Source organism: Apium graveolens, chromosome 8 (genome assembly GCF_009905375.1).
Source record: "Apium graveolens cultivar Ventura chromosome 8, ASM990537v1, whole genome shotgun sequence".
Classification (NCBI taxonomy): domain Eukaryota; kingdom Viridiplantae; phylum Streptophyta; class Magnoliopsida; order Apiales; family Apiaceae; genus Apium; species Apium graveolens.
In genome coordinates, this window is record NC_133654.1 from 7,036,677 (window position 1) to 7,108,765 (window position 72,089).

Below are 72,089 nucleotides of genomic sequence, written 5' to 3' on the forward strand. Positions count from 1 at the left end.
AGTTGGATTCAGTCATAACTTATGATACTATGCAAGATTTGTTGGGGAGACTGAGGAAAGAATCTGATGCTGACAAGAGACTGGCCAGATTGGAAAACAGGGTGCAAATCATTGAAGACTCTATGGTCACCATTCTTCAGAATCAACAAACTCAAACAAATCTACTCATGCAGCTGGCAAAAGCACAAGGCTTGACCCCTACCCTTGATGATAACAAAAAGGGGGAGAATAAAGGGAAAGGGGAAGGAGAGCCATCAACAACAGTTCAAATATCTCAAGTGCTAGTTCCTGCCATCATCACTTCTCCAATTATTCAAATCAAAGGAAAGCTTGATGGAATTGATCTAATCCAGATAGCAGCAGCTGAATTGCAAGTCAAAGAGCAAAGGAAGAAGATTGATGAAAAGATGCAACAAATTTTTGGTTCTACAACTTCTCAATCACAATCTGTGAAGCATAGCACAAAAGTGGAATCAATTATTATGGAGCTCATGCCAGTAGGGAGGAATAAGGTTGGAGAGACTTCTTCCAAGGATCTGAAACCAATGGTTCTCAAGCCCAACAACAGATCCATTAAGGACTCTACAAAGAATCCTCTGAAAGAAGTGGATTTTCCTCTTCCAAAGGCTGATGAGGATAAGCTTTTGGGAAGAAGTATCACAAAGCTCAAAGAGACCATGGATGAGACTGTAAGGAGGAACATGGCTATTATCATCAGAGAGTGAAAGAGCATATGTGTGATGCAAGGACATCCCAAATTCTCAATAGCCAAGAGGGAAGAAACCAGAAGGTTGAAGGAAGAAGTCAAACAGCTAAAGGCTGACAAAAGGGCACAAGCAAAGCTTGAAAAACAGCTAAAGTCAAGTCAGGCTGAAGAACAGAAAGAAATTGAAGACAAAAAGAAAGATGAAGCTATGGGGAACAAGGTTGATATTGATTTGGAGGAAAGAAGTAAGGAAAGAGAAGAATGGCAGAAAGGGAACAGAAAGAAGGTCAATGCAAAGAGAAAGATGGTAGATGAGACTGAAGAAACCCAATCAATATCCAAACCACTACCCTCTATTCCTGAAACCATTGTGCCTGACCCCTTTATGAACATTCATTGTGAAACAATCATTCCCAAGGAGGAACCAATTGATTGGGACACCATCAAATTGCCCACCATCCTAACCTCTTCTCCACCATCAAAGAAGCAGAAAAGAAGAATCAAATCAACACCCTCTAAAGCCTCAATCAAATTCACACAGAAGCCTAAGCCTAAGCCTCAAGCCTCTAAGGATGATTATGTTCACATATGTGACATAAAAGAATTTTCAGACATTGAACTCTATCTGGATGAGCTGGAGGAAGTAAGGGGAACAGCTGCCTACAGACAACTACCAGAAAGACTAGTATTCAAATATAAAGGGAGTGGGGAAAGAACTTGGCCTCTTTACAGAATTCTGAATGAAGGCTACTCTACCTTGATTAGAGTCTACTCAGCCATACAAAGGGATTCTGGCTTTACCAGGACTGCCAAGACTGAGATTCTCAACAAGATTGCCAACATAAGGAAAACTTGGAGGGAGCCCAATGCTTTGCCTAGAACATTACTCATTCAAGAAAGAGGAATTACAATTCACAAATCACCTCATTGGTTGATGGAGTTCAGAGACAACAAAGGAGTCAGAAGATTTTTCAGAATTGAAGATCAGCTCAAGATTGCCAGTAATGAAACTCTCAAGGATATGCAATCTAGGTTGGACATCAATGAAGAAGATGAAGCTGAATTATACAGACAACTTCAACTTCAAATAGAGGAGAATGACAGGAGGCTAGGAAAGAAAATAAGGGATCAAAGGAAAAGGAAGTAATCTGCTCAGGCTAAAGGAGCACCCTTGGAAACAATGTAATTCTTCAATTCCATCTCAGCATACACATTTTTGTAGCACTTTTGAATTTCTGCTTTATTACAGTTTATATATTTGTCAAGTGTTTTGTTATCATCAAGCTAAACCCAAATTTATGCCTACAGTTCTAGTAGACATAAATAGGGGGAGATTGTTAGGAATATGTGTATTAGTTTGATGATAAGTTAAACAAAACACTTAAGTAGAAATCTAGTGTTTGTAGCCTCAACGGATAAGACCATCTTGGCTATCCGTTGAAGGAGTAGCTTTACTTAGCAATAAGTTTAGTATTGTAGCTCATTTCATTCTCTGTATTCAAGCTGCAATTCTTAGATGTTGTAGGAAATTTTCAGTCATGTTGACTACTAATGATATGCAAATAGGAGGGTCAATTATAAATATTTCATGCCTTGTAATTTTGTATAAGTGAAGAAGTATCAACGGATATTGAAGACCTTCAACGGATAAGAAACAAAGCTTCAACGGATGTCTCTAATGCTTCAACGAATAATATCCATCAACGGATAAGTGCTTCAACGGATAAAAGACTTCAACTGATAATGCATCAACGGATAAAAGCTTCAACGGATAAAGCCTCAATGGATAAGGCATCAACGGATGAAAGCTTCAACGGATGCTTAGTTCATTAGCAGTTGATAGTAACAATTCACAAGCTGACAGAGGCACATGGGTTGACAGAGACAAACTGGAATGTGGAAGCCTCTAGGAGGAATCAAGAAAATGCAGCATTTCCATTCTGATGCAAACAAGGAAGTATTCAAAGATCTACAGCCAAGCCTAAATTGCATTTGATAGAGAAATGAGGAAGAAACATGTGAAGAATCTTTTTAATTGTATTTTACAGTTTTATCTTCACTTGTAAACTTGGTGATATATAAACCAAGTAGCAGCTAGTAATTAGATATAGATTTTCAAGAGCTGTTTAGAAATATCCAGAGAGAAAATCATCTAGTTTGTACTAGGAAGCAACTGTGATTTAATTCTTTGAATCACAGATTTTCTGAAATAACACATCTCTGGTGGAACAACAAATCCACCAGAAAAGTTTTTAAGTTCTTTGTGTTCTTTACATTTGTGTTTGAATATATATCTGTCTGTATCAGCTTCAAGCAATTCACACACATTTGTTCACTTAAACACTTAGCCTTAGAAACTGCACAAAACTTGAAAAAGTTTTGAGATTTACATTCAACCCCCCTTCTGTAAATCTCATTGTTAGTCCACTGGGAATAACAAAGCATAAGTGAGAAAAAGGTGGTTGGGTACAAGAGCTGCAATGCTCATTTCATGCTTCATTATTTATTACAATTTGCCGTGAGAAGAACATTAAAGCCGGAGGTTGCATTACCGTTGATCAAACTGGGCAGATTTCTCAGAGGTCTATGGAGCAAAGTGATCGATTTAAATTATCTCAAGAAGCTGCAAAAAGATATTGTCAACATACTTTGTCGATTTGAGATGATTTTTATACAATCATTATTTGATATAATGGTCCACCTTCTTGTTCACTTGTGCCGGGAAGTCGAATATGGAGGACCGGTGCAACTTAGGTCGTGTTTCCAATTGAGCGGTTCCTTGGAAAGTTAAATCTTATGTTCGGAATAGAGTAAACCGGAAGGTTCAATTGCAGAAGGTTATTTGGCAGAAGAATGTGTCACATTCTGTTCAAGATTTTTGACTGGTGAAGGAGAAATAGAAGATATCATGTCTCATTCTACAAGAAATGCAAGTTTGGAGTATCATATTGGAACAAAAAAGAATCAAGATGGAAGAAGTCTTTAAATTGAAACATGCAGATTGGAAGGCTTCTCATCAATATGTTATATTCAACTCCGGCAATAATGAAATAGAGAGTTTGATTAGGTAAGCTTTCAAGTCCTTTTCTCATTTAATTCAGTTTTATGTCATCACTGTTTACCTTTCTTAGACTGTGTAAACTTCATTTTTCTTGGGAGCATCGAGTTTCATTGGATGGTGAGGCAACTTCGAAAAGATTCAAAAGGGAATGAACGCACACTTCAGATTTTTGGATATGGTTAAAAGAACAGGTTCTGAGTATGGACCCGATTTCTAGAGATTTAGAGGTTCTCGCATTGGGTCCTAATAGAGCAACGAGACTGTATACCGGCTACGTAGTAAACGGATATAGATTCCATACCAAGTCCAGAGATTCACGGTGTATCACACAAAATAGTGGTGTTTTTGTAACTGCAAAGAATCCTTTTCTTATTCTGTGCTTATGGAATTGGTCAAAGGTAACCTCCATATTACTGAAATTGGAGGAATCTACGCAAACAGAGGAATAAAAGGTGGTTGGCAGTTGTTGTCAAATGATAAGCAAGTCATGGCTCTTGTGGAAGATTGTGCTCCTGGTTATTTAGTGAACTTCTACATCGACAACATTGTTGACAAACAAATTGAGCCGGCTCCTCAAATGCAACCTCATGTGATTACTCGGCCTAGGGAAAACTTCATCCAAGGTATTTATATATGTAATATTTAAATCACATCTAATGGTATGTACACTGAATTCTAAAGTACGTTATTGATAATTGTTACAGTTTCCCCTGAGAAACCGCTGAAGCGTAAGTTTGTTACCACACATCAACTCCAGCAGCAAAAAAAGAAAATGGATAAAAAGTTGCCCCAGGTGGGTGGTTGGCAGGATATTTTAACAAAACAAAGTGGACAAGATTTACCTGTCAGTGACAATGAGAAAGTAACTGAGAGAAGGAAGTTAGCCTTAGAACCATGTGCAGGGGATATTGAAGATACTGGAAATAAGGATGTTGTTGAAAAGGTATTTAAATGATTACTTTTGAAAAAAAAACAATTTAAATGTATATATATGCTTTCCTGATTTATTTTGTACACTTGTAGTTACCACTACCACCGACGCTCTCCGAGTATTTAAAATTCAAAAAAGCTGGTTGCAGAGAGGATAGTGAAGATACTCGTATTGATGTTGCTGACAAGGTATTATTTACACCTCTTTTTTTGTATTAACTGTTAAATACTAATTTTAGCCATTTTTTCACCTAAACACAGCTTTTGTAATGTGCATACAATTTGTATATATTGAGAGAAAGAAGTTAATCATGCATTTTCTAATTTAAATATATATTGTTTCTAATTAGGTCCAAACGACCTCATCTGTTAATCATGCATTTTCTAATTTAAATGTATATTATTTCTGATTAAGTCCAAAAAACCTCATTTGTTAATCATGCATGTTCTAATTTAAATGTATATTGTTTCTGATTAAGTCCAAATGAAATTTAAATATTAATTCGGCTAGATGCTCAATCAATCATTTTTTCAGATGATCGCGAACGATGCGTTTTATTTTTAAATATTCAGTAACTTTCACTAATAATCATATACTATCTAATTTCTCATTGTTACATGGAATCATGAAAAAGGTGAAAAAGGCTCGATGTAGAGGGGATGATGATAAAATGGTATGTTATTACCATTACTTTTGATCGATTAGTCACCTTTTCTGATTTTCACCTATTTAAATTTATAATCTATTTAATTGTATACTGATGTCTTGTAGTTTCCACCACCTCCACCACTATGCGAGTATGAAAAGTTGAAACTGGATAAAATGAGGGCAAATAATGAAGTTTATAAATCACTCGGGTTGCCTCGGATAGTTTCTACTTTTAAAGATGCAGTGGAGTCGAGTAGTAAATCAAAAGGTAAAAAGGGGAAAGACACAGCTATTGAGGAAGACGACTCACAATATGTTCTGGAAAATGAAGGGGACGTTGAAAGCGATGATTCGTCTGAGGTATACGTTATTTGATTAATTTTTTTTGGTTATTGTTGGATTAATTCACTTTAATACCAAGTATGGTTAATTAATTCTAAACACAAATGACAGGACATTGAATTTGTTAAGAAAAAGAAAATTGATGTTGGGCCAAGGACTCGTTCACGAGCCAATGTAGCCCCTGGAAAATCTGGCACTGCAACTGAGAGGGTAGCTACAAGGGCTTATTGTCCATAACCTATTAAACCAACATCCACCAAGATTTTTAGACAGTCAAGCAATGATGGACCAGCTCCTGGTACGGTTGCTGCTTACTTCGCATTACGAGCCGTCAAATGGATAATGATGAAGCTTCGATGAATGAGAATGTTGTTGAATTCGAAATGGAAAAGAATGTAGATGAGGAAGTCCAAGAAGGTAACATGTATTCATCTTTTTGGTTAATTGTCATTTTATGTTTAGTAATACAGTTTCACTGACCGTACCTTTTTTTTGTACCTGGTATATTAAGTACGTGCTCCTAGAAAACGTAGAGGACCGACAAAAATGACTAGGGTTCATGGAAGGAACCCTAATGAGAAAGTGGTCATCTCTTTGAATGCAAAGGGTCAAGCAATTTCGGATATAGAAGGAGATGTAGCAGAGCTAAGTAATTTCTTGGGGACATTGGCAAAGGATAATGTGTCGCTGACTTATGTCAATTGGCACGTTGTTCCCGATCAATTGAAACAGAAATTGTGGGAGTATACTCTTGTGATTTCTATGCTCTATAACATAGATTAAATCACTTTCAAAATTTCTACATTATATTAATAAATTGTAGTCATTCTTTTTATGCTTAATATATTACAGGGCAAGTATGTTATTCCCGATGAAGGAAGGAAATGGGTTTATACTACCCTTAGTAATGCTTGGAAACTACACAAGGCTCGTGTAAAAAAAGTACATTACACTAAATACAACACCGATGAGGACAGACTGGATAATAGACCAAACCGGGTCCCATTGGAGGATTTTAAAATGCTGTTAAAGTATTGGGGGGATGAGGCGGTTCAGGTAGTAAATAGAAAAACCTTAATTACCTAAATGGTTGCTTAACAGAAACTGACATGATCTGTGTACTTGTTTTTATTTTATGAAAACTTGTCTGATCTGCGTATTTTGTTGAAATTTTACAGAAACTGGCTAGGGAAAATGCTGAGCATCGTAAGTCATTGGTTGAGACGCACACGTTGGGTCGTAAACCTGTTGCCCTAGTTGTTGAAAAATTGGTAATTGTTTTTCATTTTGCAAGTTTATTTTTAACACAATGATTTATATTATGGTTGTTTGTTATCATAAATAGGTAATATATTTTATCGTGTCCTTTTAGGTATGCTTGTGTTATGTAAGAATTTTTATATATTATTTATAACATGATGGGTGTTTTATATAAGTGTGATGGTTTTATTCAAGTGTGGTTGTTGAATAGATTTTTGTTTGTATAGGGAAACAAAGATTAGCCTAAAGTTAAGTTTTTTTATCTACATGACAGTAGGAGTACTAAATAGTTAATACAAACATATTTCCAACTTAAATTTCTTCTGCATCCACACTTAAAAATCTTGTTTCCTTTCTATTTTTACTGATATTAGGTTTTCTGCATGCTATCCTCTGAAAGATATTTACTCATGCATGCATCTCTTTTAACTGTTGTGAATAAGTTGTGTACTTGATGATCACTTAAACAAAATGTCTAAGTAGATTTTACTTAGTGAAATTATGTAGCTCTCGATGGATAAGAATTATAGTCCCGACGGATAACTCATTTTAGTCCCGACGGATGATTAACTTATTATCCATCGAGTGAGTAGCTTATGTAATAATAAGTTTGTAGCACAGTGATGTATGCACCTTTGTATAGAATCTGTAGTAGCATATAAGTCATGTTGACTTTAACTAGATATGCAGAATAGGTTGATTAATTGTACATAAGCAATGTCTTGTAATTCTGTATAAGTGAAATGAAGTCAAATGCCAAAATAGCTATCGACGGATGATTAACAAAGCCTTCGACGGATGATCAAATGACTATCAACGGATGTTTAACATAGTAGTCGACGGATGATCAATCATGACATCGACGGATGATCTAAAAGTCGACGGATGATCATATCAAGAATTCAAACATCAGTTGAACAGTGAAAGCTGACACACAGTCGTCGAGTTGGATACAAACACACTGTGGAAGCCCATTAACTGGGTAATAGAGGACTAAAAGCAGCAAAGATCAAGACTGTTTAGATTTTATATTTGTTCAGTCTTTTTGACTTTGTAATCTTGGTAATATATAAACGAAGAGAGTAGCAAATAGAAAATAACTGAGATAGCTGAGAAACACAAAAACAGAGAAATCTTTGTAAGCATAATCTTTAGCATTTCCTGTATTCTCAGTAGTTCTATTTTGTAAGCAGCTGTGAGCATTTCTGCACACAGAGTCCTCTCGATATATTATATATATCTCTGGTGGAATTGTTTAAATCCACCAAAAAGTTTTTAAAGACTCTTGTTTTTAATTACTTATGTTTTGATTCATTCAAGTTTACATTCCGCATTGTGCTAATCAAAACAAATATATCTATAATCGAGTTGAACATTTTTATTTCAAGAAAAAGGTTCAAGAATTCCATTCAACCCCCCTTCTGTAATTCTTGCTATTTTGGTAAGGGACTAACAATTGGTATCAGAGCGAGCTCTTAATCTACAAAGAGTTTAAAGATCAAAACAATTCAGCAAGATGAACAAGAAAGATGTTGGAGTCAAAATTCCTTTTCTTGATAAAGATAATTACCATCATTGGAAGGTAAAGATGCATCTTCATATGCTTTCTCAAGATGAGGCCTATGTGGACTGCATAGAAAGAGGCCCTCATGTTCCAATGAGAGCTGCAACAGGAAATGAACCATCTGTTCCAAAGCCAAGGCATGAATGGTCTGATCCTGACATTGAACAAGTCAGGAAAGATAAAAAGGCCATGAACATTCTGTTCAACGGTGTTGATGCAGACATGTTTGATAACATCATCAGCTGCAAGACTGCCAAGGAAGTTTGGGACACTATACAAATAATCTGTGATGGTACTGAGCAAGTAAGAGAAAATAAAATGCAGCTCCTGATTCAGCAATATGAGCATTTTCACAATGAAGAAAGTGAGTCACTCACTGACATTTTTAGTAGATTCCAAAAGCTACTAAATGCTCTTAAATTGCATGGAAGAGTCTATCACACTAAAGACTCCAATGTGAAATTTCTCAGATCTCTTCCAAAGGAATGGAAACCAATGACAGTCTCATTGAGAAACTCACAGGATTATAAAGAGTTTATTTTAGAGAGACTGTATGGCATTCTGAAAACTTATGAGCTTGAAATAGAGCAGGATGAAAGAATGGAGAGAGGAAAGAAGAAAGGAGGATCCATTGCACTAGTTGCTGATCTGGAAAAGGAGAAGGAAGTGAAGATGGAAGTTGTGGAATCAACTTCAAAGGTCTGTGAAAGCAAGGGCAAGGGGCTAGCTGCAGAAAATGAAGATTCATTGAGCCAAGATGACATGGAGGACATTGATGAGCACCTAGCATTCCTTTCAAGAAGATTTGCCAAGCTCAAGTTCAAAAAGAACTTTGGAGCAGCCAAGCAAAATAGAAACATGGTGGATAAGTCAAAATTCAAATGTTTCAAATGTGGCTTGGCAGGGCATTTTGCAAATGAGTGTAGAAAGTCAGATTCCAGTAAGAAAAAATTTGAGTCTGTAGATTACAAGCAAAAATACTTTGATCTACTCAAACAAAAGGAAAGGGCTTTTATTACACAAGAGAATGACTGGGCAGCTGATGGTTTGGATGTAGATGAGGATGTCAGCTATGTCAATCTAGCCCTCATGGCCAAGTCTGATGAAACAGAGACAAGTTCCTCAAGCAATCAGGTAATCACTACAAACCTTGCACTTTTATCTAAAGCTGAGTGTAATGATGCAATAAATGACATGTCTACAGAATTGTATCATCTGCGTGTTACACTTAAGTCTCTCACTAAAGAAAAGGCTAAAATCAAAGAAAACAACTTGTTTTTAAGTGAAAGGAATAATGTGTTTGAGTCTCAGTTTGTTGAGTTTGAGAAACTAAAAATTGAGTGTAGGATTGCCAAGGAGGAATTAACTGAGTCCTTGAAAAAGGAAGAAATTTTAAAGAAACAGCTCGATCATGAACAAGAGGTGATTAAAGCATGGAAAACATCCAGAGATGTTCATGCTCAAAGCACCAAGGTTCAAGGAATTGAGTCTTTCTGTGATGAAGCTTGGAAAAAGAATAAGGAGAAACTATAACCTATTTTGGTAGATGGGTTGCTGACAGATGTAGACTCGACGGATGATGAGGACTATCCGTCGGATAACAAAAAGTGTTATCCGTCGAATGATAAAAATTCTCATCCGTCGGCTATAAGCAAACCCATTAGCAAAGCCAAATTAACCAAGCTAAATGATAAGTATGGGTCTGTTTCCAAGAACTTTGTTTCGGGAGAGTCAAATCAAGCTAAGAAAGGGAAAAAGGCTAATGTTGGTCACATGACTGTCAAACAGTTAAGTGACAGACTTGAGAAGATAGAGGTAAAAACAGAGACTAAAAGGAAAAATAATAGGAATGGTAAAGTAGGGATTAACAAACACAATAACTACACACCTGATAAATATGCTCCTAGAAAAATTTGTGTCAAGTGTGGTAGTGTAAATCATTTATCTGTTAATTGCAAATCTGCCATGCCTACTCCCATGTCTGTTCAGCCTCAATTCTCTAACATGAATGCCATGCCTCCCATGCCTGTTAATGATATGCCTACACAGAACATGAATGCACAGTTTGCTATTATGCCATTTGTACCTAATACATATTATACTGCATACAGTATGCCTCAAATGCCATTTAGCATGCCCTACTGAAATAACATGTTTGCACCAAGCATGCCATTTCCTGTTAGCCATAACATGCATGATAATTCTGTTGTATCTAGTGGTTTCAAAGGCCCAACCCAAATGACTAAGGAAGAATCTGAAATTCCTAAGTCAAATGAGTTAAGACCTAAGAAACAGAAGAAGAAAGCTAACAAGGCAGGACCCAATGAAACTTGGGTACCAAAATCAAATTGATTCAATTTTGATGTGTGCAGGGAAACAGAAGGAATCTTTGGTACTTGGATAGTGGTTGTTCAAGACACATGACTGGTGATTCTACCCTGCTCACAGAGTTTAAGGAGAGAGCTGGCCCAAGTATCACTTTTGGAGATGACAGCAAAGGTTATACTGTGGGATATGGCTTGATTTCAAAGGACAATGTCATCATTGAAGAGGTTGCCTTAGTGGATGGTCTCAAGCACAATCTGTTGAGTATCAGCAGCTTTGTGACAAAGGCAACTCAGTAATCTTCAACAAAGAAGCATGTGTTGTGACTGACAATCAAAACAACAAAGTGGTTCTCATTGGTGTGAGAAGAGGAAATGTGTATCTAGCTGACTTTAAGTCAACTAAAGTAAAATTTGTAACTTGTCTTCTTAGCAAAGCAAGTCAAGATGAAAGTTGGCTATGGCACAAGAAGCTATCCCATTTAAACTTCAAAACTATGAATGAGCTGGTAATGAAAGAGCTAGTTAGAGGCATTCCTCTAGTGGAGTTTACAAAGGATGGACTGTGTGATGCCTACCAAAAAGGGAAGCAGATTAAAGCATCATTCAGGATGAAACTTGATTCAGCAATTGAAGAGCCTCTGCAACTGCTTCACATGGATTTGTTTGGACCAGTCAATGTATTGTCAATTTCTAAGAAAAGATTTTGCCTAGTAATTGTAGATGATTTCTCAAAGTTCTCTTGGACACATTTCCTAAAGTCTAAAGATGAAGCTAGTGAAATTATCATCAATCACATAAGGCAAGTTAACAATCATCCTGATTTTAAAGTTAGAAGAATCAGGAGTGAGAATGGAACTGAGTTCAAGAACTATGTCATGAGAGCATTTTGTGAGGAAAATGGGATCTTGCATGAGTTTTCAGCAGCTAGGACTCCACAACAGAACGGAGTAGTGGAAAGAAAGAACAGATCTCTTATTGAAGCTGCAAGGACAATGCTTGAAGAATTAAAACTACCAACATATTTCTGGGCTGAAGCTATAAACACTGCATGCTACACTCAGAACATCTCTCTGATTAATCAAGCAAGATGCATGACACCTTATCAATTGTTCAAGAACAAGAAGCCAACTCTAAACTTTCTTAATGTCTTTGGCTGTAAATGCTATATTATGAGAAATCAAACTGATCAAAATGGGAAGTTTGATGCTAAAGCAGATGAAGGAATTTTTGTTGGATATGCTGATGGTAAAGCATATAGAGTCTATAATCTAAGGACCAACATTGTTGTTGAATCTATACATGTTGTGTTTGATGATAAAAAGATTGAAGGACTAAAAGATGGAGATTACCATGAGAGCCTCAAATTCGACAATGTTGAGATGGTCAGTGATGAAAGTGATGATGAGAGTGATCAAGAAACAGTGTCTAAGGATAATGCAGACAAATCTACCACAAATGAAGCATAAAACTCAACATCCGTCGAGTTACATAATGCTTCATCCGTCAGAAGGCAATCTGTATTATCCGTCGGAAGACAACATGCCTCATCCATCGGTACTCAAAAGTCACCATCCGTCGGGTTATCAAAAGGAGCAGGAAGTCAAGGCAGATCACCCATAGAAAGTACCCATATCTCAAATCAAAGATCCACAAACTCAGGGGGAGTTTCTAGCAATCAAAACTCAATCACACATCAAGACAACATTGAGGTCTCTTCATCTAGGGCTAATCTACCTCAACCAAGGAAATGGACAAAAGATCACCCCTTTGAACTGATTATTGGTGATGTTTCTTCCAGAGTTCAAACCAGGAGAGCAACTCAAGAAGAATGTCTATACAGCAGCTTCCTATCTAAGGAAGAACCAAAGAAGGTAGAAGAAGCCTTGTTAGATCCTGATTGGTTTTTAGCTATGCAGGAGGAGCTAAGCCAATTTGAAAGGAATAAAGTATGGAAGCTGGTACCCAAGCCTAAAGGAAAGAATCCAATAGACACCAAATGGGTATTCAGAAACAAGATGGATGAAAATGGTATAGTAATAAGGAACAAAGCAAGATTGGTTGCTAAAGGCTATTGTCAGCAAGAAGGGATAGATTTTGATGAAACATTTGCTCCTGTTACAAGACTTGAAGCCATCAGAATCTTCTTAGCCTATGCAGCCCATACCAATTTCAAGGTCTATCAAATGGATGTCAAAAGTGCCTTTCTGAATGGAGATTTGGAAGAAGAAGTGTATGTAAGTCAACCTCCTGGCTTTGAAGATCCAAATTTCCCATAGTATGTCTATTATCTACTGAAACCACTTTATGGACTGAAGCAAGCACCTAGAGCCTGGTATGACACTTTATCAAAGTTCCTTTTAGAAAATCACTTCACAAGAGGTACTGTAGATAAAACCTTATTTTTCAGAAATGTTAATGGCTCTAGCATACTTGTTCAAATTTATGTAGATGATATTATTTTTGGCTCTACAGATGAGAAACTTTGTAAAAAGTTTGCCAAACTGATGCAAAGTAAGTATGAAATGAGTATGATGGGAGAACTAACTTACTTTCTTGGTTTACAAGTTAAACAAGTTAGTGATGGAATATTCATTAGTCAAACTAAATACATTTTTGATCTTTTAAAGAAGTTTGATCTAATGGATTGCACATCTGCAAAAACTCCCATGGCCACTGCAACTAAGCTTGAACTAAACACTACTGAAAAGTCTGTGGATATTTCAAGTTATAGAGGCATGGTTGGCTCACTTCTGTACTTAACAGCTAGTAGGCCAGATATAATGTTTGCTATATGTTTATGTGCTAGATTTCAGGCTGATCCTAGAGAGTCTCACTTAATAGCTATTAAGAGAATTTTCAGATATCTCAAGGGAACACCAAAACTTGGCATTTGGTATCCTAGAGATTCTGGTTTTGATCTAACTGGTTATTCAGATGCAGACTATGCAGGTTGCAGAATTGACAGAAAAAGCACAACAGGAACCTGTCAATTTTTAGGAGACAAGCTTGTGTCCTGGTTCAGTAAAAAGCAAAATTTAGTTTCTACTTCTACAGCTGAAGCTGAATATATTGTTGCTGGCAGTTGTTGTGCATAGATTTTATGGATGAAAAATCAATTGCTAGACTATGGTTTGCAAGTTGAAAGGATTCCTATTTTTTGTTACAACACAAGTGCAATTGCCATCACTGAGAATCCAGTGCAACATTCAAGGACAAAGCACATAGACATCAAGTATCATTTCTTAAGGGAACATGTAATGAATGGTACTGTAGAGTTACATTTTGTTCCAAGTGAGAAGCAACTTGCAGATATTTTTACCAAGCCACTGGATGAATCCGCCTTTTCTAGGTTGGTAAGTGAGTTAGGTATGCTTAATTACTCTTGAATATATCTGAATTATTTTGCAAGTTGAAAAGTAGCCAGAAGTCTAGCTGATTTTTAGTCTTGGATGAAATTTTGGCTAAGTCAATATTTGCATCTCGACGGATGACCATTATCCATCGGGTTGAGTCATCCGTCGATATACAAATTATAAATAAAAATCAATTATTTTTCTGGAATCTTTTCAAACTCGACGGATAACAGTTTATCCTCATCCGTCGAAGTGTCTAAATCTTAACCGTTAATTCCCTGAACATTATCCATGGAGTATACTTACAGTTTGTAAGCATTACACGACGGATAATGAGTGGAATTTTTACAGTTTATTTTTTAAAATGGCTATTTTAGGCAATTTCTATTGGGTAATTTACTTCTCTTTATTATTTTTATCCGTTGATTTTGAGTAAAGTATAAAAGCTTATTTCATTCTAATCATTTTCTTTTATCATTCTCAAATTCAACTGTGTTATTTCATTCTCTCTCAAGCAAAAATCCTCTTTCTCTTCAAGCTTTTCTTCTCTAACAATGGCACCCGTAGTAAAGATCATGTCACAGACTGGGTTCATATATGAGAAGAACAACTTCACTGCTTTGGTCAATAAGGGTATTCAGCAATCAGAAGATTATCATAAGATGATGGACTTCGTGAAGAACTGCAAGTTAAGTTTTGTCATGCTGGAATTACCCACAATTTATTGTGAAGTTGTTGAAGAGATGTGGACAACAGCAATCTACAACTCTACTGACAAAACCATCACTCTGACCATCAAAGGTAATGAATTCTGTATCAATAGTGATGTAATAAAAGCATGTTTCAAGATTCCTGATGATAATGTAACTGCACCACACACTGACACTGATATTGTCAATATGCTCAATTTCATTCATTATGCACTTCCTACTACAAAACTAAGTGACATTAGAAGACTAGGTCTTAGGAAGGAATGGAGTTACATGTGTGATGTTGTAACTAAAGTCTTTTCTGGAAAAATCAGTAATTTTGATTCTGTGAACATTTCCATGCTTAACATGCTATACATGCTAGTTACAGACAAATTTTACAATTTCAGTGACCTTATTGTGTATGAGTTAGGTTTTAAATTAGGTGACTTAGCCAAAAGAGGAAAGAATGTTTACTATGCTAGATTTTTTATGCTTTTAGCTAACCATCTTTGTCAAGAAATTGTGCTTGAGAACCCAAACAACAAATTAGCTTGTTGGGTTCAAGAGAGAAGAATCATTGCAGACTTGAACAGAGCCAACCATCACAGGGATGTGCCAATATTCTATTTCCCTGCAATGCTGACACCTCAGGTAAGTGAGGTAAGTTCATCCATATCCTCAACTATTCCAGTCTCCTCTATTTCTTTGACTTCAGGCATAGCTATGGCAACTGTGTCAATGATCAAACAGTTGCCTACCAAAGCTGCCAAATCAACTGTAATTTCCAAATCCAAAATCAAAGAAAACCCCTTCTGGTATCTCTCAAAAGGTACCAGTTGAAAAATCTACCAAAACCAAAGAGGGGAGTGTGAAGGAGGGAAAGATAGGTGAGGGAAGGGGTGAACATCAAAGAAACCCCAAGGATAAGGTTGGAGAGTTGAGTGAATCCCAGCCTAGCCACACTGCAATTTCCCAACAAGCTGCAGTGCTTAAAAAGAACAAAAGCTCACTTCTAGCTGCATCCTCCCAAAAGGATGTGGCTATTGAACAAAGCTCTCATCCAAGAGCACAGGCCAAAAGGGTTAGGGACACAAGCTCACCCCAAACTTACACCAGAAAGAAGAAATCCAAAACAACTGGGGATGCACAGGGCACACACTTAGTGAAAACTGGTGCTAAAGACACAGTCCCTGCACCTTCTCAAATTCAGATTGATGTGGCTCCAATAAATGTGGAGTCACAGCCAAAATCTCTCATTATAGAAGCCACTGAAACACTATACTCACCAACTAACTCACTGGAAGTGGACATGATAAACACTTCAATTCCTGATTCCCCTTCTTTAACTCTGTTGGGGTAGCCAAAATCTAGTGCAAGTGAGCATCATCATTTAGATGATTTGTTGGCTCACTTGCCAATTCTTTCAGATTCTATTGTGACATCTGTGCCTCAAATAACTTCAATCAACACAGAGTCTACAATAGTTTCTCTTCTACTCTCTCGATGGATATTTCTCATCCGTCGAGTAGTGATTGTATCCCGACGGATAAGCTTAACAACAGTTATCCATCGGATAGCTTTACCACTCACCCGACTGATATCACTTATCCGTCGAGTGTCTCTGCACAACTTCAAACTTCAATAATCTCAAGTGCAGAAGACTTAGTGGTAATACAATCACTCTTAGGACTGAGAGAGGAGAGTGCATTGAGTGAGAGGCTGGGTTGCTCCCAGGCAAAAGGAGAGGAAAAGAGTGAATCTCAGCAATCCATTCATTCAGGATTGGCAAAAGTGAGTGAGAGGAGTCCCGCCTTAGTAGGTGAAGGTGAGGGTGTGAGGATGGGGAGCCAGGGTGAGACCCTGATGCAACAAAAGAGAGAATATAAGAGAAAGGCAGGTACAGGAGAAATAAGGATGGAACCAGCCATTGCTAGTGAATCAATGATTGTGGATGATGCTGAAAAGGGAAGACAATTTCAGCAACATTACAAAGCTGTAATTGATAACATTTCCTTGGATGCTGATACTTTTACTCACCCTGTTTCAGCCTATCAATTGTTGGATGCTCAGGGCAATGTGGAGGCAGAGCAGACTTTGAATTTAGTGCACACAACAAAATCTCTTCAAAGAGATAAAGCTGCTGTTAACAGGATGCCTTCTCAAGCTGGAGAGCCATCTGAAGAATTTGGAGTAAATTCTGATGATGATGACTCTGGTTCTTTGGATGGAAGCATGAACTTAGGGGGAGCTGAAAGCCCAAGTTCTGCTTTAAGTTTACCTGAATGGGCATGGGCAAAGGAATCTACACCAGGACAATTTGAGGTGTCCTTGGTTAAGCAAGTAATAGCTATTCAACAGGCTCTTCAGGAAACTTCAGATGCTGGTACCAAGGTTGTTCTTCAAGCTCACCTGGACTCTCTACATCTAATAAAGATCCAGCACTTAAGACAGAATCTCAGTGTGGATGAATTGAAAAGGGATGTAGCTGACTTGAAGACCTATAACTATGAAAAACTGGATTCAGTAATGCCATATGGTACCATGCAAGATCTATTACTAAGATTAAGGAGAGAATCAGATTCTGACAAGAAGATAGCCAAGCTGGAGAACAGAGTTCAAGTTATTGAGAATTCAGTGGCTCTACTTCTTCAAAATCAACAGACTCAGACAAATCTTCTAATATAACTGGCTAAAGCACAAGGCCTAACTCCTCCACTTGATGATAACAAAAAGGGGCAGAGAGAATCAAGTAAGGGGGAAAGGACCAACTGAGGGGGAGACACTTCTAGTTCAAATCAGCAAAGTAATTGTACCTTCAATTACTATCTCCAAGCCACCAGTTGCAGATGGTATAGATCTTATCAATGCAGCAGCAGAAAATTTGAAAGATGCTGATAAAGGAAAGTTGACTCTGATCAACTGGAAAAAGATTGATGAGGAAATACAGAAAAAGTTTGAATTAGTCAAGGAACCAGTTCAGTCAGCCATCCATCACTCTCATGTCAAGCCAATCAGTGTGAATGAGATGAGCATGAACTATCTGGAGAAAGGACAATCTTCCTGCATCAAGACTACAAAGGCTGAGATAATTCTTAAACCAAGGGCAAACTATCCAAAGTCATCTTTGAAGAACCCTATGGATACTGTGTATGAGACACCCAAGCCTGATAAAAAGAAGCTTCTGTCAAGATCTATTGTCTTCTACAAAGATCCAGTTGATTCAGCCTCAAGAAAGAGAATTGCAAAGATATTCAGGAATGGAAAGGAAATTTATGTGGTAGCTGGACATCCACAATTTGCTCATGCAAAGAAAGAAGAAAAATCCAGATTGAAGCAGGAAAAGAGGCAAGCTGCTCTAGATGCAAAGAAGTCTAAACAAAAGAAAGAACACTTTGCTATCTTGGCCAAGCTACAGGCTGTGAATTCTTCTCAACAAATTCCCTCTCAACCATCTCAAGCTGCTGAATCAAAGAAGAAGATTGAAGAAAAGAAGAAATCCCTAAGAAAGAAAGAACTGGCTAGAAGAACAAAAAGGAAATTGGATGTTGTTGACAAGGAATTGGAAGATCAATTTCCTAAGGAATCCACGCAAGCTAAAACTCAATCATCAAAGCCCTATGTGGTATTTGAAGATATAAGGGTGGTGGACCCCTACAGGAACATACATGGAGAGCCTATTATGCCAAAGGATGGGCCAATAGAGTGGGATAAATTACCAATTCCTGATTTCAACTTGCCAATCCTTACTAAGCCAAAGAGGACAAAATCAAGGGCAGTCAAGAAAGTGAAGCTGTCACCTCTCAAATCCAAGTTAGTAGTCAAAGCTCAACCCAAGGTCAACAGGGGAGACTACTTGTACTTGTGTGACATCAAAGAATTCTCAGATCTAAACCTTTATCTAGAGGAGCTGGATGAAGTAAGGGCAATTGATGCATACAGAAACCTACCTGAAAGGTTGGTGTTCAAGTACAAAGGAGGAAGGGAGATTCAGTGGCCTCTTCACAGGATTCTTCAAGAAAGCCAAGCTGTGTTGATTAAAGTCTATTCATCCTTCAAGAAAAACTTTGGGTTCAATGTAACTGCAAGAAGATTAGTATTGAAGAAGATTGAAGAGCTAAGGAGTGTTAGAGCCAAAGATGCACTTCCCAAGACTCTTATCATCCCATACACAGGGAGAAGAGTGCATCTAAGGCCCTACTGGCTGATGGAATTCATGGATGACAAGGGTGTGAGGAGATTCTTCAGACTAGAAGACCAATTGAGTATCTCTAGCAATGAGACTCTCTTGGAGATGCAAGAAATGCTAGATCTCTCAGAATCTGATGAATTAGAATTCCACAGGCAGCTCCAGAATCAAATTGAAGAAAATAACAGAAAGCTTGGAAGAAGATCCAGACCTTCAAGAAACTAGAAAAATCTGCTCAGGCTAGAGGAGCATCTTGAACTGACTGTGAGCCAAACCTTGTACATTTTGTTTAAATTGAAGCACTTTCAGTTTTATCTACTTATCTTTAAAGATATATGTTTAGGATGTTTTGTAATCATCAAGTGTCTCTTAATTTATGGCTACAATTCCAGTAGACATAAATTGGGGGAGATTGTTGTGAATAAGTTGTGTACTTGATGATCACTTAAACAAAATGTCTAAGTAGATTTTACTTAGTGAAATTATGTACCCCGGATAAGAATTATAGTCCCGACGGATAACTCATTTTAGTCCCGACGGATGATTAACTTATTATCCATCGAGTGAGTAGCTTATGTAATAATAAGTTTGTAGCACAGTGATGTATGCACCTTTGTATAGAATCTGTAGTAGCATATAAGTCATGTTGACTTTAACTAGATATGCAGAATAGGTTGATTAATTGTACATAAGCAATGTCTTGTAATTCTGTATAAGTGAAATGAAGTCAAGTGCCAAAATAGCTACCGACAGATGATTAACAAAGCCCTCGACGGATGATCAAATGACTATCAACGGATGTTTAACATAGCAGTCGATGGATGATCAATCATGACATCGACAGATGATCTAAAAGTCGATGGATGATCATATCAAGAATTCAAACATCAGTTGAACAGTGAAAGCTGACACACAGTCGTCGAGTTGGATACAAACACACTGTGGAAGCCCATTAACTGGGTAATAGAGGACTAAAAGCAGCAAAGATCAAGACTGTTAGATTTTATATTTGTTCAGTCTTTTTGACTTTGTAATCTTGGTAATATATAAACCAAGAGAGTAGCAAATAGAAAATAATTGAGATAGCTGAGAAACACAAAAACAGAGAAATCTTTGTAAGCATAATCTTTAGCATTTCCTGTATTCACAGCAGTTCTATTTTGTAAGCAGCTGTGAGCATTTCTGCACACAGAGTCCTCTCGATATATTATATATATCTCTGGTGGAATTGTTTAAATCCACCAAAAAGTTTTTAAAGACTCTTGTTTTTAATTACTTATGTTTTGATTCATTCAAGTTTACATTCCACATTGTGCTAATCAAAACAAATATATCTATAATCGAGTTGAACATTTTTATTTCAAGAAAAAGGTTCAAGAATTCCATTCAACCCCCCTTCTGTAATTCTTGCTATATTGTTAAGGGACTAACAACTTAGTTCTAAAAGAATGGAGCAAGCATTCAGAATTTAACATAACAAGTTATTGCTGCAAAGACCTATATTAATCTGAGCTGAACTCACTTCTTTTGTGTGGAACCCTTATTTCCTGATGCATAACAAATCATAACCATGGTGAAAGTAAACTTGCTCAAGTGTATGAAAATTTGAAGATATTATAAGAATAATAGCTTGGAAAAAGATGAGTCACTTAACTCAGAGGCGGCAAGCCTGACATAGATTATATGCATTTTCTGAAACCTCTTGTATCAATCAGACCACCAAACCATAACATGCATCCACTTTTGTTTGTAGCATTTGTATTTGAATAAGCTGTGCAATTACATTTCTTCAGGCATTCTATTTCACATTTTGCTCTAAGTGCCTGTGTATCTTAGGTTTTGAATCTGTTTTGGCAGTATGGTTACAGCTTTATGTCTTTTTCGATAAACGATTATGTCTTGATTGTATAGTTGTAATTTTATGTCTTTTTTTGGTCTAAATTCTGTAATGTTGAATATTACTCCCTCTGTATTGATCGAGATCGATCAGTTTTTAAAAACCATGATTGTTAGGTCCCAATATGTTTGTAGAAGGGGGGTTGAATATAAACTATACCGTTTAATCGAATAAAATGCGGAATAAAAAAGTGAAACAAAATTCAAGTTAAATAAAACTATTATTAAACTTGAAAGGTGTTACAACAACGGTATCGTTTACAAGGGATTAATCTCAAATAAATTATTCCAAATCTAGAATAAATTTGACATGAACTTTTTCTATTTTTGAAATAAAAAGGATCAAATGCTAAAAGCAATTTGAGATTAAGTTCTAGGGATTTTGATCCGCTAGATAGTTACACAAGAACAAGAAAAGGATTTCTAGTGGTTTAGATTTAACAATAAATACTAGAAATTAATGTCCTGAGAAATTGCAATAAGTTCTCTGCTATTCTGTGTTCTTCAGTTTGTTTTGATATTCAATGATGTTTTCTTGAAAATTAGCTTCTGTTGTTTAAGTAATCAAACAACCTCCTGATTTGTTGGCAAGACAATCTTTTTGAACTAGCAAGACAATCCTTTTGAACTAGCAAGACAATCCTTTTAGCTGGTAGAACTTTCGGTAGGACTATTGATTGAACTGGCAAGACTATCAGCAAGACAATCTAAAAAGACTTGGAAAGACTTTCGGTATGACAATCCAATTGTCATACCAGTTCAAATGTTTGTCTTGCTGATTTAATTTTGAAAATTAATTCAAAATCATTTCTGAAAAATGCATAATATTAATTCAGAATTAATTAACCAATTAATTCAATTAATCAATAAATTAATCTTTGCAGATATAATTTATTTTCTTAATTAAATTATATGACTTAATTAATTAATAGAGAATTAATATTAATCTTGAACAGCAACCACTCTTCTGACAATCTTCTGAAAATCACTGAAACTTATGAATCCATTTCACCACTTCAATGTTGACACTCGATATACTGTCTGGTTCATGAATGACTAATATATGTGATGTTTCTTCATGTCTTGATTTTCTTCAGATTAAATCCCTGTAATTAATTGATACCCTGACAAGATCTCTGTCACTTGATTAAATCCACAATCTTGATTTATATCACTGAGGCTTGATCAATTTCTTGAGCTTCTTCCAGTGAATTATGTCATCAAGTTTATAGATGAACAATGTTACTTAATCCTTTGACATATGTTACTTTGAGAGATCTTTCTGACAATAGAACCACTATTTACTTGTTACATCCTTATTTGAGTTGAGTTAAATCCTCGAATAAACAAATAGGCTATGACATATGCCTTTCAATCTCCCCTTATTTATTTGTTAGACAATAACAACAAATACCTAGAGGATAACTCAACTAACAAATAAGAAAAAGATATAAACAAAAATGCAAAGTAAATAGCAGAAAAGTTCTGGATTATATTTAACATTTTCCAGATTCCAAAAGAAATTTACAAGTGAATATAAGATAGATGTTCCTCTAGACTGAAAATATGACTACATTTGTCTATCTTGATTCATAAAGCTCTAAGCATATTACATTAAGTTTTGAGCTAATTGAATTCAGTTGTCTTCCCTTCCGAATTCACCTTCTTCCAAATCTTGAAGCAACTCCTTATCAAAGACACGATCCTTTTCTGAAGTGAAGCTGGCTGGTTTGACTGGTTGAACTCCAACTGACTTTAGCTTATTCTTGAACTGATTGTACCTTTTAATATTCTTTTCACAATAAGCTTGAATCAGATCAGCAGCTTGAGTTTTCAACATGGATGTGTATCCGGCAGTTCTTAAGTGATGTTCCATCCAGAGAAGATGCTTAGCAGAGTAGTCTTTAAGAGATTGTGCATCGAGATGGCAGATTTGAAGAGAGTCAAACTTAATGAATCTTACCTGATGAGGATTGTTGACCACTTGAGGACTAGCCCTGCTGGAAAACTCTTTGAGCCTTTCTCGAAGAACTTCATTCAATTCTGAGCTTCTTTTGACTTTGTTGAGAAGAACCCAAATCTCTGATAAAGAACGATTCTCAAACATATGAAGTGATACCTTGAAAGATCCTTCACTCTGACAATATACAAATATGCTCATTTCATTTAGAGATTTGTCAAAGGCAGCTGTGATCCTTGAGAGTTCAGTCTTGATAGCATTCATGTACACGTCATTGTTTGGATTAGAGATTTCCAGCTTGTCAAGAAGATGTAGAAACTGCCTATCATTGTTTGTGCTCAGCTGAGGCATATCAAGTACTCTCCTAGCTTCATCCCATTTTTCACCAATCTTCAGTTTAACATCTCTTCTCCTTTCTTTAGCTTTAATGTCATGAAGACGTTGCTTTTCAAGAGTTTCTGTTCATTGAATGTCTTTCCTCATGTCAATGATCTGGGATATCTTTTTGAGTTCAGCTTCTTTTCTCTTCAACTCTGACTGCTGTTGCTGAAACTCTTTCTCAAAAATAGGATCCACTTGAGCTTCCTCCTCCCATTCTTCAAAATCACTTTCCTCCTCAGCTTCAAAGAAACCATCTTTACCTTCCAAGACTGGTTCAGTGGGAATGTCAAAAATATCAAAGTCATCCTGTTCTCCATTATAGTAGACATCATCAGCCTTCCTTGTGTCTCCAGTAGAAGAATCTTTTTCTTTTCCCTTTCCACTTCTCCCTTGCTTCTCCCCCTTAGTTGAGGAATCCTCTACAGATTTTCCTTTAGACCCTCCATGACCTCCATTACCTCCAGAGCCTGAGCCTCCACCAGAGGCCCTTCAAAGAAGGTTCTTTGCTCTTCATTAGGGCAGTGATAATTTTTAATCATAAAATACAAGTGCTTCATCCCTTCATTTAGATGTTCCATGCCCGTCTCTATCTTTAGAAATCTGGAGGAGTCTAGTGAATGATTCATTTCAACCAGGTCTTCAAGAGAAGTTATTCTTGTATGGAGAGAGCAGAAGTTTGAAATGTCTTCAGCTGATAAAGTTGGAGATTCCTGGATTGAGTTAAGCTTTGGTACAATAATGGTCTTCAAAGCTGAGATATCATTTCTAATGAATGCCAGCTGATTGTTGTCAGAGGTTGAAGAAGAAGACCGTTCAACCACTTGTGCTTTGAATGTTTGAGCATCAGCCTGACTTTTTGCAAGTTATTCTTTCAGATCAGCAATTTGAGCTAACAGATTTTCAGTGTTTGTGTCTGTGTGTGCTCTCACCTGAATATCTCTCATGTTCGGTTCACTCAACTCATGTGCTTGTGTATCTCTCAATATAATTGCTCGTGAGGAGCCATCCTGTTGCTGATCTTCTGTACCAGCAATTGAAATCACCCTAGCCTCTTCAAAAGAGGTCAGTGGTGGTGCAATGGGAATTCACGAGTCCCGATCTTCAGTCAAACCTATCTTTTCATGTGAAATAGATGTCTGAATTGCTTCAGGGATAGATTGACCGAGTTGCCCTCCACTTTCTCCCGATAAATCTGCGAGTGGAGGATCTCGTGAGGGAGCCAGAGGTGTTGGATCTGGGAGGGGAGAAAATGACTCTATTAAAGGTGGCTGAGAGTCAGATTTTCCCTCAGAAGCATGTGACTGCTCTTCTGCCGTAACTATGGCAGGCACTGTAACCGACTCAATGTGCACTCCTCTCTCTGTGTCCTGAGTATCATCTATTGGTCTATATGCTTCCATTGTGAGTAATGGAAGTGTGCTTGACTCAGTACAAGATGTCATGGCCCTATGGCGAATTTCAATAGATTCATTCTGTTGAGAGAATGTCTCTAGTAACTGTTCACTGGCCATATCAAAGTCCATGTCCTATTGGGAGGACAAGGATGGGCTTTCAGATGCCTCAGTAAATGTTCTTCTTTTCTTGGGAGGAGGCAGAGCTGAGGGTTCATTTACATCCAATAACATACTACTTCCTACTAACCTTCTCGGTAACATTTTCGACAGTGGGGGAGAGTTTGAGATAGGTTGTGACTCTGTGTTTGGCTCTATGACCTGGGATTGAAGCTGCGGTTCTACAACTTCATGGTCAGCCCTATCAACCACTGGGGGTCTTTCAACAGAAGTAGGAATAGTTTGAGAGTGAGGAATTATTACCTGCAGTGGAAGAGCATCAGATGTTTATGCCTGGGTGGCTTGAACCACTGGAGGTTGAGCTTGCTGTTCATGACCGGATGATTGAAAATTGGTAAAGGAATGAAAGTGGCCATGAAAGCAGATACAAGTACTGGGACTTGCATGAATTTGAAGATTGTGTCTTGGCGTGTGTAAATCTTTTTGTTAACGGGAGGGGGTTCAGTTACTGATGAGTTAGCAAAAAGAGCTTTATGCTCAGGTGTGAGAAGATGTTCTGCTATAAGCATAAGAAAACGAACGTAATAGCACGAAACCCTACGATTCGTAGAATGATCACGTAAAGCTGTAGTGAGACGTCTCAGAAGAATGGGTAAAAGTAGTTTGCCAAAATTGATCCTTTGATTGAAAACAACCGCAAGACCAATATACTGCAGAGTGGAAGTGATGTTGTGAAAGTTGGATTTAGTGCAGTTGGCAAACACTTTGGAAAGTGTATCGAAGAAAATATCCCATTCAGAAATCAAATTAGATTTAGACAACTTGGTTAAATTAATCACCCACTGATAGTGAATGGCATGGAAAAAGTTTGAAATATTATTTTCAGAGCGTAAATTACAGAAATTGTCCATTGGAAAATTTAACGCTCGATTGATGACTGTTTCATCAACTACATACTGTGTGTTTTCCATAGTGAATGAAAAAGATTTAGAAACATCGGCCACAGTAGAGGTTGTGCAAATCAGTCTAAGCAGATCGACATTTAATAGCATATTTGATTTAATAGCAGTGCTAACAATCGAATGGTCATTTAAAAATCTAATCCACGGCTTAAATTTTTCCACATCACACTTTTCTGGATTAAAATAACCAACATGATTATGCGAGACAATTTAGAAATTGAGAGCCATTAAAAATATAATAAAACACACACTTTTAGAATTTTAAGAATAATATGAAGAAAATTCGAATTAAAAAAATTTAATAATTCAAATTAAATCAATTATATCCGAAAAATTTAGAAAGTAATGTATCTCGTTAATGTTCTTAACTCACAATATTAGATCTGCAAACTAACAAGACACAAAATTAAATAGAAATACCCAAAAACAAACAAAAACTGATTTTGAAGGGAAAAAATGAAGTGAAAATAAAAATAAAAAAATTGACAACACTTCCTCACTGTATGTATACACACAAATATGTATATATATAACAGTTAAGCGTGCTGAGTAAAAACTCGAGCAAGAAGACAACAATGGTGATTGTTTTGATCGAAGAGAGAGAGAGAAACAAGGTTGTTGAATTGGTTTTAGAACTGAATACAATCACAAAACAAAAAAAAAAATAATAAGTAGGACAACTGGTATGACAATCGAGGATATTCATACCGATTGTCTTCCCGATTGTCATACCAGGAAAACGATTGGAATTTAAAAAAAAGAAAAATATAACTGGTATGACAATCTGATAGTCATACCGATTGTCATACCAGTATAAAATACATGAATTAAACCGAATAAACTAGAAAGACAATCGATAGTCATACCGATTGTCATTCTAGTACAAAATAAAAAGAAATATATATGATATAAATTTTATTACTGGCAAGACTATTGATAGTCATACCGATTGTCTTTCCCGTATAAAATTAAACACATATACACTGGAATGACTTTCTGCAAGACAATTTCAATTGTCTTGCCGATTGTCATTGCAGTAATAAACCAAATATAAACAGTATTTATATTTACACAAAATATTTACAAAAAAACAACAAAAAAAACAATATTTCAGAAGTAATTATATTTTATTCCAAAAATAGATTTCTGTTGAATTTTAGCAAATAAAATTCATAGAAAAATATTTTTAGAGAAAATAAAATATTCTGAGATATTAAAATTAACAAGTAGAATAAATAAAGAAGATAAGATAATAAAACTTACATAGAAATAAGCAAGAAAAAATGATAAATATGATAAAATAAATTTGCAAATGTGAAAAATTCATTTGTAAATTCATTCAAGAACAGATCTCAGATATTAACTAATTTAATCACTAAAGCTATTCAACATACCCAATTTACCAACTAATCCGGTAAATGTGGATTCATCAAGTGGTTTAGTGAAAATATCTGCTATTTGTTCTTCTGTTGGAATAAAAAATAGGTCAACAGTACCATTCATGACGCGCTCTCTAATAAAATGATACCTGATGTCAATGTGCTTGGTCCTTGTATGCTGCACAGGGTTGTTGGTGATGGCTATTGCACTTGTATTGTCACATAAAATAGGTATTTTATTCAATACAGAGCCATAGTCCCGTAGCTGATTCCTAATCCACAAGATCTGAGCACAACAGCTTCCAGCAACAATATATTCAGCCTCGGCCGTTGAATTGGAAACTGTTTGCTGTTTCTTGCTGTACCATGAGACTAGTCTGCTACCTAGGAATTGACAACTCCCTGAGGTGCTTTTCCTATCAACAACACTTCCTGCGTAATCTGAATCAGTATATCCAACAAGGTTAAAACCAGATTCTTTAGGGTACCAAATACCTAGATTTGGTGTTCCTTTAAGATATCTCAAGATTCGTTTAACAGCAACGAGATGAATATCTCTAGGATCCGCTTGGAACCTTGCACATAAGCATATAACATACATAATATCTGGTTTACTTGCAGTAAGATAGAGTAACGAGCCAATTATACCTCTGTAGCTTGTGAAATCTACCTTAATGGAGATTATCGGCAAGACAATCTAAAAAGACTTGGAAAGACTTTCGGTATGACAATCCAATTGTCATACCAGTTCAAATATTTGTCTTGCTGATTTAATTTTGAATATTAATTCAAAATCATTTCTGAAAATTGCATAATATTAATTCAGAATTAATTAACCAATTAATTCAATTAATCAATAAATTAATCTTTGCAGATATATTTTATTTTCTTAATTAAATTATATGACTTAATTAATTAATAGAGAATTAATACTAATCTTGAACAACAACCACTCTTCTGACAATCTTCTGAAAATCACTGAAACTTTGAATCCATTTCACCACTTCAATGTTGACACTCGATGTACTGTCTGGTTCATGAATGACTAACAACTGTGATGTTTCTTCATGTCTTGATTTTCTTCAGATTAAATCCCTGTAATTAATTGATACCCTGACAAGATCTCTGTCACTTGATTAAATCCACAATCTTGATTTATATCACTGAGGCTTGATCAATTTCTTGAGTTTCTTCCAGTGAATTAAGTCCTCAAGTCTGTAGATGAACAATATTACTTAATCCTTTGACATATGTTACTTTGAGAGATCTTTCTGACGATAGAACCACTATTTACTTGTTACATCCTTATTTGAGTTGAGTTAAATCCTCGAATAAATAAATAGGCTATGACATATGCCTTTCAATGATTTTTGCGCTGATCAGCTTAGTATATTTGATTATTTAAATACCCCTGTTTTTCAGGCATTTAAAGGACTAATTTTGTACATTTTTGACAGAAAAAAGGCTGATCTGAATCTTGTGCATCCAAGTGATGCTCAAATATATTCAATCACTCGTAAGTGAGAAGAAGGGCGGGAATAAAAGTCAAATACCGAACAAATGAAGGAGAAACTTGTAAGTATATTTTATTGTATAGAGGTAGTTTATATTAATGGCATATTTAGCTACTACACTAACCAATTTTTGCAGGCAAAAATTCAGAAGTTGATGGAAGAGGGAAAAGAGGCTGAAGCAAATGCAGTTGCTTCTAATGGAAAGGCCCATGCACCTAACTGGCTACTTGGAAGGACGGTAGTAAGTCGGTCTCTACGTCAACTAAGGCCTCAACTACATAGCAAGTGCAAGAGTTATATGAAAAGATAAGCGTCCTTGAGAGCGAATTAGAGGCCAAGTTCAACAGGAAATTGCAGGAGAACATGGCTTGGATGGTGAAAAAATTGGGAGAAGCAAATCCTGGTATGACACTCAATCTCGAAGACGTATGTGCCACGGTTTCTACTGATCAAGAGTAAAATGGTATTCCGGTCACTCAAGGCACTCAAGGTGCAACTTCTTAGTGACTTTGTTCTTTGGTATTTTTGTTCATTTGAAGAAAGATTTGATGTACTTTTGGTGTTTTAAATTTATAATTGGGTGTATTTAGTTTGGTACTTTCGTATATTTAGAACTTGTTAGATGCCCGATAGGGCTGTTTATGTTGGATGCCCGATAGGGCTGTTTTTCTTGGATGCCTGATAAGGATGTATTGTTGGATGCCACTTATGGCAGGTATCATGTAAAAACAGACCTGTTATGTCCAAATTTTATGTTTGCAAGTGTTGCATTTTCCAGAATATGATGTTGCATATTGCATTATATTGTGTTGCATTTGATTCTAATACCGTTGCAACTTAAAAAATGGTGTTGCATAATATGGTATATACTGTTGCAATTGAATGAAAATAGTGTTGCATATGCATCAAAATGGTGTTGCATAAATAATGTGGACCCCATATATGACGTGACAAAAAGGGTCTCGCTGCTGACGTGGCATTGTGGCCCCACATGCTGACGTGGCATGCTGACGTGGAATGCTGATGTGGCTCTGGGACCCCCTGTTGCTGACGTGGCATCTGATGTGTCAGTTGCCACGTAGGACCAAGTGTACTATCCTGTCAGGTCTAATGCAACACTTTCTGTTGTTGCCAATAGGTGATTTACTGTTGCAAAATCAACCTGATGCAATACTTTCAAGTGTTGCACAAAATGTTGCATTAGGTGTTTACGGCCACTTCCACATTGGCAACCCCTCTTGGTGTTGCCTATTACCTTATGCAATACGGTGTCTACGGTCAGTTCCACATTGGCAACCCCCTTGGTCTTGCCTATTACCTTATGCAACACCATTTGGGCCTTATGCAACTGTATAGTAGGGGTTGTCTATGTGCGCTTATGGCGTAGTGAGTGGAGTATCCGTCCATATACTCCTTTGTCAGTGGAGTATCATCTAAAAATTTTAAAATTTTAATTTTAATTTTTTTTTTAAATATTTTCTAAAAAAAGATAAAAGTGATACTCCACTGGGAAAGGAGTATCAGGACTGATACTCCACTGACAGAGGAGTATTTGCCGTGATACTCTACTGACAAAGGTGTATCACCTGATACTCCATTGAAAGTGGCGTATCATCCTGATACTCTAGTATTAATGGAGTATCTGGTGGGTATTTTGGATACCTTTTTCCAGAATGGGTATTTTGGGCAAAAGAACATCTAAAAAGAGGTATTTTGGTCATTTTTTCTCTTATATACATATTTTTCTAAATATTCACTAACATTTAAATAATTTATTAAAAAATAAAATTCTCAAAATACTAAATACAACCGAATGAGGTTGTATCAACAAATGTAACCTATTTCTATTGAAATTTAATTTTAAAAAGAGCGGGATATCTAACCCAACTTTTGGAGCGAAAATTTTTAAAAGTGTGGGAATTTCCCGCAATTTCCAAATTCAAATTTCATCGGAAACTTGTTGTATTTTGGAGTGCCAAATAATTTTTTGGCGTGGCAAGGCTAAATTTAACAACATTCGGTTAAATTTAAGGTTACGACTAAATTCAACCGAAGGTGGTCGCATATAATTGCTAAATATGACTGAATAAATATGACCATATTTATATATGACTGAATTAAGTTAAATTTAGTTTCGTCCTTAAATTTAACCGAACGTGGTCGAATTTAACCCCAGTTATATTTATTTAGTTGTATTTAGCCTTATTTTCTTGTAGTGATATAATTAGAGAAAAAATGCAGAAATTTATTTGTTAAGTAAAATTATTCATTCAGATTCAAATTTCTTAGTTATTCATATCATTTAGAAATTTTAATTATTCAAATAAAATTTATCAAACGACCCTTTAAATGAGCATAAAGGATTTTTAATATAGATACACGATGATTCCTTTAGTAATTGTGGTAGTTCATCATAAATTTATAAATTTTGATATTAAAATACATTGATGGAGGATTTTTCTTTTGCCAAGAGATACATATTCGTAAGAGTAAAATGTCAAACCTATAAAATGAGACTTCTTTCATTCAAGAAAGTTTATAAATTTAATTGAAAGATGCTAGCTATCTTTTCGAAAATTCAGACAATAAATTTATATGTTTGAAAAGAAAAAACCGAGTACAATAATATATAAGCCATCATAAAATATATTGAAATCTCTTCATTCAACTATACAATCATGGCAGCTCAAATACAGAAACACGAAAAAATATTAAAAGCAATTTAATATACTCATTACTTTTATATTAAGAAATAAAAACTCTAATTAAAGGGAAATCTCTTGTGGTTAGACACTTGTACATTATTTAAAATAACCGCTACTTAAAATATGGGGGCATTTTTCTATTTAAATTACAAATGAGTTGGTTCGTTGAACTCGTAACGGTATTGTCATTTTACGGCGTGACTGTTCTCACCGGAGAAGAGATATATATCGAAAATACAAATTCAATTAAAGCCTGATAATTTAGATGAATGAAATACACAATATTATAACCGGTTAAGTTGCAGACAGCCTGATATATTTATGAAACTTGGTTATTAAAATAAGATGGTACCTGCAAAATATGATTTTGCTGCGTGTAACCCTAGCAGCCTCTCATTCTAGTATTATATAATTATAAAAGCAAGATCGCATACACAAGAAGGTTGTGCACCATCAAGTAGTTGTCACAGTGAATAAAAAATCTTAATACTGGTTAAATATTGACAATTGGTCAATTTAATTTCTTAAACATTACTCCTACATATATTTTTTAATCTAAGAAAGTTTGTGTCGTTCAATTACTTAGCTAATCTGATTGGTGCATACTTCCTGCTCCCTCAGTCTAAATGAATGAATTCTTAATTATATTAATTATTTTTAGATTTTTTTACTTCTAATTAAAAATTGAATATTTAATTTTTATTTTAAAAAATTGAAAAAATAAATTATAAAATTTTACTAAATTAGAACCTTAAAATATATGTCAAATTATTTGTTTTAAATTTTAAGATTCTACTGTCCGGACACTAGTAGTAGTTAAAATCATTTCTTTTATATACTTTTTTTGGCACCAAGAAGAATAACTTTCATTACTTTCGAATATCGTTTACAAGAAGGGTGAAACTCGGGGTGGACATCTCCCACCCTCCAACTACGCACAGCCATGGAACAATTGTATCTTGCTAGGTAGTGAGCTACTTTGTTCGCTGAACGTTTAACAAACTTAAACTTAACGTTTTTGCTACTTAAACTCACAAGTAATTTATGACACTCGTCTACTACTCTCCCTAAATAAGAAAAGCAGACAAAAGAGCTTCGTATTGCCTGTACTACTTGTAAGCAGTCAGATTCGAGCACTGTATTTGCATACTCTTTCTCCTTCAGCCAACTCAGGGCATCCCTAATGCTTAGAGCTTCTGCCAAATCTGGACTTAAGTTACCTCTGCTGCACTTTGAGCCTGCTTCGACTAGCCTTCCATTGTGATCTCGAACAACAAACGCATGGCTATACATATCAGAATCTTGAAAGGTGGATGCGTCAGTATTGATCTTAACACTATCAAACGGTGGTGGGTTCTAGTGTTCGTCCCTGTCCTCCTGAGTAATGTAACCCATAAAACGGTCGAAAATTTTGTCTTGAACACTTCTCCATTGGTTAAGAACTGAGATTGCTAACTCAATCACCTCTGCTGAATCTGCACTATGTTGGTTCCACACTAAGTCGTTTCTGTTTTTCCACAACATCCAGCTTATCATTACAATGATGTGAATTTTTTCTGTATTCTGCTGATCAAACACCAGCTGTAACCATTATGGGAACGAGGTAAAGTCTCCGTTCAACAGGGAGATATTCAGGCGTGACCAGGTAGATACTGCAAACGGACACAGAACTAAAGAATGCATAATAGTTTCATTATATTCATTACAGGTCGGGCATACTGCTGTGATCTGCACTTGTCTCTGTCTTAGTAAGTCTTTTGTTGGTAAACAGTTCGATGATGCTCTCCACAAGAATTTTTTGACTTTAGGTGGAATTTTCAAATTCCACATTTTCCTCCAAAAGCCTGAGTTAGCTTCCTCCATTCGACCAGATTTGCACTCCTGAATCGCCAAGTACGCACTCTTAACCGTATAATTTCCGAGTTTCTCTCTACGCCAGTACCAAGTATCTTCTACATCATTGTTGAGAGGAATAGTTAAGATTATGCTGGCATCTCTACTTTCAAAAACATCCGTTACCACCTCCATATCCCAACAGTTAGAATCAATCTCTAGAAGAGAAGAGACCTTCTGATCTTGAATAGATTCATTTCTAGTATGGACATAAGGATCATCTACTACTGGGAGCCAAGGATCTTCTGTGATGTTGATTGTCTGCCCGTTACCAACTCGACAACCCACACCTTGTTTCAAAACTGACTGGGATTCCAACACACTCCGCCAAATGTAACTGGGATTGCTCCCTATTTTAGCATTCAAGAAAGATCCATCAGGATAATATCGGGCTTTGAAAACTCTGCTTACCAATTTATTCGGGTATTTCAACAGTCTCCACCCCTGATTTCCCCGTAAAGCCACATTGAAATCTCGAACATTTCTAAAACCCATACCTCCCTCTGATTTTTTCTTACTCATGTTGTCCCAGCTCTTCCAATGAATACCTTTTTTCCTTTTGCGGACTCGACCTCCACCAGTATTTACACATTAACCGTTCAAGGTCTTGACACAATTGCACAGGGAGGAGAAAAACACTCATGGCGTAGTTTGGTAAAGATTGTGCTGCAGTTTTTAGAAGCACTTCCTTGCCACCTGTCGAGAGAGATTTTTTATCCCACCACTCAATTCTCTCATTCATCTTATCCTTAATGTACCCAAAGATTGAATTCTTATTCATCCCCATAATGTTAGGCAAGCCTAAGTACAAGCTGCGATCAGTGGCTTCTCTAAACTTTAGAATGTGGCACAAATCTTGTTTCGGAGAATTGCACGTATTATTGCTGAAAAAAATAGAAGACTTGTCCACGTTAACTTGTTAGCCCGAAGCCTTCTCGAATAAGCTGAGTAACTGCACAACATGGTTAGCAGATTCCATACTAGCATTACAAAAAATATACGCATCATCTGCAAAGAACATATGGGAGATTAGATGGCGCTGAACGTGCTACTTTAATACCTTTAAGTCTGTTATTCATCTCATATTCATTAAGCAGGGTTGTAAGACCTTCCACACAAATTAAAAACAGGTAAGAGGACAGGGGGTCTCCCTGTCGAAGGCCTCTTGTGGGAATAATCGAACCAAAATTTCTCCCTGCATGACATATTTGGTATTGGGATGAAGAAATGCAGCTAATAAACAGGCTAGTCACTTTCTGATTAAATCCCAACTTTAACAAGGTAGCCTGCAAAAAACTCCACTCGACCCTGTCATATGCTTTTGACATATCGAGTTTTAATGCCATCCAAGCTTCTTTTCCTCTCGATTTACGTTTCATGTAATGCATGACTTCAAAAGCGACCATAATATTATCAGTTATCAGCCTTCCCGAGATAAAAGCGCTCTGAGAATCTGAGATCACATAGTCTAGAACCTGCTTCAATCGATTAGCTAGAACCTTTGATATAACTTTGTAAATAACATTACAAAGAGATATAGGTCTTAAATCAGTCATAACCACATGATTCTGCTTCTTAGGAATTAAAGCTATATTAGTAAGCTTGAGATGGTCATGTATGATACATGTGTCTAAAAACTGCTTTACTAGCTCCACCACATCCTTTTTAACAATTGGCCAACACTTCTGGTAGAATCCCGGGCTCATTCCATCTGGGCCTGAGGACTTATCCAGATGCATATTAAAAAGCGCAGCCTTAACCTCCTTCTCTTCGACCTCAGCCAATATCATTATATTCTGCTCCGTAGTCACCTTGCTTCTCACACAAGAGATGACTCTCTCCCACTCCGTGTCCGTGGCAGTGAAAAGATGAGAGAAATACCCAGTCATTGTTTCTTCTAATCCAGAGCCCCACTGCACTCTTTCACCATTATTATTATTCAGAAAATTGATTTGATTAGCCTTTCTCCTTTTTTTGTTGCGAGATGAAAAAATTTGCTGTTTTGGTCCCCTTCGCGCAACCATAGTTGCTTAGACCTTTGTCGCCAGAAAACCTCCTGCTGTGCATATATCTCCGCCAATTTCTTTTTTTCCTCTGCAACCACCTTTAAAGAGTCTGTATCCCTCCTACCTTTAAGAGTTTTCAGAATTTTTTTGCACCGATCTATCCGCTTTTTAAAGCTTCCTGTAACTTCCTGACCCCAAGCTGATAGCATATCTGTACACTGCGAGAGTTTCTCGAAGAAAGTTCTATCAGGCTCATGATTCCACACATCTTCTACTAGCTGATAACACATAGGCTCCCTCAACCAGGCATTCTCGAAGCGAAAGAATTTTGTGAACTTTCGTTGAACATTAATCTGAGTTTCCAGCCATATTGGACAGTGATCAGAAGTAGATACTTCTAGGTTCGTGAGCCTAGCATTTGCAAACATGCTGAGGAAAGCTTGATTCACTAGTGCTCTATCTAACCGCACCTCTATACTGCTTTCTGAGCTTGAACCTCGTTCCCACGTGTATTGATAGCCACAAAGATCCATGTCCATTAAGTCACAGTCACTGAGTACTCCCTGAAAACCCTGTAACAAGAACTGGGGATATGGTTTGCCCCCTCTCTTATCACTCTGAGAGAGAACGTTATTCATATCACCAATCAAACACCATGGCAAAGTTTTGACTGATGACAATTTCCTTATCAAGTCCCATGTTTCCTTCCTCTTAGACCTATCTGGTTCTCTGTAGATACCTTTTAGTCTGTACTCGAGGCCTCCTTGCAGCTTAATAACAGCATCAATATGGTTTTTATTCAACGATTTCAACACAACATCATCCTTATTTCTCCATAATAGTGCCACTCCACCACTATGGCCAGTCGCTTCCACAGTCACCATACCTTCAAAAGCTAGAGTATTTCTGACTCTCTCAACTGTATCTTTTTTACAAATAATTTCGCACAAAAAGATGAAATCGGGTTTCTTTTGGATTACTATCTCCTTTAGGAATTGTAAAGCCCACGGGGTCCCAAGCCCATGGCAATTCCAACTTATAATACTCATAATGCTAGGCGAGCACCCCCTTGAGTACTCGCCTCTAATCCATTTTTTGAAATCGTTTTATTTGCTGTGCCTGTCTGCTCTTTACTTACATTATCCTCCTCATCTGAGTCCATCATTACTTCGGTATTAAGGCCCATTGGGTCATCTTCAGTACTTTCAGTCCTACGTTTCTTGGACTCTATCACAACAACTTCTTTCCTTGTATTTACTGGCGTGATATTTCCTCCATAATTATAGGTTTCTGTTATCGGTGATGTCCCGCCTTTTTGAAAATTTTGAACTACTTTCCTTCCATCTCTCATATTTTGAATATCTGATCCCTGATTTTCAGGAGTAAACTTTGGATCGTGATTGCCGTCACTTCCTCTGAACGGATTCTGAAATTCTTCTCCGGTTGTTCTCTGGCCGGCGCCTACATTCCCATCACGTAACCACTTAGCACCGATAGTGTTAGGTCCCAATGTGTTTGTAGAAGGGGGGGGTTGAATACAAACGTTACCAAATAATCGAATAAATGCGGAATAAAAAATGTGAAACAAAATTCAAGTTAAATAAAAATATTATTAAACTTGAAAGGTGTTACAACAACTGTATCGATTACAAGGTATTAATCTCAAATCAATTATCACAAATCTAGAATAAATTCGACATGAACTTTTTCTATTTTTGCAATAATTAGAATCAAATGCTAAACGCGATTTGAGATTAAGTTCTAGGGATTTTGATCCGCTAGATTGTTATACAAGAACAAGATAAATAATTCTAGTGGTTTGGATTTAACATTAACAAACTAGAATTTTGATCTTGATGTAAGCAGAGAAGAAAATAAAATGTTTCAAGGCGGCTGCTTTCTTTTCTTTGTTCTTGAATGTGTTCTGTATGATTGAGATTTTTTTGAGTTGAATGACTTCTGCTTCTATTTATCAACAGCCGAATTAATTAAATTGGAATGACAATCCTTTAAGCTTGTATGACAATCGGTGAGACTATCCTTTTGAGCTAGCAAGACAATCGTTTGAACCAGCATGACTATCGGTAGGACAATCTTTTGAACTGGCATGACTATCGGTAGGACAATCTTTTGAACTGGCATGACAATCGGTATGACAATCCAGATTGTCATGCTAGTTCATTTTCAATTGTCTTGCTGATTTAAGATTGAATTTAATCCAATTAAACTTCTGAAAATTCCTAAAATTAATTCTGAATTAATTAATCAATTAATTTAATTAATCAATAAATTAATCTTTGCAGATATAATTTATTTACTTAATTAAATTATATGACTTAATTAATTAATAGAGAATTAATACTAACCCTGAGCAGCATCCATTCTTCTGAATATCTTTTGAAAATCACTGAGAATTATGAATCAATTTCGCCACTTCAACGTTGACACTCGATGTACTGTCTGGTTCATGAGTGACTAACTTCCGTGACGTTTCTTCATGTCTTGACTTTGACGCTTTGATTTTCTTTAGATTAAATCCTTGTAATTAATGATACTCTGACGAGATCTCTGTCACTTGATTAAATCCACGATCTTGATTTATATCACTGAGGCATGATCAACTTCTTGAACTTCTTCCAGTGAATTACCTCCTCAAGTCTGTAGATGAACCTTGTTTCTGAATCCTTTGACAGATATTACTTTGCGAGATCTCTCTGACGGTCGATCCACTATTTACTTATTACATTCTTATCTGAGTTGAGTTGAATCCTCGAATATACAAATAGGCTATGACATATGACTTACAATCTCCCCCTATTTGTTTGTTAGACAATAACACACAAATACCTAGAGGATAACTCAACTAACAAATAAGAAAAAGATATAAACATACATGCAAAGTAAATAGCAGAAAAGTTCTGGATGAGATTTAACATTTTCCAGATTCCAAGTAGATGTTCCTCTAGACTGAACATATCTTCAAGTAGTTCCATCTTCATTTGTACAACCACATTTCCTGTTGAGAAGCCCATATCTCTTGCTTCCCCCCTATGAGAATCAACTGATTAAAGAAGATCACCTTCGTTTTACCACCTCTCCCGTACAATAGGATCCGCAGATAAAAACCAATGGTACTCCCCTAACTGCTTCTTCCCTTACTAGGAAATCACCTTGTGTTTACCACCTCTCCCGTACAATAGGATCCGTAGTTAGAAACAACAATGGTGTGGTGTAGTGTACATTTTTAGGATCTTTTTCTTCCTCCCTGCTATTTCTCCCCCTTAGTTGAGGAATCCTCCAAACTATTTCTTAAGCTTTTATCTCCCCCTTAAAGAAGGAATGTATGTCGTCGTCTGAAGGAGTTCTCATATTTCACTTGGTTGGAAAAGAAATAACAAGTAGTTTCTCTTTCTACCTCACTGTGAGTGTGTGATTCTGTTTAGTGTACCTCACATGTGTTTCACTCTTCTCTCCACTCGTGTTTACACTCATTCTCACAAGTGTATCACTCTTCTCTCATAGCTCCATAATCCAGCTGTACCTGCAAGGAAAATCACCTTAGCCATCCTTAAAGGAAGTCACAGGTGGTGCAATGGGAGTTCACAAATCCCCATCCTTGTTAAACTCGTCAGATAAATCTGAGTCATAATCTACAAGTTGCTAGTTTCCCTTTTAGGGTTCCAGATTTGAATTCTGGGAAGGTAAACAATGATCCAACGATTTTAGCATAAAGATCAAAGTTCCCTTCTAATGTCTGTGAAGACACTTCCTTGTGACTTATCAGGTAATATCTGAATCATTGTCAACAAGTTGCCGATCTGCACCTATGTCAGATCCACTATCCGCAGATGCATCCAGGGGATTTAAGCCTGGGGAGGTAGACACTGACCACTGACATATGGCTTTTGGATCAGTATCCTCTCCTAACACCTGTAAAGGCAATTGGTCCACTAACGAACCTTGAACAATCGAATCTGACCTTAAAATGGTCGAAACTCTTGTTTCCGTCAACTCATCCTTTGTGTGTGTAACCTCTCCTTGTGCATCAAGAATTGTTTATGTTTGAAGTGGTGACACTACATCGGATACCTTGGCCGATAGGCAAAATTCAATAGACTCACCCTGTTGAGAGAATGAATCTAGTAACTGTTTTTGTGCCTTTTCAGCCATTACATCTTTTTGAGAAGATGTATGGGGGCTAGCAGTTGTCTCGGTTTAAATACTACTCATCTATGTAGGAGACAGAGCTACTGGGTTGACTACAGAACCTTCCTTATATGGTGCACTAGGCACTATCTCCCTCACGCTCATTCATACTACTTTTAGTGGTAAAAGAGTGTTGGTTGGTTCTGTTTTTGTGTTTGTCTTTACAGTCTGGGATAGACGTTGTGGGTTTTCAACCTCATGACTGTCAATGAAAGAAAGTCATTGGAGACTGAACCTGTATCATAGAACATATGGTAATAGAGAGAAAATGATTTACAATAGTGATTTCAAAAGATTTTACATGAAATAAGAAATCACTAATGTAGAAAGAAGTTTAATTTTTGTTTTTCAAAATGAATGAGTTTTTGATAAAACATTGATCACTTAGGGTAAAGTCTAAGTAATTCTCATTCATGTCAAAAGCTTACAAATATCTGCAACATAATGTTAACAACATATCATTGACCGATACTTGTCAAGTACTTTAGATACTAATTGTTATATTGCATAATCAATATACCACTGCACATATAAAACAATATGATTGTGCTTAGTGATAAGATAGTTATTAATATGACGACTCTACTTATTCATATAAAATTATAACTTCTGTTAGAGTGCCATACCATGTCCTTGACGATTACTTGAGCAGTATACTAGTTCATACCAACCTGAAGTGAGATTGTGAAGAAGAAATTGCATAGTCCAATAGATCTGCAGCTGCAAAGTCCATGAACTGTGGTGCATTGACTTCCTCTTTTGACTTACCAACCAGGAGTACACTTGTACACATCTTACTAGAGTACAATTCCAAGTGTAATGTGCAGCAGGTGTCTGATATGTCGTAATATTCTCAAGTCTCGTCACTGGTGCTATATGTTAGATACTGCTTCCTGATAATAACCTAGCACAATATACAAAATTATAATGATAACATTCCCAGCTTGCAAACAGCCATATCCCTCAGATAAACCTTTGCTGTTATCTCCAAAGGTAACCAGGGGGCTAGCTTTCTCAATCCTTATTTGATAGCAGGGCTCTATCTCCGGTCATATGTCTTGATGATCCACTGTCAAGAATCCACACTACCGGTTACACCTGTTTAATGCCCTGCACTTCAAATGGATTAGACCTTCTTCGGAACCCAAACTTGGTTGGGCCCGTCATACTTGTAGAATTGTCCTTTGTCAGGCAAAACAACATTTTTAATTTTAACGATCTCAACATCCTCAATGACTGAACATTTGACCTTGTAAACAGCCTTAACAAATTTCTGTTTAAGCTTAGGCACAAATGTCTCCTTTCTAGCCTTAGAAGGACTAGCAGTCTTAGACCTATCATGCTTCTTGTTATTCACATGCTGACGAGTAGTACTCTTATCATTAGACACATGCTTACCATTAAAATAAGCATACATCATATTAAAAGCACAAGACATACAATTAGCAACACTACATGCTTTATGAGAGTGATTAACAGCAGGTAATTTATGCATGGTAGACATGGCATTATTGTTATCCAACTCATGTGTGTCTGAGTTAGTCTCAGTTGCTTTCACAACTTTGACTGGAACTTTCGACTCACTTGACTTGGAAACAATCTTCTCACAAGCATGATCCTCAGCACGTATTTCTTCTTGAATAACAGAAGAGGTCGCATCAAATGGTTCAGCAATTGATGTTTTATAGAGGGATTCATCAACACCCTTAAGCACATGTGGTACTTCCCTCCCTTTAGCACATACATGAGGAGGGGAGTTTATGCCTAATTCTCCAATAGCAACATTGTAATCATAACCTATTCCAGATGTTTGATTAACAGCTTGCTTACTGTAGAACTCTTTAGCCTTCGAACAAGAATTGAAGTAGGCTCTAACCTTAGTCTCAAGATCGGTGATCTTGTCTTTGAGAATAGTTTCGAGTTTTCTATAACAGTCAACTCTATTCTCTAGAAAAGATACCTGTTCTTTTAATTTGTCTTGATTAATGTGCACAAGTCTTAATTCATTGACCTCTTTCTCAAGGTCTGTGATCTGTAAACTTAACAGTTCATTATCACGACGTGCACAATCTAAGTTACCTCTTAGATGATAAACCATTTCAGCATCAGAAAGTTTTACCTCTATTCTTGATGATGAAACTTTTCCATCAATAGCCATAAGAGCAAGATTTCCTTCTTCTTCATCTTCACTGTCAGTATCATCCCAGCTTCTTCCCTTTGCCTGAAAAGCCCTTTCAGAGTTCTTTCTTATTTGCTTTGGCTTCCTACATTCTGTGGCAAAGTGTCCCAACTCATTGCAGTTATAGCATCTAATGGTGCCCCGATCAACCATCCCTATTTTGTATCCACCACTGCTGGTGTTAGAGGATGAAGATCCACCTTTCTGGAATTTATTGTAGTTGGACTTGTACTTAAGCTTGGGATTCCTCCTGAATCTGACATTAGAGAATCTCTTGACAATTTGGGCCATTGATTCGTCTTCCAATTGCTCCAGCTCTTCCAAGGAATAAAAATCATCACTAGATTGATTTGTAGTAGGAGGATCATATTCTGCTACTAACTCATTTTCCTCACCCTTGGAAAACTGTACCATTCTTTCTAATTGTTGAGATTGTTGTTGTTGTTGACCTTCAGCTACAAGTGCAATAGATGTGCTGACCATTCTATCCTTCCCGTAGACTTCCTTCTGTTGAATCTGCTCCAACTCATAGGTTTTTAACACTCCATAGAGCCTGTCCAAAGAAATCTCACTCAGATCTCTAGCTTCTCTAATGGCAGTGATTCTATGTTCAAGATGAGCTGGCAGTGTTAAAATGAACTTTTTGTTGACCTCCCTGATTGAATAATACTTTCCATTGATGTTCAGGTTGTTGATCAACGCATTGTACCTCTCAAACACTTCAGTAATTCCTTCTCCTGGATTTGATTTGAAATGTTCATATTCAGAGGTTAGGATTTCCAACTTGTTCTCCCTAACTTCCTCTGTGCCTTCATTAATTACCTCAATAGTTTCCTACATGTGTTTAGAATTTTTACAGTTCATCACATGTCTGTTCATCAAGGGATCAAGGGAATCAATTAATATTAATTGAAGGCTGGCATCCAAGGAGGCTTCTTCCTTCTCAGCAGGAGTAAAATCTTCGAGCTCTTTTGGATAGGTTCTAGCTTTAGTAGTCACCACACCATCTATTATTACCTCCGGTTCAATAACCATCGGAGTTTTTATACCCTTCTTTAACAAGTTTGAATATTTGGGATTTGCAACTTGTAAAAATAATAGCATCTTCTTCTTCCACATGATATAATTCTCTTTATCAAATTGTGGAATATTAACGGTTCCAACTTTATGTGAAGTGATTATGAATTTTTGAATAAATAAAAATTCAAGGAGTTGAAAAATCACAAAAGTCTAGGATCTTGATTTGTTCGTTAATCAGAAGGCTCTGATACCAATTGTTAGGTCCCAATGTGTTTGTAGAAGGGGGGGTTGAATACAAACGTTACCAAATAATCGAATAAATGCGGAATAAAAAATGTGAAACAAAATTCAAGTTAAATAAAAATATTATTAAACTTAAAAGGTGTTACAACAACTGTATCGATTACAAGGTATTAATCTCAAATCAATTATCACAAATCTAGAATAAATTCGACATGAACTTTTTCTATTTTTGCAATAATTAGAATCAAATGCTAAACGCGATTTGAGATTAAGTTCTAGGGATTTTGATCCGCTAGATTGTTACACAAGAACAAGATAAATAATTCTAGTGGTTTGGATTTAACATTAACAAACTAGAATTTTGATCTTGATGTAAGTAGAGAAGAAAATAAAATGTTTCAAGGCGGCTGCTTTCTTTTCTTTGTTCTTGAATGTGTTCTGTATGATTGAGATTTTTTTGAGTTGAATGACTTCTGCTTCTATTTATCAACAGCCGAATTAATTGAATTGGAATGACAATCCTTTAAGCTTGTATGACAATCGGTGAGACTATCCTTTTGAGCTAGCAAGACAATCGTTTGAACCAGCATGACTATCGGTAGGACAATCTTTTGAACTGGCATGACTATCGGTAGGACAATCTTTTGAACTGGCATGACAATCGGTATGACAATCCAGATTGTCATGCTAGTTCATTTTCAATTGTCTTGCTGATTTAAGATTGAATTTAATTCAATTAAACTTCTGAAAATTCCTAAAATTAATTCTGAATTAATTAATCAATTAATTTAATTAATCAATAAATTAATCTTTGCAGATATAATTTATTTACTTAATTAAATTATATGACTTAATTAATTAATAGAGAATTAATACTAACCCTGAGCAGCATCCATTCTTCTGAATATCTTCTGAAAATCACTGAGAATTATGAATCAATTCCGCCACTTCAACGTTGACACTCGATGTACTGTCTGGTTCATGAGTGACTAACTTCCGTGACGTTTCTTCATGTCTTGACTTTGACGCTTTGATTTTCTTTAGATTAAATCCTTGTAATTAATGATACTCTGACGAGATCTCTGTCACTTGATTAAATCCACGATCTTGATTTATATCACTGAGGCATGATCAACTTCTTGAACTTCTTCCAGTGAATTACCTCCTCAAGTCTGTAGATGAACCTTGTTTCTGAATCCTTTGACAGATATTACTTTGTGAGATCTCTCTGACGGTCGATCCACTATTTACTTATTACATTCTTATTTGAGTTGAGTTGAATCCTCGAATATACAAATAGGCTATGACATATGACTTACAGATAGGTTTTACCTGTCGCCTGAATGTTGCACGCATCCATTTACCATATGGTCTAACAATATCACTTTCTTTTGTTACGAATAACCTACTGCAGAATTTATCCGAGTGTCCCAATAATCCACAAATGAAACAGAAAATGGGGACGTTCTCGTATTTGAAATTAATCCAATCCCATTCTCCTACAGCTTTTCTCACCTTCATTCTTCTCTTCAGGGGTTTCAGAACATCTACTGAGACTCTAACTCGAAGATAGTCTCTCCATCCACCTACAAAGTTTGAAGGGCAAGAGCTTATATATGTGCCTATATAATTCCCGACCTCTTTTATAATCCTTTCAATCATTAACCCTGCTTTGAGATCGTAAACCTGAACCCACAAATCCATTTTGTTCAACTCCACACTTTGAGGATTGTCGCCTTCTTTCATTCTAGCCATTATCAAAGCTCTCCTGTTGAAGGACCATGAACATCCTTCCATTACTCTTTTAACGTCAACCTCATGATATAACTGAAAGAGAAATAAATTAATATCTAACTCGTTTATGTATACACCCATTCCTGGTTTCCACAAGGCCACCAATGTCTGTTGCATTGCCTGAAAATCTACGCGACCCTCCGATATGAATCGAGCGACTACACAAAGTTTTGCGTTAAACCCAGAAAATATTTGATCATTACCTACCTGTTCTTCTGTTTCCAATGCCAACCCTCCTTCTTCTTCATCCTCCAATGATATATCATTCATAGAAGCGACCAGATTGTTTGTGAAATCCAGAATGAAATGATAGAAATGATTGAATAGTGATTAGAAGACACTGCTAATGATTGATAACAGAAAACAAATGACTACGACGAATGACAGAAAACTTTCAAACCATGTCAATTGACAAGACTGTCGGGTCTACTGTTTAAATTACTCAAGTGTTAGCTTAAATTATTAAATTGTCTTGTTAGCTCTATTGTTTTTCTTTTATATACTTAAACGCCTTTTCAATTGCACATGGATTTTAATCATGTGCATTTCGAAAATGTTTGGCTTGTATATATTGAGATTTTTCAGAAATATATGTTAATCCATTCACGAGCCTCTTTTTGAACATTAGTTCTCTATTTCTCTCTTCTACTCAGTGTTCCAGAAATTGCCAGGCGTGCCAGGGCGGTGTGGGTACCTTCGAGAAATTAATCCGCAAGTCGGAGATTAATCGGACCGATTAATTGGACCGATTAATCGGAACATTAATCGGAAGAATATAAATTTTATTTTTAATTTTTATAATTAAATAATGATCAATATGTCATATTTTGTTTGAAAAAAGAAATTAGAATGGTATTAAACAATATCTACACATTAGACATGTGTTATGTACTAATTATTGAGTTTACGATATTAACTATATTTTAATTCACACTTTAAATTAATTATAATATGTTATTTTTATATTTTAAGTAAAAAAATAAATATATTAGATTACTTGTTACTTCTTACCAATACTTTATATTGGAAATTGACATGATATTGTGTGAAATTATGAAATTAATGAATTAAATTTGAAAAAATGCCTAAATCACTGCCTAGGTCCGAGTCTGGGCGTTTTACCACCGCCTAGCGCCTGCGCCTAGACCGATTTTTAGAACACTGCTTCTACTCAAAGTTAAAGCTCTTCATATATAGCATTTTTGTTGACTCAATTCGGGTAAATACGACGTGCCCAAAACCGGTCGTATTTAGTTAAATATGACCGGTTTCTGGGCCGGTCGTATTCGGTCGCGTCATATTTAGTAAGCAGTCGAATTTAGTATGCTTAATTCGACCTATTTCTGTTGAATTTAAATTTGTCAATTTCATTATTTAGAATTTCAAATTTTCGTTTGAAATTGAAAATCCCGCCCAAAAAATTCGTAGAATTTCAAAAATCCCATCCCCCAAAATACTAAATTCGACCGTATTTACTCATTTATCAAATTCGATCGGATTTAGTTAAACTTAAATTTCAACTTCTTTCGGTATAAAATCAATTTTAACTGAATTTGCTGACGTATGGCAGTGACGTGGCCCTAAAACCAATTGTGTATTCGGTTGAATTTAGGAGTGTGAATTTTACAACAAATCGGGAATTAAAATTCCCCCTGTTTTGGCGCCAAAATTGAAAAAAATGGGGGAAGGCTAAATTCGACTGAAATTGGTTGTATTTAGAAGTGCCCAATATTTCAATTGGCGGGAAAATTCCCTCTATTTTTTTGCCAAGAGTAAATTCGACCGAATGTCAACCACATGCTGTCGAATTTATTGCTAAATTCGACCTTGCTAAATACCACCGGTTATTTATACGACTGATTCCGGTCGTATTTAGCCGCACCCTTAATTTCAAACGTAATCGGTTGAATTTGACTTCGGTTATATTTACGCGGTTGTATTTAGCCTTATTTTCTTGTAGTTACTGATATCAAGAATTTAGTGATAATTTATATATCCCGTAAATTTTCTATACAACTAAACATGTTATTATTCTACCACTATACTAAAAATAAATGAAACTTAGAAATTCGGAGATATTGCTTGCAATAATATGTCCGTTACAACTCAGGCATCACCTATTTAAGCGGGACTTATTACTCCATAACTTATACATGGATTACACTCATAAAATAGATTAAAAAATACATATTCCCCACCACCGCAACGGAGAAGTCAGAACTTCTAGAAGAGGAAACAAAATTTCAAGAGGATGACAGTTTTTCCCTTTTTAAAAACAATTAAAATCATTTTATAAGCTAAAACATTTGGGATGATTAAATGTGTTGAATATTGTAAGATCTATGAGGTTTTCGTCATTTTGAAGTTTTCAAAGCTCTGTTAAACCTTTATATAAATTGATAAAATCTTGTCCGATCAATGAGAGTGTTGATTGGAGGTTTATTCTAACATCTTAAATTTTTTTAGAGTAATAACTAACTAAACTAATTACATAATACAAATAGAGGCCAGATTTCACCTGTTTCATTCATCTATAAAGTAAATATTTAAAAAAATTAGTATTTTTGGTAAATTATCTATGCTTCAATGAGGATTACTTGCACTTTCCAGTAATTTATTAATTAACTACACGATATTTGTAAATTGCAGTCATGGTTAGGTCACACCAATAAAAGTAAAGGAAATGAATATAAATTTTTATTTTTATGTGTGACAAACTGACAATAACCTATTAACACATGCAATATTAAAATATTGGGTTAAATGGCGTTTGAGTCACTCAACTGACCGCAAACTTGCAGTTGGGTCATCCAACTCAAAAAACTCTCAATCACATCATTTTACTCTTAAAATTTTTCATCTAGGTCACTTGCCGTTACATTCCATTAAAAACTTAACGGAATGCTGACTAAGCTTGGTGACTTGGCTTAAATAAATCTATCATGGCATGTATAAGACCAGTTCGTTCAATTTTCTTTTCAATTTTTAATGGACATATTGGTCAGTGATACAATTGAAAGTTTTTTCAGTTTAATGACCAAATTGCAAGTTTCAAGTCAGTTGAGTGACCAAAATGCCGCATCAGCTGACTGTACATGCCAGGGTGAATTTATTTAAGGGTTAAATATCAAAGTAGTCACTGAAGTGAAGACCATATATCACTTCCTTCACTAATCTTAACGGAGTATCATTTTGATCACTAAAGTCATATAAATATCAAATAGATAACTCTAAAAATGCGATTATAAAATAAATATTATCATATGTTATGTTCTACACATTTTTTTTCAACGCTACTATAACCAAATTAAAAGTTGTGAACTCTAGTATTTTAGATAATATATCTAGATTTAAAAAAAATTATTTACTATTTATTTTAAATTTTCTAGTTATTTTATCTTACTTAATTAAAAATAAATAGTAAATAAAAGTTTTAAAATCTAGATATATTATCTAAAATACTAGAGTCCATAACTTTTCATTTGATTATAGTAGCGTTGAAGAAAAATGTGTAGAACTTAACAAAAGATAATATTTACTTTTTCGTCACATTTTTGGAGTTATCTATTTGATAATTATACGACTTTAGTGATTAAAGTGATACACCGTTAAGATCGGTGAAAGAATTGATATATCACTTTCAATTCAGTGACTAATTTTATATTTAACCCATTTATTTAAACCAAGTCACCAAGCTTAGTCAGCATTCCGTCAAGTTTTTAACAGAATGTAACGGCGAGTGACCTGGATGAAAAGTTTTAAGAGTAAAATGATGTGATTGAAAGTTTTTTGAGTTGGATGACCCAACTGCAAGTTTGCGGTCAGTTGAGTGACCAAAATGCTATTTAACCCTTAAAATATTCAAGTTCTGTTTTCATTCACGTGGTGTATTAGTCAATGACTATTCATCTACACTCACTATATAAAGCACGGATGAAGGAGCAGTTAGATCAGAATCATAAAGAAAAAGTTGTACTGAAGAAAAAGTTATATCGAGTAGGAAAAGTAAATAGTAGAAGTTGAGGATGGGGAGGAGCCCTTGTTGTTCAAAAGTAGGGTTGAACAGAGGAGTTTGGACTTCAGATGAAGACAAGATTTTAACTGATTATGTTCAACTCCATGGTGAAGGCCGATGGCGTAATCTCCCCAAAAGAGCAGGTATATATCCATGTTTATGTCTGTTCTTTTGTATAGGGTTTGTGGGTTTTAGTGAGTCGTAAATGGCCTGTTTTGTTGTAGTGGTAGGTATATATTTGTGTAATGCAAGAAGATTATAAGAAAATGATCATGGCTGCAGGTTTAAATAGATGCGGAAAAAGTTGCAGGCTGAGATGGTTGAATTATTTGAGACCGGATATTAAGAGAGGTAACATTTCTGATGATGAAGAAGACCTCATCATTCGCCTTCACAAGCTACTTGGCAACAGGTATGTTCAAGTGTCAGGATTCGGAGAGCGCCATAGTTATAAATACGGTTTTTCAAGTGTACTCATTGTCAGTTCCAATGATTGTTGGGTATGAATAATGAACTTATTGATAAACTTGTTGTGACAGATGGTCTCTAATTGCTGGTAGGCTACCGGGCCGAACAGATAATGAAATCAAGAACTATTGGAACTCAAGTTTGAGGAAAAAGGTTCTTGGTAAGCACACAAACTCTGCCCTTTCTCCTTCAAAGATCCCTACTAAACGAACCAACATGAAGAAGAAGGACAAGAAAGAGCGCCAGTCGACTCATGACAATGTCGATTCCAAACTGGCTCAGACTCCATCCGCAGAATGCACCCAGATATTGATCACCAGTCCAAAACCAGGCGATGATCTTGCTACTAATGAACCTGTACCAAAAATATCCGGTATGATCCACTCCGAATCAGTATCTGACAAGGATAAGATGTACGAAAGCCTTACCCCTAGTGGGAGTAGAGAAACTGAGTCTGTGAATAATACTGAACCTCTAGGGAAGCCAAAAAATGTTAGTCAGCTCGAGTCTGTGAATAATATTGAACCTCTAGGGGAGCCAAACAATGTAAGTCAGCTCGAGTCTGTGAATAATATTGAACATCTAGGGGAGCCAAACAATGTTAGTCAGCTCGAGTCTGTGAATAATACTGAACCTCTAGGGGAGCCAAACAATGTTAGTCAGCTCGAGTCTGTGAATAATACTGAACCTCTAGGGGAGCCAAACAATGTTAGTCAGCTCGAGCCTGATATGGACCACAGTGACATTTTCTTAACCAAACTTCTTAGCCCCGGCTTCTCCGATTTATTTGGTTCTGATTCTTACAGTCACGAGGAGAACAATGAGATTAAAAGTACGTCACCTTCATCTTCAAATGAGAAATCTTTGACAGAAATGTTGGAGGAGTTTTGGAATGTTGAAAATATCATCATAGAACCAAATCTAGGTTCTCCTACTGACCTTCATTTCGATTCTGTATCCGATTACCTAGGAGATTGGCTGCTTTGATGCTGTGTACTTAGCTAGTAGGTGTGACTTGTGTTTACTTCATTTTAATAATTCATAGCTGATCTGAAGTGGAAATAAAAAGATCATATCATTTGTAAGAACTTTTGATATTTTGAGTTCATGGCAATGAAGTTTTGGGTTAATATTTTCAAAATTCAGTTCAAATGCCTAGTGATCCTTTCTTCAAGCCTGATAAAATGGATTTTCGAGCGTGCCTCAACAAAATAAAATTTAAGCAATTCTGGTCATGCAATAGCTCTACTTGCACACCCTAATCCACACGGTGCAAAAGATCTTAGGTATAAAAATATGATAGCAGAGTAAATGTCACTGAGCTAGGAATCTCCTCGATCGCCTATAAAACAGAATTTAGATACGGTGTCGATTAATGAACTTAAATAAAAAAAATTCAAAGATCTTGATTTATCACCTATAACTGTTATACATGACAGCGACCTCCAAGCTCGAAATTCATTGACAATTCTTTAAATAAAATCACGTGTTCCAATTGCATGAATAAATAAGAAAAATAGTAATAATACAAAATTAATTTTCAAAATAGTTATAAAATATTATGTATGAAATTTTTCTTTATTAAATAAAAATGAACCCCACATCAATAACATCAATTTGTACCTCAATAAACAGTTATCTGAAGCATCATTAACATGTAGTAATTATTAATATTACATTCAATTAACTAACAAAAAATAACAAATATTAAAAACTAATTAAGAAGTCTACGAGAACATTCAATTAACAAACTAACAAATATATAAAATACAAAAGGCTAATATTTTATTAATAAAAAATTTAGACCCCTAAATAGTATGAGCCTAAATTTAGAATGTATTATTTCTTGACCTAAATTGAAAGAGGGACTATATGAAAATCTATTCAAATTTAGGCCAACATGTCATTTAATTCTCTTCAGAACTGGATGGGGGGTATTTACACACACATCTACCTGTCTGTGATTTCCCATTCCTCATTTGTGATTTCCCATTCCTGGTAAAAAAATCATTATGGCACGAGCTTCCAGCATTTTACAACAATTTTTATTTTTTTAGTCGAATAAAAGTTGGCCAGATATTTCAGTGATAAGATCTTATTCAACTACTTTAGCCGCGGCTAGACAATGCGGATGATTACTATTATATTTATTTGCTTAATCAGATGGCCTCCCATGCATTATGCATGCAAACTGCTTACGTAGTTACGTGACATTCAAAATTGAGAAATGTTAAAAGCTCAAAAAGTGTCCTCGGAGTCGGATGTTAACTTTTGTGACATATTATTGGTTATCTTATCATTAACTATACATGGTACTTTATTATACGATAGAAAAATAATACGAGCACACAGTTAATTTCAAAAAAAATTATAAAATGGTATCTTTCAGATTGTTATTTGTTAAATAAAAATAAATTCATGCATTAACACTAATAGCACCAATTAAACTATTTAATATTATCACATCACCTATGTCATTAATTTCATTTTATAATAATTTTTTATATCTATTTTTGCATATCTAGCATTACTCGTTATATGACAGTGTTGAAAAGTTTTTGTGCTAATTAATTACACACATATGACGAAATTGAACTCTTGAACTTTACTTTTGTAAGATTGACAAGAGTTTAAACACTACACCAATCATTTATTTGCTTGCGGAGGAGTTGTGAACGGGTGAAGGTATTTGTGTCGTGTATTTTTAAATTTCGTATACTTGAATATCAAATTTTAAATCGACTCGTTTAGGATTCGTGCAATATCATGTTCATGTACCTTCGTTTCATTTTACGTATCATGTTTGTTGTTCAAAAGTTGGGATGAACAGGAGCATGGACATGGCTGAAAGATAAAATTATCACCGATTACATTCTTCTTCACGGTGAAGGCCGATGGCCTAATCTTCCCAAAACTGCATGCATTATTATTGCCTACTTCCATAACAATGAAGTGTCGTCTGAGAGCAAACACATGATTGTTGTAGTATGGAAATCATGAATTCTTCACCCACCCGCCGCACATTGCGCACCGACTTCTCCGAATTCTTGGATGCACCACAATTTTTGAGAGAAGATAATGCAAATACTTAAAATATTTAATAAATTAACTAAACCAAATACATTAAATGGATTATCAAGTAATAATATATTTTTAAGGAGTTTCTAAATAAAAACTAAAATAAACTAGAAACTAAAATAAAATAATTCTAAATCACGTCGAAACATATGACATATGGTATGCAAGTTTATCGATGGGAGATGGAGAAAATAGAGTGAAGTTGGATTTTTTTAAAAAACTTACCGTTTGACGGGAAAAATTGAATTAAAAATGAAAGAGAAAAGCTGAGATTCTTTGTGAGAGGGTGTAGTTTAATTCTCTGTGGTGTCTATAGGGGACATTAGATTAGATAAATCTATTAACGTAGATTAGTTTCTGGTTTATATTTTAGGTTTGGTTTCTATTTGATCATTTGCATATATATATATAATACAATATAAAATATTTTTAATGTATTAATGTTCGGCGAATCCCCCGCACCCGAATCCCCATATTTTTAGATTTGTCGAATTCCTGTGTTTTCGTACCACCACTACAAGAAAAAGGTTGATAGACATCGATTTTTGGTCTATGTCTGTCTTTTTTTCGATTGATGTCTTTGTCGGTGATGTCTATTCTAGACATCAGCCAAAAACTGATGTTTTTAATAAATTACACATCAGTTTTAACTCAATTTCTGATATCTAAGCCACAATTTTTTATAAAAATATATTGGACATAATTAATTTTATAAGATAATTACATCAATTTTATGCCATTGAACATATAATTACACTAGGAAAATAGCTTAGACATCAGTATTTAAATACAAAAGTGATTTCTATTTTGTTCTCAGACATCACCTAAAACTGATGTCTTTTTGTATTTAGACATCAGTTTCATTAAAAAACTGATATTGATACATGTATTAGACACAGGTTTTAACTGATGTCTATTTAGGTAGAAATATCGATTTAATTGAAAAAAACTGATATTTATTCAGATATTAGACATCACTTTTGTCTGATATCTATTTGAATTTAGACATTGATTATTCTAAAAATAAACTGATATATGTTTATCTATTAGACATCACATATTCCTGATATTCCCGATGTCTAGATCAATTTTCCACTATTTATACAACACAATAACTAAATTACTTTTGGAAAAAATATTACCAAAACTGAATTCAATATTAACAAAGATTCAATATTCTCATTTTTACTAGTGCCTAATACTACAATGACTTGTATAAGCGTATTTTATTAAAACCAAATTGTCAATACATTGATGTGAAAAACTATGACTAAACCGAGATTAAAAAAATTGGCCTATAAAAGGATCTAATAGCCAACATTATCTCGGAATTATCTCATGCTTGTTGTCAGAATTGTCTCCTACATATCACACTGGGGCCGATATATTATTGTTCTACAAATCCATAAGTTGAAGTTAGATCCAATGTCAATGGTTCCTTTAAGATTCTTGTTTCTTAGTATTCCTGTTTACAAAGAAAATAGCCCGACTTTTAGGGTTGCGGCAGGGACATCCCTAAGTCAGTCAATGTACTGAATGAAATCATTTAGAATCATCACCGCAATTCTACGATCATCTTAATCGGAGAGAATGTGAACAAAATCACAAAATTTACAAATACAGATATGTGACAAAAGATGAACTTCACATTAAACATAAAGTGTTAAGTAGCAGATATCTATACATTTGACATAAAACCCAACAAATCCTTATAAATAGTTGAGGGTTAGCATGAATTTAAGTTTGAATGAGAGCTGACCACTTTTATAATAGTTGTACTGTTTTGAGCTCTTTTAGTTCATTGTGTGCCATTCTTACTTTCACGCACATTGAGTAGCTATCGCAGCTTTCTTCAGTATCATAAATTGTTTGCGGGCCTGATGTTTCCGATGATGACTCTATAAATGACAGTGAAATTGATCAAAACAGCATGCAAAGTAAAAATAATGTATATTTTAACCACCCTTGGTTACAGAATTATCACTATTTCACTATCAGATATTTCCGGTATCTAATCCATGGGAGACAGTCAAATTGATGATAGAGACATTATAATAATATTAAAGTTAATTTTTAGAGTTGCACACTAAGTTTAACACCATCTATTATTAGTTCATTACATTCTTGTTTATAAAAATAAATATTAGTGAGAGAGAGAGAGATCGAAACAAGAAGCAAGTGGTAGTTACTCGTAGTAGCAGGTCCTTCTCCATAATATTGTAAATCCTTAGTTTTGATGATCACAACATAGCAAGCCATCATGTTGTTATTTGAGAATGTTTGCAGGATATAACAGCTTAATGTCATTGCTGTTTAAGTAAGTATCATGACAGCAAGCTATCATAAGACAGTAATCTATTTCAGCAAGCTATGATCAACAGTGTCAGAATAACAGCAAGCCAAGATGCACAGTCCAGATTCAACAAGGAAGTCGAATTTCATGGAGATTTTATAGGATCTTCATATATATCAGTTGTAAGGACTTCTCTAATAATTATATGTGCATTATATATATAGAGCTCAATTATAAATCATTTTTAATCATTCAAATTGATTTCCTAAAGAATAGGAGTTTGTTTCTCTTTCAAACTCTTTCTCCTATCTTCTTATTAAAACGTTTTATCCTCTACTAAATAGAAGAGATATTTTCTGTACGTTGGACATCTTTCTTTCTCTTCTATCTAACGTATGCATGAACGTTGGAAAACCATCCCAACGATCTTACACGGTAGAATTGGATTCTAGCCGTTGTAATTTGTTGAGGCTGTTTTCAAACGTTAATGTGTGGTTATATAAGAGGTTTTCTTGCAGTTTTATATTGAAGGATTTTGCAAGCAAGAACACATACAACTCCTGATCTTTATTGATTTCAAAATAATCTCGAGCTCTAAATATATACACGTGTTTTATCTTAGAGAGAGTTTATAGTTTGAGTTGTAATCTTTATCATTGATTTGTATTGTTCAAATTGTATTGATTAGTTGCTGGATAAGTTGGCTAGGGAAACAAGGGTTTAGTGGTACTTGCTAGAGGAGTTTGTACTACGGGGTAGTATAGTACTTAGAGAGCAGGTTCTTAAACAGGGTTTCAGCAAGCCATTATCAGCAGCTGGGATAAAGGGAGATATATTGTTGTATCTTGTAGTTGTAACCTTCATTGATCAATAATATATTCTGTTACCAAGTTGGTAAGGGACCAGGACGTAGACCATAGGGGCTTAGGGGTCGAACCTGGCTAAAATTCTTGTGTGTTCTATTTACTTTCCTGCACATTATTTTCTACATTGCATTTAGTCATCTCAGCTTACTATCATTGTCAGATTATAGTTCAGTTGGTAAAATCTCAGTAAGCTATTATCGGGTAAAATTTAAAAGTAATCCTAGTTAGCCATAATCACCTATTCACCCCCCTCTAGGTGTAATTTCAGTAGGTATCAGAGCGTTGGTATACTAATCTTTCTGTAACAGGAATAGTATTCGATCGAAATGGCTGACAAATATCCCGAAGGAACCTCAGATTACCGAGCACCTCTCTTGCTTGGTACAGAAAACTATAACTGGTGGAAAGGTCGCATGGAAGTGTATCTATACAGGGAGCCACTAGCTTTGAGAGTTGTTCAGAAGGGTCCCTTTGAGTTCAAGGACAAAGAAGGCAAAGTGAGAGACGTTGATGATCTCACAGAGGCTGAACTAATCAAATACAGCTTCAATGGAAAGGCTAGGAATTCTCTCATGAATGGTTTATGTCCTAGTGAATGTGATAAAGTCTCTTCATGCAAATCAGCTAAAGAGATATGGGATACTCTGGAATTGTATCATGAAGGATCCAAGAGTTTAAGAAAGGTGAAATTGAGTAAACTAATGAATGAGTTTGGAAATTTCAAGCTTCAAGACGGAGAAACTATTCGAGAAAGTCAAGCTAGATTCCAGATAAATCTGAATGCCTTAAAGCAGCTTGGCAAACATATCCCACAAGAGGAAATCAACATGAAGATACTTAGTGCTGTGCCATTTATGTATGAACCAAAGGTAACAGCTCTAGAATCCTCTCCAACTATAGATACTATGGATCAATTGGCTGTTTTTGCAGAATTGGAACAATTTGAAAGCAAAATCAAGGAAAGCCAATCAAGTTCTATACAAGCTCCAGTTGCTCAAATGAAGCAATTAGCTCTTCACACTAATGATAGCTTACTGGAATCTGAAGATGAGTCAGACGAAGAACTAGCTTTAATATCCAGGAAGATCAGAAAGATGATCGAGAAGAAGAACAAGCTGAAAAGAGATAAAGGCAGATCTTCCAACAACAAGAAGCCCAACAAGGATTCTAAAGATCAGACATGCTTTGAATGTGGAAAGCCAGGCCATTATAAGTGGGACTGCTACAAATTGAAGTCAAAACAGCAAACTGTCTTCAAGGATAAGAAGAAAGCTAAAGCTCTAATGACTTGGAGTGATGATGACTCGGTTTCCAGTGATGATTCAAGTGGAGACATGGTCAATCTTGCCCTAGTTGGACTTGATTAGGATTCTGTTCGAGGAAATTCAGAAAGTGGATATCTAGAAAGTGATTCAGAAGAAGATCAGAGTGAGGTAAACTCTTGTAAATATAATTTATCTTCTGAAAATATTGTTATGGAACCACTAACCATGCAGGAATGTAAGAATGTATCTATGGGTGAATATTATTCTCTTAAAGCTGAAAATAGCAAGCTAAAAGAGAAGAATAATTATCTCAAGACTATGGTTCAAGATTTGATGAGCAAAGTAGATACTTGGATTGACAAGAAGGTACCTACACAAGCTGACAAAGAGGCTGAAATCAAAGATCTTCAAGCTAAAGTTAGTCATGTGGAAAACTTCAACAAAATTCTCCTCAAAAGAAACAAGACTCAATTAATGGAGATCACAGAGTTAAAGAAGGAGATTGAAGCAAGGGATGAATGTTTGGAGCTGTTCAAACTCAGAGAATCAATAGATGCAACACCTTCAAATCAAGCAGAAGAACCATCTCAGCAAGCTGAAATCATAAGTCAGCAAGCTGAAAAGATTGATCTACTCACAAAGGAAGTGGAGGATCTAAAAAAGGGCATGGGATCGTTTGTTCAAGGAGAAGAAAGTCTCAAATCTATGATGAACAACACAAATATTCCATTGGTCAGAGAAGGAATTGGAATGAATGCAAACAAAAAGGACAAAGCTCTAAGATATGAAGGAAAACATGACATACCCTATGATTATGCTATGCCTTGGAAGATATGCAACAGATGTGGAAAGAAAGGGCATCTTGAAAAGCATTGTAAAGTTCAGAATGGACAAAAATCATACCATGGAGGAAACAAACAGAAAACAGCTTACCATGATCAGAATGGCAGAACAAAGACAGCTTACCATCATCAGGCTGGCAGAGTTAAATCACCTAGATTTATCCAAAAATGGATAAAAAAATCTGATTTACATGTATTATATGTTTTATCTGCTAACCATGTCGGACCCAACAAACTTTGGGTACCAAAAGGTTGAGTTTTTTTATTTGTTTTGTAGATGTGTCTTGCCGCTCGAGTCAAATCAACTCAATGGATTTTAGATAGCGGATGTACTAGACATATGAGTGGAGACAAAGCACAATTCTTGAGTCTTCAGATGAAAAAGGGTGGAAGAGTGACTATTGGTGATAGCAAAACTCTTCAAATTCTTGGAAAAGGTAAAATAGGTAATAAACACATTTCAATTGATAAAGTTCAATATGTTAAAGGCCTTAAATATAATTTGCTTAGCATAAGTCAGTTATATGATGATGGTCATACTGTTAACTTTGGTATTGATAAGTGTATTATTACTATTGGTACTAACAAAGTCCCCCTAGTTGCTAGAAGGGAAGGAAATATATATATTTTGGACTTTGAGTTGCAGAAAACAGCTTGCTGTCTTGCTGCAATAGACACTGATCCTTATGTGTGGCATAGAAGATTGGGTCATGCTCACATGGACTTACTTAACAAGCTTTCAAAGAAGAAGCTAGTCAGAGGTTTACCCAAAATCAAGAATAAGGAGTGATCGAGGTGGTGAATTCCAAAAAGGCTTTGTTACTTATTGTGAAGAAAGAGGAATATCACATGAATTCTCGGCTCCAAGGACTCCACAATAAAATGGTGTGGTGGAACGCAAGAATAGGTCACTGTAAGAGACAACAAGGACTTTGTTGCAAGAAAGCAAGTTACCTAGAAGTTTTTGGGCAGAAGCAGTCAACACAGCATGCTATGTTCTGAATAGAGTATTGATAAGACCTATTTTGGACAAGACTCCATATGAATTGCTCAAGAAAAAGAGGCCCAACATCAGTTACTTCAGAATCTTTGGCTCAAAGTGTTTTGTGCTCAAGACAATTGGTAATGATGGTAAATTTGATGCTAAATCTTATGAAGCTATTTTTCTTGGTTATTTTATGAATAGTAAAACCTATAGAGTTTATAATTTGTCTAAGCATATTGTTGAGGAATCTATAGATGTTACTTTTCAAGAACCTAACAATGATCTTCCAAGAGACGAGGAAGATGATGCAGGTGAAGCTGGACAACAGCAAGCTGAAACAGAGAAGGCTACTCCAAAACAGCAAGCTGAAACAGAGACTGATTCTGGAAAACAGCAAGCTGAAATTGAAACTGCCTCAGGAAATCAGCAAGCAGAAACTTCTACTCCAGTTGATGATGCAATTGTAAAGATGGCAAAGATGACTCTTGATGGTCCTAGAGGAAATAGAGCAAAGGATAAAATGCCAATCTATGATGGTGAAGACTTAGCTCCTCCATCTAAGATAAGGAAGACTTCACATGAAGATATTGCAAAGCATTCATTGCCAAAAGCTACACGGACAGTGAAGAATCACCCTCCAGAACAGGTTATTGGTGATATTTCTGATGGTCTCAAGACAAGAAAAGGCACTACAAATTTTTGTGCTTATGCTGCATTTTTAGCTCAAGAGGAACCCAAGAATGTCAAAGAAGCACTTGAAGATGAAAATTGGATCACGGCTATGCAAGAAGAACTCAATCAATTCGAACGATGTGATCTTTGGGAACTGGTCAAGCCACCAAAGGATGCTTCAATCATTGGTACAAAATGGATTTTCAAGAATAAAGTGGATGAATTTGGTACTGTTACTCGAAATAAAGCAAGGCTCGTAGCACAAGGGTACAACCAACAAGAAGGCATTGACTTTGATCAAACTTATGCTTCAGTAGCTAGATTGGAATCAATTAGGATGCTTCTTGCTTATGCATGCTACAAGAAGATCAAGCTACATCAAATGGACGTCAAAAGTGCTTTTCTTAATGGATTTCTGGAAGAGGAAGTTTATGTCAAGCAACCCCCTGGTTTTGAACATGAACAACATCCGGACTATGTTTACAAGCTCAAGAAGGCATTATATGGCTTAAAGCAAGCACCAAGGGCTTGGTACAAGAGGCTTAGTAAGTTTTTGATCAAAAATGGCTTCATTCGAGGTAAAATTGATCCTACTTTATTTACTAAGCAAAATGGTAATGATATTTTGATTGTCCAGATATATGTAGATGATATAATCTTTGGATCCACTAATGATTCTATGTGTGAGTGGTTTTCTAAGTGTATGAGCAGTGAATTTGACATGAGCATGATGGGTGAGCTCAATTATTTCTTGGGGCTCCAAATTAAACAATCTAAAGATGGAATTTATGTGCATCAATCAAAATATGTCAAAAATTTGCTGACCAGATTTGGTTTTGACAATGTCAAGTCGAAATCTACTCCAATGAATCAAAATAGCAAGCTGACATCGGATGAAAAAGATAAAGATGTTGATATCAAGAAGTATAGAGGTATGATTGGTAGTCTTTTATATCTTACTGCTTCTCGGCCAGATATTATGTATAGTGTTTGTGTATGTGCTCGTTTTCAAGCTAAGCCTAAGGAATCACACTTAAATGCAGTTAAAAGAATATTTAGATATTTAAGTGGGACTATTAATCTTGGGTTATTTTATCCTATTACAAGCTCATTTGATCTTGTGGGGTATAGTGATGCTGACTATGCAGGTTGTCAAACTGATAGAAAGAGTACAAATGGTGTTTGTACATATTTAGGACAAAGTCTCGTATCTTGGCAAAGTAAGAAATAAACTTCAGTTGCATTATCCACAGCAGAAGGTGAGTATTTGGCAGCTGGTAGCTGTTGCTCTCAAATTTTGTGGATGATTCAGACTCTACGAGATTTTGGAATCAAGTGTGGCAAAGTTCCAATCTATTGTGACAACACTAGCACCATCAACATATCAAAGAATCCAGTTAATCACTCAAGAACAAAGCATGTTGATGTTCGTCATCATTTCTTGAGAGATAATGCTGCCAAAGGTAAGATTGAATTAGTGTTTGTACCTACTGAATATCAATTGGCAGATATCTTTACAAAACCCCTTGGCGAAGCAAGATTTTCTACCATTCGAAGGGAACTTGGCATGTGCAGTGTATAATGGCAAGCTATCTTTGGAAATTTGGTAATGTTAGCTTACTATCATTTTTCATGTTAGCTTACTATGATTGGTTATTTAAATGACATTTTTTTTGTGTTATGTTATTTTTGTTAATTATGATATGTCATTCTCTGTTTAAATATGTTTAAATATTTGCATGATTTGCTGATTTAATTGTTAAATAATTATAGTACTAATTGTGGTGTTTTAGATATATTTAAGATGTTATTTTGATAAGTGTTAGAATTAGGATAATTATTATTTGTTTTTTAAATCTTATCCTAATTTCTCCCCTAAAAAGGCTATCAAAACACGGGTTAGGGTTTTAGTTCCTATTTCACCGCCACTCAGTCATATTTCTACTTACCGTCTTCTCTCCAACATCATCAATTTGATCTCATCATGGTTCGAGCAACAAGGAAATCAAATCTTCTCGCAAATCATTCTGTCTCTAAACTAGATAACACCGTGGTTGATTTGGGTCACGAAAGTGATGAAGAAGTCTCTCACACCCCTGATTCGAAGAAACTCAAGCAATCTTTGGCATTTGATTCTCCTGATCTCCAATAACGATTCACTGAAAATGCTTTGGATGTTCGTTCTATTATCCCTGGTATCCCGATTGTTGATTTAGACACTGGCTTGGATGATCTTGTGGATGATGCTGAAGACTTGGAACAACAGGAGAAGCAAGATGAGTTTCTTTCACCAAAAGAGAATGCAGCTGTCAATTCTGCTCAGGAAGACTAATCTGTTTTTGATGATATAAGGGGGAGAACTTAGGAGAATTTAATTTCTTTTAAGTTAATTTCTTTTAAGTACTTAGTCTCTGAAGAACTTGATTTAGTCTCTGAAGAACTTGATTTAGTTTTTGTTGAAGTATCTGCTGGTTTTAAGACTTGTTGCATCTGGTACTTGATTTGATCTGTTTATTTGGTGTGGTAAAACTTGTTGATGGATGTTTTGGTTTAAGACTTGGTTATGCTGATGCTTCTAATATTTGAAATATGTTTAATTTTTTTTATTAGAAGTTTATTATGCTAATTGTGATATCTTTAGTTTTATTTTGAGATTTGCATAGATTTAGGGGGAGTTTTTATAATTCTCCTAAATGTGTGTAATAATCAAAAAGGGGGAGATTGTAAATCCTTAGTTTTGATGATCACAACATAGCAAGCCATCATGTTGTTATTTGAGAATGTTTGCAGGATATAACAGCTTAATGTCATTGCTGTTTAAGTAAGTATCATGACAGCAAGCTATCATAAGACAGTAATCTATTTCAGCAAGCTATGATCAACAGTGTCAGAATAATAGCAAGCCAAGATGCACAGTCCAGATTCAACAAGGAAGTCGAATTTCATGGAGATTTTATAGGATCTTCATATATATCAGTTGTAAGGACTTCTCTAATAATTATACGTGCATTATATATATAGAGCTCAATTATAAATCGTTTTTAATCATTCAAATTGATTTCCTAAAGAATAGGAGTTTGTTTCTCTTTCAAACTCTTTCTCCTATCTTCTTATTAAAACATTTTATCCTCTACTAAATAGAAGAGATATTTTCTGTACGTTGGACATCTTTCTTTCTCTTCTATCTAACGTATACATGAACATTGGAAAACCATTCCAACGATCTTACACGGTAGAATTGGATTCTAGCCGTTGTAATTTGTTGAGGCTGTTTTCAAACGTTAATGTGTGGTTATATAAGAGGTTTTCTTGCAGTTTTATATTGAAGGATTTTGCAAGCAAGAACACATACAACTCCTGATCTTTATTGATTTCAAAATACTCTCGAGCTCTAAATATATACACGTGTTTTATCTTAGAGAGAGTTTATAGTTTGAGTTGTAATCTTTATCATTGATTTGTATTGTTCAAATTATATTGATTAGTTGCTGGATAAGTTGGCTAGGGAAACAAGGGTTTAGTGGTACTTGCTAGAGGAATTTGTACTACGGGGTAGTATAGTACTTAGAGAGCAGGTTCTTAAACAGGGTTTCAGCAAGCCATTATCAGCAGCTGGGATAAAGGGAGATATATTGTTGTATCTTGTAGTTGTAACCTTCATTGATCAATAATATATTCTCTTACCAAGTTGGTAAGGGACCAGGACGTAGACCATAGGGGCTTAGGGGTCGAACCTAGCTAAAATTCTTGTGTGTTCTATTTACTTTCCTGCACATTATTTTCTGCATTGCATTTAGTCATCTCAGCTTACTATCATTGTCAGATTATAGTTCAGTTGGTAAAATCTCAGTAAGCTATTATCGGGTAAAATTTAAAAGTAATCCTAGTTAGCCATAATCACCTATTCACCCCCTCTAGGTGTAATTTCAAATATAAGAAGAGGCCTTGTAAGGCATAACGTCGCTGTGAAAGGTAGTCTCAAATTCAGGTTCTCCTGTTCAGCCTAACCGTTAAGCGACTCTGAGACTAACTGGTAGTGATCTAGGAGGAGGAACCCTCTAAAAGTGAAAGTCTGCCATATCTACCAATAATTTTATACATCTAGTTACATGTATACGTGTTGCTGCATTATGTTTCCTCTTGACATAAAAATCATGTCGAGCTGACTTCCCCCGCATTCCAGCTTGGATATGCATAGCTGAAAGCTGCTTCTTTTTGTAAGATCTCCTAGAGAGGTTTACTAAGATTTCTTTCTGTATCGTCACACATGCAACTTCTCTCTTCCTTCTATCATACATCTGCTGTGCAAGTTGGACTGCAATCATCCCAGTAAAATAGTAAGTACATGATTACATCATTTAAATTTTATAAAAGGATGAACTTCACATTAAATAGAAAGTGTTAAGTAGCAGATATCTGTCTCTGGCTATCATGTTCCCCTTCTGGGTAATCTCGCTAAAGGAGAAAAATGTTATTTTGAAAATTTATCAAAGCACACTATAAATATATGAGCGCATGAATGCCATGATTGTAGCTGGAAAAATTTACAATTATATACAAGGATAAAACCAATTTTTTGTGATGCAAAGACATTAAAAGTGCTACCGATAATATAAAGTGAGACCATAATTTAGCATTAAGCATCAAATAAAAGAAGGTGGAATGTCAGGACAAATGAGGTACCACAACCATATTCCTAAAAGATAGGCTCACAAAAACAATGCCAAGAAACAGTTAGGTCATGAAAAACATAAATTATGAACCAAAGCACTTTTACTTACATGAGGACACAATTTCCTTTCAACTTCTCTGAGTTGTTATCTATCCATGAAGGAAGATCACTATACTTCCGGATTTCTGGATCTAAAGTTTCTATAGTTGAAGTATGAAACTTCCCAATTCTTGTCTCGTATAAATTCCTATCATCCAGCAGGATAAGTTTTTTTGGATTATTTTATTTTAGAAGTTGCCCTGGGGTAGATTAAAAATTATGTTCAAAGAAGCAATTACAAATATGATATATTCAACTGATAGACATGTTTATATGAGTAGAAGACAATTAGATTAAACTACAAAGAAATTTAACAGAAACTAAACAAACTAAGTAGGGAAGGATTAAGTAAAGAGCTTAAAAACATAATTATTTAGCTCACCTCCATTCTGGAGCATAGAATGGAACTCAACTGCAGATAGATGCTTCCCAGCATTTGAAATTTCTGTTGGATTGGACAGAGGATGAGAACTGAAAGTTACCAACTCATGAGCACAATATCGATCTATAACATTAGCATAAAATAATAGATTATACTAGAACAACATACAGTGCTCCAATTAGGGTTTCAATTTAAAAATCCTCAATTATAAAAACTAGGATTTTAATTTAAAAAAAACCCTAATTCAAGTTTCTAAAATGCAGAGATAACCGATTCAAGTTTCTAAAATCAAAACCGAGGAGAGAAAAACCTAATTCAAGTAGCGGCGGTAGAGCGATGGTGAGACGAGGTGAGTAGTTGATAGAGAGTAGAGTTAATGTGAGCAGCGGTGTGAGACGAGGGTAAGCATCGTTGTTCTTGAGTCTTCACCGTAAAAGAGATTAGAAAGGGCTGAGAGAGAGGGAGAGAGAGAGAATCGAGAGAGTTGAGAGAGGTAAGGGAGTGGTTTTTATTTATTTTTTTGATTTAATTTCTAAGGGGGAAAAGAATTGGGGATCTGACCCTTTCAATTTTTAAAAAATGAATTTAAGACATCGAATAAATACGGGATGATGTCTATAATGCTTTAGACATCGGTGACCGATGTCTAATGTATGATGTCTATTAACAATTTTCTTGTAGTGCACGCACCCCGCAGCCGCACCCACACTCATGCTTCGTAGGTTGTAGTAGTTGAGCTCTTGTCACTTTTGCCGGCAGATCTTGTAACCTTGTCAGTAATTCAAGAGTTTGACACTTGATATATGCGTGAGTATTTAATTAGGAAAATAAAGTGTCGGTTGAGCGGGAAATATTTTTGAAATTCTTTATAATTAAGATAATTTGATCCTAAATATTGAGTATTTTGGAAATTTTAGTATCACTCATATGTCTCTCTCTCCCTCTTTATATATATTTTAATATTGTTATTTTCTTATCCTGACATTATCACTACAACAAATCAGGCCATTTACGACATTTTTTTTAACTGAAATCGTCGTAATTGAGGCATTTATGATGGAAAAAATTCGTCGTTTTTGCTCAAATCGTAAGTTCAGTTTTGAATCACAAAATATAATTGCATCGCAAGTTAGTGAATTGGGGCCCACATTCTCAATAAAATAATAAATCAACTTACGACGAAATATATTGTCGTATGTTAGTTAATTATGACGGAGGAATCGTCGGATATTTTCTTGTGGGACCCACAATTGATAAAATAAAACATAAATTTACGACGCAACTTTACGTCGTAAATTAGTAACTTCCGATAGAAAAAACTGTCGTATGTTAGGAATTGGGCCCAACTTACGACAGAATATGTGATGAACAACCTGTTAGTGTTTGTGCCCTAAAGACAACACTATGATGTTTTAGTTTAAGACATTTGGATTAATAATGTTTATATTTTATCGATTATTCCCTTTATAATTTATTAATTCTTAATTTACTGTGATATAAATATTAGATTAATAAATGTCCTTGTAATATGATATGCAATCCTATATCTCTAAGTACGTGACTTAGAAATGAGATTATGAGAATAGTATCAATATTCCTAAAGGTCCCTAGTCGAGTATTATTATTAAGGGACAATAATAATACATTAAGACTGGTGTGTTTATTGACTGATGATCACATCTCATTGATCATAGGTATAGTGATACTAAAGTAAAACCACAGGCATATGTAAATGTAAATGGTGCTGGACAGACCCGATGTGAGATTCTACATGTCTGTTATGTCATAAGTAGTTCTCACTGTGATAATGATGTAATGGTCCTCAGACTTGAAATCTTTATATTTTTATACGAGAATTAATGTACTCTGATTATATTAAAAGTTACCTTTGATCGGTGATAGGGGATAAAATAAACCCTAATTACGTAATTAATATTGCATTAATTATACCAAAATTGGGCTGGCACTAAAGTCCATTAGAAAGGACCCAAAGCCCTGAATATTAAATAATTTCATAATTAATTAATAAGGGATAAATCAACTGATGATAAAGTCCAAATAAGGACACAATTTCTTGGAGATTGGCCTCTAAGAAATCCCATAAAATAAGGAATCAACTTCCTGCATTGTAAGACTCCAAAGTTTATTCTAATTCTGAGACTTGTCCACCAAGTCTCCTAACCCTAGTCCAATTCAAGGACTCCCAACATCTATATAAGGGGCCTCACTCCACAAAACAGAACTACATTTTTGACTTGATCCTTGGCACACAGCAAGGTACATAGGCATCTTGTTAAGGCAGATTGAGTCACGAAACACAAGAGCAGTCAAATCGAGACTCGAAGCTCACGAACCCTAGTTGTAAATACAATAATTAGATATACCCTAAGTTTTTATCCATAATATTTGGCTCCGTCTGTGGGAAGGCGTAATAACAACCATGGTGAGAACACGGAGCGGGAACAACTCCCCCAAAGGAACACCAGCTGGGACAACCCAACCAATCTCATCAGTAGTGGAGATATCCCCTCATTCGACCTAAGCCACCACCCAAGGAGGAACCCAGATAGGGGCAACTGAGCCTCAGCCACAAGGGACGAATCCCCCAGGTCCTCAAGGGACGAATTCCCAATTTCAGCAGCTAAATGCACCTGTGAATCCTCGACCCGTTGGATATGAGTATTCCGATGTTGCGGCCACTAACCCCCCTTATGGGATGCCCCTATACCCCGAGGTTGGAGGAAGTGGACATGCAAATCGGAGTGAAGCGCAAGGGCAGACGCCCCCTACATACGTGGTTTGGCTCCAATTCCTGAGGATCAAGAATCTTTGGGGCTTACACTGAGAGAGACTCCAAATTTTCAAATGATGATGTGGCTCCAAGAAGAAGGCGTGCTGGTAAAGAGCCAATGCCTGATGGTAATCAGCATCCTAGGGCTCACGAGACTAAGATCCAAAGGCTGAATTGTGACCTGGAGGCGCACCTGACCCCAAGACCCCCACTACGTCCGAGGAGGAGAAATCCTCCTCCAATCATAGACCTGGATGGTCCGCTGCAAAGAAGGACTGTTGTCCCAAGGGCTGCTCCAAGTGATCTTCTGCCCTTAGGAGATCCTGATGATCCCACTCCACCATTCACTAAAGAGATAATGAACACACATATCTTAAGGAAATTTAAGATGCCCACCATCAAAGATTATGATGGTACTGGAGATCCCGCTAATCATGTTAGGACATTCTCTAATGCACTATTGCTGCAGCCCGTGAATGACGCTATTAAGTGTCGAGCCTTTCCTCAAACCCTGTCGATAATGGCCTAAAGATGATATAGCCGTTTGCCCCCAAATTCTATTGTGTCCTTCAGAGAGCTAAGTCAAGCTTTTACTAAGCAATTCATCAGTGGGAGAGTGCATGAGAAAAGTTCAGCATCCCTCATGAGCATTGTGCAGGGAACAAAAGAATCCTTGAGAGACTTTCTGAACCGTTTCACCAAGGAAGCTTTGAAGGTCCCAGACCCTGATGACAAAGTAGTTATGATAGCACTACAGCAGGGAACTAGGGACGAGTTCTTTAAGATGTCGTTGGCCAAGCTCCCCCCTGAAAACATGTTACATCTCCAAGACAGGGTCGGGAAGTACATCAAAGTGGAGGAAGGCATGAGGAAGACGGTGGTGAATAACGAGTCCGCTGGTGGCAAGAAGCGAAAGACTGATCTGGAATATATTGCTAAGGATAAGTATCCTAGAACTGAGCAAAACATTGATTCAACCCCGAAGAAGGGAGGACATGGACAAAAGTTCACTGAATATGCTAAGTTGAACGCTCCTAGAAGTCAGATCTTGATGGAAATCGAGAAAGATAGAGATGTTTGTTGGCCTAAACCCCTGAAGGCTGATCCTACCAAGTTGGATAAGAGCAAATATTGAAGGTTTCACAAGGATGTTGGTCATGACACCGATGAGTGTAGACAATTGAAAGATGAAATTGAATTCCTTATTCGAAAAGGAAGACTGAGCCAGTATACTGGAGATGGAACAATGGAAGAAAGAATTTCGATGATCGTAGGAGGGATCAAGATGATCAGGGGCAAAATCCCCAGCCCAGGGGACTGGTGATAAACGCAATCTTTGGAGGACCCCAACCCCGAGGGCCAGTGATAAATACAAATTTTGGAGGACCAACTGCTACAGGTTCATCCAGAAACTCAGGGAAAGCCTATACTAAAGAAGTTATGCATATTTTCGGGGAAGCCCCGAAGAGGGCTAGGACAGGAGTAACAATGACATTCGATGATTCTGATTTAGAGGGTGTTAAATTTCCCCATGACGATCCTCTGGTCATAGCACCAATAATAGGGAACGGCCCAGTGAAGAGAGTCCTTGTAGACAACGGTGCCTTGGTGGATATTTTGCTACATGATACCTTTATAAGAATGGGTTACAATGATTCTCAATTAACCCCAACTGATATGCCGATATAAGGTTTTGCTGGAGTCGAGTTCTTAATTATTTCTTCCACAGGGAACTCGACTCCAGCAAAACCTTATATCGGCATATCAGTTGGGGTTAATTGAGAATCATTGTAACCCATTCTTATAAAGGTATCATGTAGCAAAATATCCACCAAGGCACCGTTGTCTACAAGGACTCTCTTCACTGGGCCGTTCCCTATTATTGGTGCTATGACCAGAGGATCGTCATGGGGAAATTTAACACCCTCTAAATCAGAATCATCGAATGTCATTGTTACTCCTGTCCTAGCCCTCTTCGGGGCTTCCCCGAAAATATGCATAACTTCTTTAGTAAACATTCGATGATTCTGATTTAGAGGGTGTTAAATTTCCCCATGACGATCCTCTGGTCATAGCACCAATAATAGGGAACGGCCCAGTGAAGAGAGTCCTTGTAGACAACGGTGCCTTGGTGGATATTTTGCTACATGATACCTTTATAAGAATGGGTTACAATGATTCTCAAGTAACTTTCATTGAAGCATCACTAGAGGAGCCCCTTAGAGGGAGGATGGTAAAAATTTTACAAGAGAATAGCGATGTATTCGCATGATCAACAATTGGTATGCCTGGCATAGACCCGAAGCTGATCACTCACAAGCTGAACGTGGATCCAAATCAAAAGACTGTGAAGCAAAAGAAAAGAAGTTTTGCTCCATAGAGGCAGGAAGCTATTAAGCAAGAAGTAGAGAAGCTCTTAGAGGCTGGTTTCATTGAAGAGATACAATTTTTGGAATGGTTAGCAAACCCTGTAATGGTATAGAAGGCTAATATAAAATGGAGAGTGTGCGTGGATTTCACCGATCTGAGTGATGCATGCCCAAAGGATTGTTTTCCGTTGCCAAGGATAAATACATTGATAAATGCAACTGTTGGTCATGAGATGCTGAGTTTTATGGATGGATTCAGTGGATACAATCAGATTAAGATGCATAAGGATGACATCCCAAAAGTATCATTCATCATTGACTTTGGTGTTTTTTGTTATCTTGTTATGGCGTTTGGTCTTAAGAATGCAGGGGCTACCTATCAAAGGTTGGTAAATAAGATTTTCAAGGATCTTATTGGAAAAACTATGGAAGTTTATGTCGATGTAATGTTAGTCAAGAGTCTGGTAAAGGCTGACCACATAGCCCATTTGGGGGAAGCTTTTGAGGTTCTGAGGTGTCACAAAATGATGTTAAATCTTACAAAGTTGCTTTCAGAGTGGGATTTGGAAAGTTTTTGGGATTATCTAAGAGAGGAATTGAAGCCAATCCTGATAAGATAAAAGCTATCCTGGATATGGAACCACCACATTCTATAAAAGACGTTCAGAAACACACTGGAAGAGTTGCGGCTCTAGGACGATTCATCTCCAAATCTGGAGACAAGTGCTTGCCATTCTTCAAATCTTGGAAGAAAGTAAAAGATTTCATATGGACTGAGGAAAGTCAGGAAGTGTTTGAGGGATTAAAGAAATATATGGTTCAAGCCCCGTTGTTGGCCAAACCAGCTCTGAATGAAGTTTTGTACTTATATTTGGCCGTTTCAGAAAATGCCTTGAGTGCTGTATTGGTTAAGGAGGAACTTAAAGTTCAGAAACCCATATATTATGTCAGTAAGATCTTGCACAGAGCTGAGTTGAATTATTCAACTATTGAAAAGTTTGCTCTAGCCCTGGTGATGACTTCAAGGAAGTTACGTCCTTACTTCCAAGCTCATAAAATTGAAGTGTTAACAAATCAGCCCTTGAGAAACATCATTCATAGTCCCAAAGCTAGTGGGAGACTGATTAAATGGGAAATAGAATTGGGAGAATTTGACATTAAGTACAAGCCGCGAATGGCAATAAAAGCCCAGGCGTTGGCTGACTATGTGGTGGAGTGTACCATACCCAACCAAGAAGTCGGGGAGCAGGAAGATACTATACCTCAAGACACCGAAGGTAATAAAGGAGACAAAAAAGAGGGCATTAAAGAGAAGGAATACTGGGTTCTCTATTTTGATGGGACATCAAAAACAAATTCGAGTGGAGCAGGGCTAGTTTTACAAAGCCTAGATGGATTCTTGATTGAATATGCTATGAAGTTAGACTTCCCAACCACAAATAATGAAGCTGAGTATGAAGCTCTGATAGCTGGCCTCGGCCTAGCCGAGATATTGAGGGTCAAGAACTTGAAAGTCTGTGGAGATTCGAAGCTTGTTGTATCTCAGGTCAATAGAGAGTTAGAAGCACGGGATGAAACCATGGCAAGGTATGTGCGCCTAGTGAGGATCATGATGACTCAGTTCGATGAATGTCATGTTAAAAACATTCCAAGAGAGGAAAATGCTAAGGCAAATGCATTATCTAAGTTCGCATCATCAGAGATAGAGAAAAGCTCAGGGAGTATTTACTTCCGTGTTTTGAAAACTCGAAGCATTGATGTTAAGCTCGTAGCCCCAATAGGGCTGGGGACATCATGGATAGACCCTATTAAGGCTCATACTTAAACTGGTTAGCTCCCGAATGATGTGATTGAAGCACGAAGATTGACTGTGCGAGCACTGAGATATTCTTTGATCGATGGAATTTTGTATAAAAGGTCCTTTGTAGTTCCTTATTTAAGATGTCTCAGGTCGGATGAGGCTCAACTTGCTTTAGAGGAAGTGTATGATGGAATATGTGGCCAACACTTGGGGGGCAGGGCCCTAGCCCACAAGATTACTCGCTTAGGCTTTTATTGTCCAGAAATGACGGATGATACCAAAGAATATGTTCAGAGGTGTGATCGATGTCAAAAACATGCCCCTGTAGTAAGGCAACCTCCTGAAATGCTGACTTCCATAAACTGCCCAATCTTATTTGCTATGTGGGGAATGGATATTCTTGGACCTTTTTCCATGGCCACAACTCAAAGGAAGTTCCTAATTGCAGCTATAGATTATTTCACTAAGTGGATTGAAGCTAAACCTCTAGCCAAGATCACAACTAAGCATGTTGCACAATTCCTGTGGGAAAATATCATGTGCATATATGGAATTCCCCGTATCCTGGTCACCGATAATAGAACATAGTTCAACAATGAAGAGTTCAAGAAGTATTGCGAGGAGAATGAGATTGAGTTACGATTTACCTCCGTAGCTCATCTGCAAGCCAATGGGCAAACAGAAGTGGCAAATCGTATAATTCTAGATGGGTTGAAGAAAAGGATCGAGAAATCCAGGAATAATTGGGTGGATGAAATACTCCCAATACTTT

The 72,089-nt window shown here is 36.1% G+C and overlaps 3 protein-coding genes across 3 annotated transcripts; 1 reads left to right on the plus strand and 2 right to left on the minus strand.

The window, feature by feature from the left end:
* Positions 1 to 32,209: 32,209 nt before the first annotated feature.
* LOC141679208 (uncharacterized) lies at positions 32,210 to 32,671 on the minus strand. The gene has a single exon (XM_074485716.1). It carries the CDS (start codon positions 32,669 to 32,671, stop codon positions 32,210 to 32,212), a length of 462 nt encoding a protein of 153 aa, XP_074341817.1.
* A 2,539-nt stretch (positions 32,672 to 35,210) lies between these two features.
* Positions 35,211 to 36,161, minus strand: LOC141679209 (uncharacterized). Its single transcript, XM_074485717.1, has one exon. It carries the CDS (start codon positions 36,159 to 36,161, stop codon positions 35,211 to 35,213), a length of 951 nt encoding a protein of 316 aa, XP_074341818.1.
* A 12,527-nt stretch (positions 36,162 to 48,688) lies between these two features.
* LOC141677980 (uncharacterized) lies at positions 48,689 to 50,322 on the plus strand. Its single transcript, XM_074484145.1, has 3 exons — positions 48,689 to 48,877; positions 49,017 to 49,146; positions 49,274 to 50,322. Exons 1-3 carry the CDS (start codon positions 48,745 to 48,747, stop codon positions 50,187 to 50,189), a joined length of 1,179 nt encoding a protein of 392 aa, XP_074340246.1. The 5' UTR covers positions 48,689 to 48,744; the 3' UTR covers positions 50,190 to 50,322.
* The last annotated feature ends 21,767 nt before the right edge of the window (positions 50,323 to 72,089 follow it).

What these genes read in the sequence shown, in the direction of transcription:
- LOC141679209 (XM_074485717.1), bottom strand. Translation starts at nt 36,161, where the DNA reads ATGGTGACTGTGGAAGCGACTGGCCATAGTGGTGGAGTGGCACTATTA.
- LOC141679208 (XM_074485716.1), bottom strand. Translation starts at nt 32,671, where the DNA reads ATGTATAGCCATGCGTTTGTTGTTCGAGATCACAATGGAAGGCTAGTC.
- LOC141677980 (XM_074484145.1), top strand. Translation starts at nt 48,745, where the DNA reads ATGGGGAGGAGCCCTTGTTGTTCAAAAGTAGGGTTGAACAGAGGAGTT. An exon ending in TAATCTCCCCAAAAGAGCAG is followed by an intron (nt 48,878 to 49,016) that starts GTATATATCCAT and finishes TCATGGCTGCAG; the next exon opens with GTTTAAATAGATGCGGAAAA. An exon ending in CACAAGCTACTTGGCAACAG is followed by an intron (nt 49,147 to 49,273) that starts GTATGTTCAAGT and finishes TTGTTGTGACAG; the next exon opens with ATGGTCTCTAATTGCTGGTA.